A 68,880-nucleotide genomic window follows, 5' to 3' on the forward strand; every position below is an offset into this window, starting at 1 on the left:
GCAAGTACTCCGCTTTCCACTAGAATGTGGTCACCACCCGAACCAGAAAAGATATACCTTAAATAGGCTACTTGAAATATGCTAACTTGATGCGGAAGGCTCCGAACATACAAATAGTCTGTCAAACATTGGTGATAGAAATGACTGAATCTGTAATGCAGGCTTTGCAATTCCTAAGTCATTGGTCACAGGAATGTATGAATCATAGCATGCATTCTCAACTTGAATTGCAGTATTCATTGTGTGCTGCACAACATCAAGCCTTGTTAGTGGCTTTCCAGCTGGCTCCATGAATGTCAGTGTTTGACTTGGCAAGTCATCTTTAGTAGGCTAACCAGAAAATTCCACCCATACCACATTGGATTATTGTCAACAAAGCTACAAGATATCATCTACGCATTGTCTCTTCTTTTAAACTGCTTAAGGCAAGATGGCACCACAGTCTCGTGAATGTGAAACTTCACGAGACTGTGAATTCAGTGAAAATAAAGTCGAGGTTATGTTCGGACCACATGGGCATGAATATTTAATATTCATATCATAAACTTCATACTAAATCTCCAGACAACCGTTTCGATTTTTCAGGTCTCATCAGTGGAGCTGCGCGTAGTCTATCAGGTTGTGGTATATTTTCAATCACATGTGCTCGCAACCATCGACCATGAGCTATGCACTATGTCGAGCGGCAGTGGCCATGTCTCCAGATAGATTAACACAAAAACTAATTCAAGTTAGAATTTAATTTCGAAGATTAGTGAAGTTTCACTGCGTGTTAATCATGTCACAATGAAATAAGCACTTTCTTGCACATAAACACTTTTTTTTCATTTTTTCTTGATAAGAGTAGGCTATAACAACAGGTCTTTACTGAAAAAACGATCAGGCTAGTGCAAGTAATAAGTTTATTTTCAAAATCTACACAAAATTTCAGTTTAGAAACACTTGTCAAACCTTACTGACCCAGACATTCAAATAAATTGACCTGGCTCCTGCTCTATACTTGTTGTTTTCATTTCTGACATTCATTAGGCAAAATAGGCATATTGTTTCACTGTTTTTAACACATAAGACAATTTTTGTTTTATCGACTTTTACGTAATTTGGGGATAGTGAAAATGGGGCACAAAAAGTCCTTGAGTGAACTTTAAAAAGCTCAAATTGTCACCCTACATGGTGAACGATTATCAAAACGGCAGATATTTATCGCAAGGTCAGCAGGACAGCAGGTCATCAGAAAGTTAAAAAATGTCAACTGCACTGCTCATATAACGACATGAAAAAAATGGAAGACCCAAAAAACCACCATCGAGATAACCGCCTAATGAATCCGATAGTCACCAATAAGTTTTATCAAGAAATTTTGAGTTGTGTTGATGCTTATAGGCATATGACTGTTTTAAGGCGACTTTCCAATGAGTTTAGCTTAAGATGCTACTAGCCAAAATATTGACGTAGCTTGGAAGAAAATTTTAGGGGCAAAAGCAACTGTTTGAGATCAAATATTTTAATATTTGAAATAAAGAGTTTGAAAAATATAGCTAGTGAATGCAGCCAAACATTTATGAATCGTCATTCCACATGTAATGCAATGTAGCAGTCGAGGTTCGAAAGGGAAAAATATTTAAGAAGGTTATCTGGGAGACTTGCCCCTCAAAAGTTTTTGACAACTTTTTTTTTAACTGGGTTACTTTTGTGTGTTTTGTAGCCCAATAATGTTTTCTTGTTTAAAATTCACAGTTTATATTTGATCATGAATAGCGAATCGAAACTAGATTTAAGCTGAGCAGAAGATGATAAAAGCCTTGGCCTAACTCTAAAGTCCACTCAGAACTCTAAAAACAAAGTTAAGTTTAAAATTATTTTTATGATAACAACAACAGAAAGTTTGATCATTTGTTGTTGATAATGTTTAGAGAAGCCTTAGTGTCAATAAGAGGAAAATACAGTAGATAAACTACAGTTTGAATAGAGGGAGAATTTACACATACGACATGCCTGCTTATATTTGTACGAGAAATTTATTAAGAAAAGAACAATTATTTCTACCATAATTGAAAAAAATACAATTGTAATTAAAATTGAATGTAATTAAATGCATATTTCCATGTAATTGTAATTTTGTTGTCGTGTAATTATAATTTGAAAAAATTTTGATTCAAATTACAATTACATTTGGAAAGGTGCGTGCATGATATCAGTAGGCTATTTTTGTTGAGCCGGCAGTTGAGGTTCAATAGAGACTTTTACATTACAACATAATCTTTATCAAAAGCAAATCTTCTTGTTTTTGATAAAATCAAACTGTAAAAAAATCATCGGTGAACATAAATATTGAAACATTTAACTTGTGTAATTGAAACGTGGAATTTATTAAATTGGGAAATAATTGTAATTTCAAAACATTAGAACAATGTGATTATAATTGTAATGTAATAAAAAAAAATTGTTGGCGTATTTGTAATATAATTAAACTGAAATTGTGTGAATGATCCAACTTCGATTTTTATTGATCTTTTTCCGAATGGTTTTACAATGCAGTGAGAACAAATTTTAGTTTGTGCTTTTTGTGATTTTTACGTAGCAGTAAAGCGAGGAGAATGTTTTTCATAGTTTGTTACAGTATAATTCGAGAATCCGTCTACTCTGGAAAATTGTACCTATTTTCCTTACAATCTATGCTTCATCTTATAACTTTATAAACATGGAAAAAGTTCATTTAATGTATTTGAGTGAGTAATGTTACAATTTGTTTTAACAGTTTTTCAAGGGTACATGGCCAAATTCTTAGTTTTTAAATCTTCTGCTGATTCAATAAAAGGGTTATTCAATGAGTAAGATAAGTGAGCATAACAATTTTGCAAACGCGAAAAAACGTGCATGTTTTTTGTCTTTTGTAGAAGAGCACTTTTGCCCTCACTTTTATTAGGCTACGTTCCCTCATCCATCCCTTGGACCGCTGCAGTGCACAGATTTTCATTGATGCTTTTATAACCTATTATTCCTTTTTTTCATAACCTTTTGGTACTGCATCTAATTCCTGCTTCGCACTGGGCAATGGAATGGATTCGGGTAATAATGTACTCAGTCGCGCCTCCATACCGCTGCATTGACACAGTCTGCTTTGTAAAGAGCTGAGGAGCAACGCATTCTGCAATGGATGCAGCGCTATATAAAAACAAGCATTGTTGTTGTTATGATTAGTCATCGACGAAATGTAGGCTTCATGATCTATTGTCTTGTACAAATGGGGTAGCGTCAATAGGCTATGTATTGCAAGAACAAAGCTAAAAAGTAACCTATTGTATTTTTGTTATTTGAACAAAGAGTCATGTTTTTCTTGTTTTGTTTAGGTCAGCAAAATAGCCCAAGTTGTGCAAACCATACCTTCAGTGATGAAAGTGGATTCCTGACATCTCCAAATTACCCTGAATCATATCCGAACAATGTCTACTGTGAATGGACCATACACGCAGCCACAACACATGTAAATATGATATTAGCCAACTTAAAATAATGACGATCAAGGAGCCAGGTTTTATATGAAGCTGACAAAAGTTATATCACTATTGTTAGTTTGTCAAAACCCCGATTAGTTAAAATGTATTGTAGATTACTTCCGGTTTCGTAGGAAATATAAAATAATGTATTGCATGTTGATCTATTTTCATTAAATTCTCCGAACAAGAAACAAGTATAAAAAGTAGTTGCTGAGCAGTTTCGACATCATGACTATATTAGGAAGTCTCTCAATCCTACTGATTGGCCACAAGCTTTTGTTAGGAACGAGCTACCAATATATGTTTTTTCTGAAAACGCAGTGCGCTAAATCATTGCACTAGTGAACCCGGAAATACTTCCACCAAAGGTTTGTCAAACTTTTTAGACAAACACGATATGTACAACCTGCTCTTGTTGGGTTTGCACACAAACGCAATTGGAACAGGTTGAACATTTCCTAACAATAATGTGATCCATCACTTTTTTCAGTAGCCTACTGGAAATATTTCTTATTCGGTCAGGTTTTCTAAATTTTGAGGATGGTCAAAAGATTGGCACAATTCTTGTTGAGATCACTGGGAATTGCTTGTAAAAAAAGGGATTTTATTCTCACATTGGTTTTGATTTTACTTGATTATCGTTCTAAAATTTTACAGCCATAACTTTTGTTTTTTAAATCCGGGAAGGAAACGGTTTTTCGATACGGCATTGATCACAAGTTTTTGCAATTCTTTCGATATTTTGGAGCCAAAAACGAATATAAACATTCTTTGTCAAGAAAATATTGTGAAACGTGAGATTAAAAACTCGGTTGAAATACTTCATGTCGAAGCAATTCTTTTTAAAGTCGAACCAAAGTATTGTGAAATATTTTTGCTTAGACCAGTCCTTTGCCGTGTCAAATTGACAGTTATAAGCTTTTCTGTAATTTGTATAAAGTTATACAGAAACTGATGAAAGTGGCAGATATGCAAAAAAATACTTTTTTTTTAATCTTTCACTTTAGCTACGATGAAACATATCGAGTAAACATCTTTTTTCTTTCTGTGTAAGAGGTTACCAGCAATCAAGATCAAAACAAAAGTATATGAATGTTTTCAAAGTTACACGAAAAATATTCTTTGGAAATAACTCATTAAAATCCCTTTTAAAGTTTGTTGTTATGAACATCTGTGCACTATCAGATACAGCAAAACTTCTCTTTAGTTAGTATTTAAAAAATCGAAAATTTCCTTGAAATGTTGGCCCAAATCTAGTGTGTCGGTCAATATTTTAACAAAATAAGTGCTTATATATCAAAAATATTAACAAATTACAATAAAAAAACAACTGCGTAAAAATTGCATCACGGTATGAAATTCTTAATTCCTGAGCCTGTAAACATGTTTTTCCACCAAATTAGAAAAATCAGAAAACAACCTTGCTGTATGTATTAAATAATTTCAAATGAACAAAGACTTCGACACTAACGAGAGAAGGGTGGCCAGTTTCTTTCTTTTGGCCTGTCTCCTCTGAAAGTTATGTCTACTCTAGGCAATTTATTGAACTATTATTTGCAAAGGTAAGCAATGTTATTTTTCACCAACCAGCTTAAGCCGGTTGCCGAACCAAGATTGCATGCCTCCATGTACAATAAAAAATATTGGTATTTCATTCTGTTTTATACCATTTATGCAGGCTTTGAGCATCCAGTTTTGGAACTTTAGCTTAGAAGGGGGGAGCCGGTGCCCATATGATTATCTACAAATATTTGATAACCATAACACGGTAAGAAAAACGATTTATAAATTATACGATTTATTGTGCGAATCAGCATCTCAACTAAAATTTGTAATTTTTAACGTACAGAGAACATATAGTTTTACAAGCTCAATTCTATCTAGACTATTTTTTAAAAATAAACCATATCTTTGGGAAATCTATGAGCTACGTGCATGCAGCAAAGTAGGCCAGGCCTAATCAGTTTTTTGTATTTCTTGAGTGAATAAGTGGTAGATTGTTAGTTTTCAAGTGAGAACCCTGACGATGACAATAAGCCAACATTTCGATGGATTATTTACGCACAAAAGCTAATAGAAAATAATACGGTATGGTATCAATATAGTGATAGCCTAATTTGTTTTGTGATTGTGTTAAATGAAATATTATTATAAAACAGGACCCAACTAAATACTGTGGAACAAATACACCTCCTGAATTCATTTCAAATGGGACAAGAGTGCGAATACTATTTAGGACCGACGGAAGCGCAGTCTCAAATGGATTCAGATTGTCGTATACAAGACAACGTAACGTTTCGCTATTTTGTGTTTAGTTACTGTATTGCAACAAAAGAATAGTTATTATTTTGTAAACGATTTTCTATCAATGAAAATTTTGTGTAGTTTTCTCACACTGATTGTTCATGTAAGCTACTTTACAATATCCACAACTATTGTCATTCATACTCTCAAAATATCTTTATTTAACTTCGATTTGTGTTTATCATCATTGTTCTTTTTGATATTAATAATATTCTTTTATCGCAGTGGTTCTCAACTTTGTTTTAGTCTGGGCGACTTTTAATAAAGTTTTAAACCAGCAGATTTACTTTAGAATAACATTTTGATGGGGGCACCAAATTTTCAACGACGTAAATATTGTTATACAGTGCCTACCATAAGTTTAAGACGACCCATAAAATTAAGGTAGATTTTGCACCATTGAATCATATTGCAGCATTTCTTTGTCCTTACCGTACTATATCATACTAGACCAGGAGCCAGGTCGATTTATTTGACTGTCTGAGTCAGTAAGGTTTGGCAAATGTTTCTATAGACTGAAATTTGACGTAGATTTCAAAATTAAACTTCTTATAGGCTATATCGCAATATCGCTATATTCGTCTGTTATGTGACTGAATGCTTATCAAGATGGTATACATCACAGGAAACAGTAAGAGGCAATAAAAGATGATTTTAATGACAGGTAAATTCTAAATTAAAGATATAAGAACAACATGACTTGATATTATGATCACAATGAACACTTTTTGTTTGATTATACGCAAAACCTGCAAAAAGTTTCAATCCCCAGGCAAAATACTTTGTCATTTTTACATACCGGTAGCCTATCTAGTACATTCAGTAACTACGAAAGGTAAGTAGAAAGTTTAGATTGTATATCTTTGATAGAACCTACTAACATAACATGTTAATGTTAGCAAAGTTCCAAGAGTTGAAGCAATTCTATCACAGACCCTTGTAGGCACCGTAGCCTCTTATACGACAGTTACTTACAAAAGACAGCTTTAAACAAAAACTGATTTAAGTTTACAAGCGATACATTTCAAAAGTTCGAAGGAATAACACAATATTCATACATAAGGTATTTCGTTGGTGCTGTAGGCTACTTAGAACTGCAACTTCTGCCAAAGCTGAACAGAAGTTAAATCAGGGACACATATTTGAATTTGGACCTACATCTCAAATAAACAATTAATCTTCATCTGAGTCTCTAGTTTCCTCTGCTTCTCTTTCACTATAACCTTCTTCATCAGAAACTTCTTCAATTTGATCGCTGAGACAATTAGGAACCATAGAACCTGTGAACCAATTCAGCATGTTCATTCCCTTTTTTCTACTCCATCTGTTACCATGTGGATCAAGCTGATGAATGTCACATTCATCTGCTGACTTCAACATGTTGGCAATGAAGTTTGCACGAAGGAAATGTTACTTGATGGTTGCTTTGCATCGAGGAATCATAGATGGATCCATTCCTTTGATATTTTGCAAAGGAGTGTTAAGGTCTTTGGATTGATACTTCACATTGAAGAGGCTGAAGCGAGCAATGTTAACATATTCTTTAACCTTGTTTTGTCCATACAAAACATACACAAACTCTTCCAGCACAAGGTAGGTGTCTTCAGCCATTGTTGAAGAACCAAGTTCTCCAAACGGTTTTTGAAACCTGGTAATGCTTCACAAAGTTCTTTTCCCAAAGTGTCTGCCAGCAACGTTACGTCAATGTACCTGCGACTGTTGTTGTTTGAATTTCTTACGTCCATTGTATACTGTGAGGGAATTGTTACAACTGGCATGATACAAGAGAGTCACCAGCACATCAGTGTCATTTACTCTTACAGTGATGATGTGGTTGTGGTTGAGGATGTGAATATGCTTCACATGCTGCATCATCCTTGTATCAGCTTCGATGTGGAAACTCACAAGTGGCTTGTACTCTTTCCTTGTCATGTGCCCATCCTCAACAGAATACACGAAGCACTTGTCATCAACAGCATAGAATAGTTTCTTATTGCCCAGCAGCCTACATCACAATACTGATTATCACACCATTGCTGTTGAGCAAGGAAGCGAAGAAGGGATCATAGGCTGAGAGAAAGTTTATGTATTTTTCATGACTCTCAGTTTCGTTCATCAGGCCAGGTGAAGGGTTGTTGAGAAGTAGCTAAAGAAGTGTCATCACAGGAACAATGGATATGTCAGCTTGAGGAGGAAAAAGTTCCAAATGCTTTGTTCTGAAAGCGACTGCAAGGAGGGGATGAAGTCTCTTTGCTCGATTGTAAAATGTTTCTTTCAAAAGACCATTTAGTGAGCTTAATGCAAGTACTCCGCTTTCCACTAGAATGTGGTCACCACCCGAACCAGAAAAGATATATCTTAAATAGGCTACTTGAAATATGCTAACTTGATGCGGAAGGCTCCGAACATACAAATAGTCTGTCAAACATTGGTGATAGAAATGACTGAATCTGTAATGCAGGCTTTGCAATTCCTAAGTCATTGGTCACAGAAATGTATGAATCATAGCATGCATCCTCAACTTGAATTGCAGTATTCACAACATCAAACCTTGTTAGTGGCTTTCCAGCTGGCTCCATGAATGTCAGTGTTTGACTTGGCAAGTCATCTTTAGTAGGCTAACCAGAAAATTCCACCCTTACCACATTGGAGTATTGTCAACAAAGCTACAAGATATCATCTACGCATTGTCTCTTCTTTCAAACTGCTTAAGGCAAGATGGCACCACAGTCTCGTGAAAGTGAAACTTCACGAGACTGTGAATTCAGTGAAAATAAAGTCGAGGTTACGTTCGGACCACATGGGCATGAATATTTAATATTCATATCATAAACTTCATATTAAATCTCCAGACAACCGTTTCGATTTTTCAGGTCTCATCAGTGGAGCTGCGCGTAGTCTATCAGGTTGTGGTATATTTTCAATCACATGTGCTCGCAACCATCGACCATGAGCTATGCACTATGTCGAGCGGCAGTGGCCATGTCTCCAGATAGATTAACACAAAACTAATTCAAGTTAGAATTTAATTTCGAAGATTAGTGAAGTTTCACTGCGTGTTAATCATGTCACAATGAAATAAGCACTTTCTTGCACATAAACACTTTTTTTTCATTTTTTCTTGATAAGAGTAGGCTATAACAACAGGTCTTTACTGAAAAAACGATCAGGCTAGTGCAAGTAATAAGTTTATTTTCAAAATCTACACAAAATTTCAGTTTAGAAACACTTGTCAAACCTTACTGACCCAGACATTCAAATAAATTGACCTGGCTCCTGCTCTATACTTGTTGTTTTCATTTCTGACATTCATTAGGCAAAATAGGCATATTGTTTCACTGTTTTTAACACATAAGACAATTTTTGTTTTATCGACTTTTACGTAATTTGGGGATAGTGAAAATGGGGCACAAAAAGTCCTTGAGTGAACTTTAAAAAGCTCAAATTGTCACCCTACATGGTGAACGATTATCAAAACGGCAGATATTTATCGCAAGGTCAGCAGGACAGCAGGTCATCAGAAAGTTAAAAAATGTCAACTGCACTGCTCGTATAACGACTTGAAAAAAATGGAAGACCCAAAAAACCACCATCGAGATAACCGCCTAATGAATCCGATAGTCACCAATAAGTTATATCAAGAAATTTTGAGTTGTGTTGATGCTTATAGGCATATGACTGTTTTAAGGCGACTTTCCAATGAGTTTAGCTTAAGATGCTACTAGCCAAAATATTGACGTAGCTTGGAAAAAAAAATTTTAGGGACAAAAGCAACTGTTTGAGATCAAATATTTTAATATTTGAAATAAAGAGTTTGAAAAATAGAGCTAGTGAATGCAGCCAAACATTTATGAATCGTCATTCCACATGTAATGCAATGTAGCAGTCGAGGTTCGAAAGGGAAAAATATTTAAGAAGGTTATCTGGGAGACTTGCCCCTCAAAAGTTTTTGACAACTTTTTGTTTTTACTGGGTTACTTTTGTGTGTTTTGTAGCCCAATAATGTTTTCTTGTTTAAAAGTTACAGTTTATATTTGATCATGATTAGCAAATCGAAACTAGATTTAAGCTGAGCAGAAAATGATAAAAGCCTTGGCCTAACTCTAAAGTCCACTCAGAACTCTAAAAACAAAGTTAAGTTTAAAATTATTTTTGTCATAACAACAGAAAGTTTGATCATTTGTTGTTGATAATGTTTAGAGAAGCCTCAGTGTCAATAAGAGGAAAATAGATAAACTACAGTTTGAATAGAGGGAGAATTTACACATACGACATGCCTGTTTATATTTGTACGAGAAATTTATTAAGAAAAGAACAATTATTTCAACCATAATTGAAAAAATTACAATTGTAATTAGAATTGAATGTAATTAAATGCATATTTCCATGTAATTGTAATTTTGTTGTCGTGTAATTATAATTTGAAAAAATTTTGATTCAAATTACAATTACATTTGGAAAGGTGCGTGCATGATATCAGTAGGCTATTTTTGTTGAGCCGGTAGTTGAGGTTCAATAGAGACTTTTACATTACAACATAATATTTATCAAAAGCAAATCTTCTTGTTTTTGATAAAATCAAACTGTAAAAAAATCATCGGTGAACATAAATATTGAAACATTTAACTTGTGTAATTGAAACGTGGAATTTATTAAATTGGGAAATAATTGTAATTTCAAAACGTTAGAAAAATGTGATTATAATTGTAATGTAAAAAAAAAAATTGTTGGTGTACTTGTAATATAATTAAACTGAAATTGTGTGAATGATCCAACTTCGATTTTTATTGATCTTTTTCCGAATGGTTTTACAATGCAGTGAGAACAATTTTAGTTTGTGCTTTTGTGATTTTTACGTAGCAGTAAAGCGAGGAGAATGTTTTTCATAGTTTGTTGCGGTATAATTCGAGAATCCGTCCACCCTGGAAAATTGTACCTATTTTCCTTACAACCTATGCTTCATCTTATAACTTTATAAACATGGAAAAAGTTCATTTAATGTATTTGAGTGAGTTTTGTTACAATTTTTTTTTCAGTTTTTCAAGGGTACATGACCAAATTCTTAGTTTTTAAATCTTCTGCTGATTCAATAAAAGGGTTATTCAATGAGTAAGATAAGTGAGCATAACAATTTTGCAAACGCGAAAAAAAGTGCATGTTTTTTGTCTTTTGTCGAAGGGCATTTTTGCCCTCACTTTTGTCACGTTCCCTCATCCATCCCTTGGACCTCTGCAGTGCACAGATTTTCATTGATGCTTTTATAACCTATTATTCCTTTTTTTTCATAACCTTTTGGTACTGATCTAATTCCTGCTTCGCACTGAGCAATGGAATGGATTCGGGTAATAGTATACTCAAATGCGCCTCCATACCGCTACATTGACACAGTCTGCTTTGTAAAGCGCTGAGGAGCAACGCATTCTGCAATGGATGCAGCGCCATATAAAAGCAAGCATTGTTGTTATGCTTAGTCATCGACGAAATGTAGGCTTAATGATCCGTTGTCTTGTACAAATGGGGTAGCGTCAATAAGCTATAGGGGAAGATGGGGCAGGACGGGACACTTAACTTTAATCGATGTTTTGCAGAATTCCTTTTTATCAATATCGTTAACTTTGGTATCATGTTATTTCTATTGCACACCACTACCAACCAGCAAGATACAAAGACTCAGTTAGTATCGCATGACCTATAATTAACAAAAACAAAAAAAATTAATTTGTCCCATCTTGCCCCACACCTGGGGCAGGACGGGACGCGTATTGTTCATATGAGGAATCACCTGTAAAACCACAAATCTACTGATAATATCTTGTAGTTTCAAAAATGACTTGCATTTACAGCACACGTAATTACATCAGGGCAAAATGACAGACTACTTTTCCCATAAAAATCACATACAACATTGCCACGCCCATTATAAGCAGAACAGATGTCCCATCCTGCCCCAAGCAGCTCTGTCCCGTTTTGCCCCAATGACTGACATTTTGAAATTTTCTGTTTGTTTGTTATATATGCAACTCACTTCTAAAAAGTCAGATGCCCCAAAAAGCACTTTTATTACTGTATCTCCAGACCACGTATCATCTTCCAAATTTTTCTGAAATCATGCTAAAATGTGAAAAGTTTTGATAAGATTTCTTATAGCAACTAGCCTCTAATCAGTTATCTTGTTGCCACGACCACGTTTTTTCTCTGAACATCTTTTTTTTTTACAAGTCATCGAGAATCATGGTGTCCTTTAACATCTAAATGGGTAGAGGACGCTAAAGCTAATACTTTTAAAAATATCCACGGTGTCCCGTCCTGCCCCACGTCCCATCTTGCCCCACTTTCCCCTATGTATTGCAAGAAAAAAGCTAAAAAGTAACCTATTGTATTTTTGTTATTTGAACAAAGAGTCATGTTTTTCTTGTTTTGTTTAGGTCAGCTAAATAGCCCAAGTTGTGCAAACCATACCTTCAATGATGAAAGTGGATTCCTGACATCTCCAAATTACCCTGAATCATATCCGAACAATGTCTACTGTGAATGGACTATACACGCAGCCACAGCACATGTAAATATGATATTAACCGACTTAAAATAATGACGATCAAGGAGCCAGGTTTTATATGAAGCTGACAAAATGTTATATCACTATTGTTAGTTTGTCAAAACCCCGATTAGTTAAAATGTATTGTAGATTACTTCCGGTTTCGTAGGAAATATAAAATAATGTAATGCTGGTTGTTGTATTTTCATTAAATTCTCCGAACAAGAAACAAGTATAAAAAGTAGTTGCTGAGCAGTTTCGACATCATGACTATATTGGGAAGTCTCTTAATCCTACTGATTGGCCACAAGCTTTTGTTAGGAACGAGCTACCAATATATGTTTTTTCTGAAAACGCAGTGCGCTAAATCATTGCACTAGTGAACCCGGAAATACTTCCACCAAAGGTTTGTCAAACTTTTTAGACAAACACGATATGTGCAACCTGCTCTTGTTAGGTTTGCGCACATGCGCAATTGGAACAGGTTGAACATTTCCTAACAATAATGTGATCCATCACTTTTTTCAGTAGCCTACTGGAAATATTTCTTCTTCGGTCAGGTTTTCTAAATTTTGAGGATGGTCAAAAGATTGGCACAATTCTAGTTGAGATCACTAGGAATTGCTTGTAAAAAAAGGGATTTTTATTCTCACATTGGTTTGGATTTTACTTGACTATCGTTTTAAAATTTTACAGCCATAACTTTTGTTTTTTAAATCCGGGAAGGAAACGGTTTTTCGATACGGCATTGATCACAAGTTTTTGCAATTCTTTCGATATTTTGGAGCCAAAAACAAATACAAACATTCTTTGTCAAGAAAATATTGTGAAACGTGAGATTGAAAACTCGGTTGAAATACTTCATGTCGAAGCAATTCTTTTCAAAGTCGAACCAAAGTGTTGTGAAATATTTTTGCTTAGACCAGCCCTTTGCCGTGTCAAATTGACAGTTATAAGCTTTTCTGTAATTTGAATAAAGTTATACAGAAACTGATGAAAGTGGCAGATATGCAAAAAAATACTTTTTTTTTAATCTTTCACTTTAGCTACGATGAAACATATCGAGTAAACACCTTTTTTCTTTCTGTGTAAGAGGTTACCAGCAATCAAGATCAAAACAAAAGTATACGAATGTTTTCAAAGTTACACGAAAAATATTCTTTGGAAATAACTCATTAAAATCCCTTTTAAAGTTTGTTGTTATTTGTTTGTTTGTTTATCTTTATCCTGCATTGCGGGAAAGCGGACTTGAGCGCTATGCATCGGTGTACGCCTTCCGACATACACCTGACCCACGCTGCAGCCGACAGCAATGTCTGTTTCCGGTTGTCTACTTTACGTATGACTTAAATTTGGCACTACCCATTACTCGAAATCGATCACTAGGTAGAGGCAATTATCGTAAAGTTTCTTGCCCAGAGAAACAACAGCAAGTGTGGGTGGCTGGAGTCGAACATGCAGGCTCTCGACTGCGAGCCCAACGCGCTAACCACTCGGCCATGGCTGCCATGGTTATGAACATCTGTGCACTATCAGATACAGCAAAACTTCTCTTTAGTTAGTATTTAAAAAATCGAAAATTTCCTTGAAATGTTGGCCCAAATCTAGTGTGTCGGTCAATATTTTAACAAAATAAGTGCTTTTTTATCAAAAATATTAACAAATTACAATAAAAAAACAACTGCGTAAAAATTGCATCACGGTATGAAATTCTTATTTCCTGAGCCTGTAAACATGTTTTTTCACCAAATTAAAAAAATCAGAAAACAACCATGCTGTATGTATTAAATAATTTCAAATGAACAAAGACTTCGACACTAACGAGAGAAGGGTGGCCGGTTTCTTTCTTTTGGCCTGTCTCCTCTGAAAGTTATGTCTACTCTAGGCAATTTATTGAACTATTATTTGCAAAGGTAAGCAATGTTATTTTTCAACAACCAGCTTAAGCCGGTTGCCGAACCAAGATTGCATGCCTCCATGTACAATAAAAAATATTGGTATCTCATTCTGTTTTATTCCATTTCTGCAGGCTTTGAGCATCCAGTTTTGGAACTTTAGCTTAGAAGGGGGGAGCCGGTGCCCATATGATTATCTACAAATATTTGATAACCATAACACGGTAAGAAAAACGATTTATAAATTATACGATTTATTGTGCGAATCAGCATCTCAACTAAAATTTGTAATTTTTAACGTACAGAGAACATATAGTTTTACAAGCTCAATTCTATCTAGAATATTTTTTAAAAATAAACCATATCTTTGGGAAATCTATGAGCTACGTGCATGCAGCAAAGTAGGCCAGGCCTAATCAGTTTTTTGTATTTCTTGAGTGAATAAGTGGTAGATCGTTACTTTTCAAGTGAGAACCCTGACGATGACAATAAGCCAACATTTCGATGGATTATTTACGCACAAAAGCTAATAGAAAATAATACGGTATGGTATCAATATAGTGATAGCCTAATTTGTTTTGTGATTGTTTTAAATGAAATATTATTATAAAACAGATCCCAACTAAATACTGTGGAACAAATACACCTCCTGAAATCATTTTAAGTACGAAAGGAGTGCGAATAATATTTAGGACCGACGGAAGCGCAGTCTCAAATGGATTCAGATTGTCGTATACAAGACAACGTAATGTTTTGCTATTTTCTGTTTGGTTACAGTATTGCAACAAAAGAATAGTTATTATTTTGTAAACGATTTTTTATCAATGAATATTTTGTGTAGTTTATTCACACTGATTGTGTATGTAAGCTACTTTGCAATACCCACAACTATTGTCATTCATACTCTCAAAATATCTTATTTTAATTTCGATTTGTGTTTATCATTTAACATCGTTTGCCTTAGAAATATACACGATGTTAACTTAACTAACAAAGTCATGATATCAATTTTTACGTTGAACTTTGCTGTCTTCAATGCTACCTGACTTATCTGTTTAGCGCGGCACGACAGTATTTGTGGTTCAAACCGTTATTCGTCTTCGGGATACTTGGCGTCCCCTAACTTTCCTCGAAGCTATCCAAACGATGTTGTCTGTACTTGGATGATTGATGCAACCACAGGAAATGTAAGTGCAGCAGACTGTAAGTTTAACTCCTCCTACCATTGGTTTGCTATTTTTACATAGAATAGTTTACAAAAAATTGTGTTTGCTAATAGCTTTTTTTTTTATTTCCGACTCAATTAAAATTAAATTTCAAACTCAAGTAAGCAAATGTCATGTAGGCTACAAACGTTTTCCCCTTCTGAAAAAACAACGGTTATTAGTTTTACGAAATAACCCCCCTCTTATTGGACCAATAAATATTTCAACAATGGGAAATTTCACTGTCAATCTCGGTAACCGGTCCTGCGTCAAACGCCTTTACAAGTATGTGAAACTACCAGGAATAACCTATCAAGGCTTTGTCAGTCCGAGGATAAAGATTCAAAACCAACCAACCCCTTTAAAAATTCCCGTACGCCATTGCTGCTGTGTCTGTGAATTCCTAAAAAACAAGAAAAAAGTAATCGCAGCTCTATTTTCAAAATCACGGCTTATACTACAAACATCCTTTCGTCTAGAATAGATAGGCTACAACATACAACCTGAAATATTGCATGTTTTGAAATTCTTGAATACTAGTTTACATCTATCTGTCAAAAACAATTTTATAATGCTAAGACATTGCGTCAACATTCGAATAATCTATTTATGAACTGTGCTACTTAAGTGACCCGTGACCGTGATCCCTACCTCTTCCTCCTTGATATTTCATAATTCAGAAAGTTTTCAACCCAAAGTAATAAAACTTTTTTAAATATTAATAAAAAGAATTCCTGCAATTTCAAAATGATTAAGGAGTATTGTGCCCCCTCTTGTCTCCTAAACGTTATTGTCACTAGTGATATCTATTCTAAACAGTTATGAACCTATTTTTTTAAATGTGATAAAACATCTGCTGATTATATTAGTTTTTGATACAGTTGATCACTGCAGGTACTGAACATACAATTTCAAGAGTTTCGACTTCAGGGTCCAAGCTTTGACTGCAACGATTACGTGGAATTGGTAGATGAGGATTCACAGGTAATGTGGGTGGTAAACAGAGATCTTCTGTCGTGTTGTGTTTCTTGTTTTAGTATAGGAGCTTGATGCGGTCCTACTGTCCTCATCTCACAGCCAAACCAAGGAGTAACTACATAAATTGGCATTGTCCGATTCATCATCATGTCATTCATGTGCCGTCTCCGAGCCGAAAGTTGGCTGTTAATTGATTCCACACGTCACGTTTTTCCACTATTCTTTTTGCTTCTCCAATGCTTGACAAGTCAGCCCTCTGTTTTACATCATCCATTCAACAAAATAAGCGCTATAGCTTCTATTTACTGGCTGCTTTGGTGAGAATAGCAGGATCGCATAGACACGCCCTAAATACTTTCCATGCAACCCAAAATGACGTCAATTAGTTTTGCAAGATTTTTTTACCCTTTTGATGATTTGTGTACATAATAAACCTAAAAAGGAATTTAACTAAACTTTTTTTTAAATCGGTAAGTCTCTCCAACGAGATATGTGTTATATCTCGTTGGTCTCTCAACCTATTGTTGTTCAGTGGTAACTTTTTTAAGCTAAATTTGTTTCGCCGCTAAGCTATATCATGGCTAGGCGACAATAATTCCATTTTTTGATGCATTAGGAATTGCAGATACAGTACTTCTGAAGGTTAGACTGTAACAATATTATATCTGCTAGGTTATATTTAAGGGAAGACTTATTGTTATTCCACTCGAGTTTCAGTTTACTTTGTGTTATATGATGTACAGTATTTATAATTTCAGAAAACAAATTTTAACTTTTTTAATTAAAAAAAACAATAAAAAATTGTTTTTACTGTCCACAACAATAAAAATTTAAAAATATTTGAAAGTTTTGAAGTATTTAGTTGTAGCTCAACGTTTTCTGTCTTCCTTTCAAAAACGATTTCTTTTCGTTATGATTTTGACATAGAACCAAGCTAAATATTCAATTTTTATTTTGTAGAATACAGTAGATAGTCAATTTTGTAGGGTAATAGTAATGCAAAGTTGTTTTGAATGTTTTAAAAAACTATTATTGATGCAATCTTTTCTTTATGTTTGGGCATCTGACTTTTTTTGACTAACGTGCTGGTTATTGATTTAGAAACAAATTTGTTGTAAACTTAGTTATAGTTATGGTTCGTCTTGTCATAGCAAAGAGGCAGAAGGATGGAATTCAGCAGATAAATCTCCAATTTTGCAATACTGATTAGTAATTAACATTTGCAAGCAAAATTCCTCCCATTTTCACGTTGCATTTGAGAATGGATTTTTGCTCTATTACCACTCAAATTTTGTTTAGACTGGTTGATATACTGCGTATTAGGCTATCATAGCACAAAACTCTGGGCAGGAGGGAAAGTGTATATGAAAATTTGTTTTGTTTAAGCCAGTAGTTCTCAACCTTTTTTGTCCCAGGCCCATCTTTTGTCTTAAAACAAAATAGGCGTAGCAGAACTCCTACATGTCTTAAAAGCATTTGTTTTCGTTAAATCACTGAAATGCTTAGGCCTACTATGTGATATGCATCATACTGTAAATGCACAAAGTTTGCTTGAAATTTATTGCTGTAAACCTACCCTACTCAATGATATTGTTAATGGGAGCTCTGTGCTTGATGCAGGTTACATATCTGTTTTATTCAAGCTTCCAGTTTAGTCTGTTTCATTCTTAAATCAATACGTTTGGTGATTTTTTTCTTCTTTTTAGCATGCAACAAATCCGCAATAATACTAAACCCACACTCGACTACATAAGATGGCGGAAAACCTATCAGGTTTTGATTTGCCAAAGTACTTGAGTACTTGCGCTAAAGTTTTTTTTTTTTCGCTAAAGTTTCAGAGATTAAGTTAGCACTATAGCAGCCAGAAAAAAGATGCGAAAAAAACTCTGATAAAAAGCGCAGCAGTTTTTTCCTTTCAAGAACGTAGATACAAATGTTCAACATTCACCTACCAACGAATTTGATAGCAAACAAGCACATTAGTATTTTGTATTTCTAGTCAATTTAAAATGATATGTCTTAAACTTCCAGGCCTAAAAAAAAAAATTCTGCCATGCTCTACAGGTTGGGCGCACGCCCCACGTTGAAAGCCACTGATTTAAGCCCTTCCTCATAGCGTTATCTTACACCAAGACAACATTCATTTAACAAAATTTATTATAAAACTGCTATGTTTAAACACACCATTTAATATTTCAGGAAAGATTTAAATACTGTGCCAGCGATACCCCACCACGGTTTGTGTCCAGTGGAAGAAGAGCAAAAATAATTTTTAACTCTGGTGATGCTTTTCGCTTCAAAGGCTTCCGACTTCGATTTACAAGTGAACCTCCAGGTGAAAAATGTTAAAATAAATTTCTTTTCGATATGTGTGGTATAATTTTTAAAGGCTGATGAATTTCAGATTAGGCCTACAACAGTTTGTGATGATTAGTGTTGGAGTTTTGAGCGAGATTTCCAATAGCTTGAGCATGTCAAAAATCCACAAGAGTAAATTTTCGTCCTAGACTTTGCATTCAGTTTGGTCTGCAAAAGCACTATCAATTTAAACTTTAAAGAAACAAATTAGAGTTGTACATTGTGCAAATGATTTAGTTAAAAACCATGCGCTTTTTATTGTTTGTAATGTTTAAAACGTTTAATCACATGGATGCTACGCAGATGTCTTAAATGTAGTATGCTACTATAGTGTTACGAGACCAAATGATGAGTGCTTCTGCTGAGCTGATCAGTTTTTGATTCAGCGCTCAGAACTTAGTTAAAAGCAATTGTTACATCAAAGCAAACGAAAATTGTATTCTCTTGTGATATCAGGCCCGTAGCCAGCCGGGGGCCAGGGGGGCGAAAACAAATTTGCCCTCCCTGGCAAAATCCCAACATTCTCGAGCAGCAGCTACAATTATAATGATTATTATAAATTATAATGATTAGCAGATATTGTTACATTTGGATCTAGCACTGTCGTTTGTGAGTGTGGATTCTCAGTGTTAACAAGGGTTGACGCTCACACTAGACGTCCGGAGCATGTTACAACCAACACAAGCGAACTTGGTGCTTATGGCCTTTGAACATTCTGTATCGAAATCTATCGATTTAGACTTGTTTGTGAGACGGTTTGCATTCAAACATCCGCGACTGCAATTGCAATAGACTAGCTCACGCCGTGGCGTAGCCAAGGGAGGGGGGGAGGTTTGGGGGTTACAACGCCTCCCTTTGGCACGCGTGTGACGTCACGATATTGAAAATGATGCTTTCAGTCTCTATGTCTGTAAAACAAAGTTTGCCTAATTTTAAACAAAACTGCACTAAAAGAGCGAGTTTTGCCAATACCAAATATTCAAATAACTCAGCCAGGAATTATCAACAAGAAAACGCAGAGACTTAGCTTTATTACCGAAAAATGCCCAAGAAAGCATGATCTTATCCTTTTGCTATGCCACCGGACAGCACCATTTTAAAGTAATATTAATACCCAAATTTTTGTTGAAAATGCTCTCAGAATGCACCAAATTCAAAGTAATTTAAAAAAATTTTTTGGGCCCCCCAGACCCCCCGTCGCTGGGTTTCACCTTTGGCGAACACCACGTTGGGCTTCGCCCGCGTGGTGTTCAATCCTCGGCACTAGCTTCTTCGAGCCAGTTAACTTTTTGCTCATAACAAGTACCACTATTTATACAACAAGTCAACAATTGCTGTGTTATGTTAGTCATTGTGATATGGTTGCAGTGATTTAACTAGCAGCTAAAATAAGAGACCAGTGTTGGTCTTAACACTAATCTAATATATTGCAATTTTTGTGGATACTGGAATTTAAGAGGTTAAAATGCCAAAATCATTTAAATTTTTTCGGCCCCCCCCCCCCTAAAAAAAAGTTGGCACCTCCTTGCTCTGCGGTCTGGCTACGGCCCTGTGTGATATTCTTCAGAAACCTGTCCTTCGGCTACTGTGCACGACGGGAGAAGCGTGTGTTCGAATGGACGTAACGTGCACTCCTTGTGCTCCCATAGCTGTTACAATGGTTTTCGAAGGATCGGTTCTAGGTCATCAAGATGTATAGTAGGGAGAACAAAATATCGGAATTTTTGGTCTCCATCTTTACCAAGTTGCACAGGTCAGTGGTAACCGATAAAATGTTTTAAATTGTGGGTCCTGTGCTTTTTTAGCGGTAGGATGGCGCAGCAATTAAGCGCTCGCTTTCCAATCATGCAATCCTGGTTCGACTCTCGGCTTAAACTGGTGTTAAAAACACTGCTCACATTTACCCAGGGTGTAATAAAGTGAGTAGGCGTAGCTTTTGAAGAAAAGGCGGCCGAGAGAAAGAAACTGGCCACCTTACCTTTGTTAGTGCCACAGGTTAGGGGTCGGCAACCTTTTTTTAACAAAAGAGCCAATCTGCTCTATGTGTCATCAGATATGATCAGCAAAGAGCCACAAGACGTAACGTAACCTACGTATTTCGTAATATTTATGTAAATATAGATCAGAGCACAGTTTCTCTGCTACATCAGCATCTGAAGGATGCTTTTATATTCCATAAACTAGTTTGTGACATTGTATTGTAAATATTGTAAGGCTTTCAACAGCAACAATCACAGTTACGTACAAGCACACTTGCAATGTTTATAATGAAATATCACAAACCAATCAATAATAATATTAGAGGAAGAAGAAGAAAATACCAACTTCAAGATAGATTGTAGTATTTCAAGAAAAAATGTACATATATCAAAACGCGCTGTCGTTATTTCTAAGAATAAGTAAACTAAGAAACTCTGATCATCATCTACTATAAATATTTAACTACACTTTTACGTCAAAATTGCGAATTGTTAGTGCTACTCGCAGTATTATACCCAAGATATAATAAGTCAGATAGGTAAAAGTAAAAAAAAAGGTAAAGGTGAGTCCCATACTTTACCCAAGCATCAGGGGATGAGAAGATAAGGTTCTCAATATACTAAGCCATCGGCACTAATGAGAGTAGGGAGGGCTGTTCTTTTTCCTCGGCCACCTTTCTTTCACCAACTATGCCCACCCAATTTATTATACCCTGGGTAGAGGTGAGCGTTTTTTTCAACAACAGGTTGAAGCTGGGAGTCGAACCAAGGTTACATGATTGGTAAGCGAGCGCCTTATCCACGGCGCCACCCTATACCTTAATAATCCACCTATTGCCCGGATAAGTGTGTCAGACAAAACGAAATTTTATGAATTTAAGTATTTGGAGAATGTTATGCAAAGAAGCACATAATATGTTTTGTCATGACAACTTACTTCAAAAAAAAAATAAAAAGAAGGGTTGGCAAAAGTAAAATATAATTCACCAAAACTACAAACTGTTTTATAGCAACTTGTCCAGCCATTTCACTACCAAATGGAAGAAGTTTCTGCACTGACTCAAGAAACGTTGGCTCAACTTGCTCACATCATTGCAATCAAGGATTATTTGAGTTGGTTGGAAGCGCCACAACGAGCTGTTTTCACAGAGGGAGAAGTGGAGCAGTATGGTACTCGTCAATTCCAAAGTGCCAAGGTATAAGTGACTTACCACCATAATATACGTAGCCTACTATAGAAATATAGTTTCAATGAAAGTTAGAGAAAAGTTTTTTAATTACTGAGGTGACTTCACTCTACCTATATCTGCTAAATATGCGGAGAGTTGGTTACAGCATTAAAAATGCAGGATGCTGGCTATAGTAAAGTTACATGAAATTGAACCAGAGAAAATGTGCGTATTCTGTGTCTGTGCATAACTGCATAAACGTACAGAATAGAATGAAGAATTTTCAAGCATGCTCGCACCATCAAACCTTTTTTGCGAATGGAGTGATAGCAGTCACATTATTCCATCCAGTCGATGTAGCCATTGGGCTGCGTTTAATGCCAGATCATCGATGAAGCTGAACAAGCTGAAGGTTTACACCCAGGAAAAAATCGGCTCACCAGAAATAAGAAATTTGCATAGATGGTACTAAAGCTTTGTGAAAACTAACTGCTGGTTCGAATTCACTAAACAGAGATAACTGTCAGTGTCATATACTGTTTGTTCAAGAGAGCATTAGGCTACCTTACCTTGTCTTGCGCAGAAGTTGAACTGAGATTGGAACCAAGAAACGGAATAGAACTTGAACCAATTAGGCCATATCAAATCCTGATCAAACTTGTGGCTATTCACATTATAACGGCCGAATAGTTGGGAGAGGTTGTTGAAATAAATTTAATACCCCCATTGCGAGCCAAAATAGATCTTAGAAGTTTTTACGCTCGTAAATAAGGGCCAACATATTAATTAAACTTTATACATCCAATACCCATAATTCGGCATTGGCTGTGTTGCTATTAAGTGTTGTAACTAAGATTTGCATTTTAATCGAGGTTGGTAGATAGGAAAGTGATGGATGATGAACGGTTTGGGAATATGATCCACATACATAAGATGACAATTTGGCAAGCTCTCATTAAAGCGTGTTGTTTAATAAAACGTTCCACTCCATTACAAAAGTCGTTGAGCTTCACCCAACTTTTCAGGGTAGTTTTGATCTTGATGGAGTAAACATGTTTGGGGGTACTGTCACTTGTTCGCGTCTTGTAGTTTATCTCAACGTGCAATTCAGGCTTTTTGGAAGGTAAAGTTAGAGTCACAAAGGTTTGTAGATGGAGAGAAGTCCGTAGCCAAAATTTGAGGTGTTGTACAGCTGTGTCCTGAAAGCGGTGCCTTGCAAACCAACTCATTTAAGGAATGGCCTTCATCCAGTACAGCTCGCTGCGTTAGCTGGTGTACCATTGTCTCTCTACAAGTTGGCAAATACTCACATTTTTAGATGTTTCGAAAGTAGGGTTAGATTGGTTGTAAGTGCTTTTCCACTCCATACCATCGCTCTTTGGAGTACAGTGGTGCTAAATTCTCAGTATAAGTTTGGCCTAACTTTGTTTGAGGGACGTCGCTCATGTAGGTGTTCAAAAGCATTGGTGAAAAACACTACTTCTGAGGTACTACTTCCCAGACAATGGGGCGACTACATTGTATAATGTACAACAGGCTTGTTTTCGTGACACAACATACCTTATGTTTACCAGGGATTTGTCGTTGAAGCTTAAGCTTTACACGTTTGTGTCACATTGTGTCGCAAGCAGCAATGAGATCAAACAAAACCATTCTTGGCCTGCTGCGCTTCTCAAAGTTGCCCTTGATGTCATTAGTTAGTTGATTAGATAATACTTGGTGAGTCGGAATCCAGCTTGCTCTTCAGACAGCTGGGGACCAACTACAGGGCTGAAGGGCAAAAAGAAACCTCGGAATAGACAAAAGGAAGTCAATCAAAGGACTAAAACTAACTTTACACAATTTGTACTTCTAATAACAAAATATTAAACCAAGTAACCGGTAAAATGAGATTATATTTAAATCCATTATTAAAATGTTGCACATTGTAATAGCCTACTGACTATGCATATCGTATATACTTTTTTTTATAGCCAAATGTGGTCCTATCTCGATATCTTACGGTCGTACCAGTTGTTCTAACGAATCAAGTATTAATTCTACTTGCACATTGTTTTGCAATGATGGGTTTGATTTGGTCGGGAGAAATTTTCGGACTTGCATGGAAAATGGATCTTCATCAGCAATTTGGAGTTCACCAACACCATATTGTGTTCGTAAGTGACCAAGTTTATGATTACCTACTGTCAGTAAGCCCAAAAACTTTAACCCTAGAAGGCCCAAGTGCACCAACTGACGCATTATCTTTCATTCCTAAATGCTTACGATTCGCATTTAGGAAAACTCTACAGCTCCATATTTCCTGAGTTCTATTGTTTTCTCTTTGGCGGCTTGCTTTATTGTTACTGACTTCATGGATCTTGCTTGAAAATGTATCCTGTTACTTTCAGCGTTTTGCTCGCCAATTTCTCTGCTCAACGGGACAATCAACTGCACCAATGGAAGGCGCATTGGATCAACCTGCTCGTTTTCTTGTGATGAGGATTTTCAACTACAAGGGCAACAGTCCTCGACATGTTTGAAAATACTACGAAGACAATCTGCTTGGAATCTACAAATACCGCACTGTGAAGGTGAAAAAAGTTGATTTTATTTTCCTTCTTTGCAGCAATTGCAGTCAATTCAAGTATTTTTTTTGATGTTAGGTAGTTTATGACTGCGGTATGACTTTCAATAACAACAAAATCATCTACGGTGTGACAAACATTAAAATCCCGAGTAATTGAGTAGGAAAGAGAGAAATATAACCCGATGCCGAACGTGGATTGGATAGCCCGATGGAATTAACAACCACCCACTTCTAAATAATCCCTTCAGAGCACAATCGGTTTATTTACCTATGATTACCCTAAGTGTCCATCGCTTTTCTGACAACATACAGTGCAACGCTAAAGAAAGTTGATAGCTTAAATTTTTAGGCAAATTACTGTATATAATTGAGTGATTTTAATTCCTAAAAGAATCTATTTGCAAATGCCTCGCTTCATAGAATTAATGAAACATAACCTACCATTTACCGTAAACTGTGATGCCTAGCTTTAGAAGTAAAATAATCTGATTCAGTTTTACAACTTACCTGAAATATGGTCTACTGAACCCATCGGTTTTCTTGCAAAGTAAAAACAAATTTTAAATTTAGCATTAAGTATTTCAATGCAAACCACATGCCATTGATTTCTTGAACAACTCAACCATTTTTTCAACAGTTATTCGTAGGCTTATGAGCGTGAGCATATTGCATAGTTATACTGTATACTTAAAAACAAGTTCAAAAATCGTTTAAACATTGTTTTTTGTTTACTTCACAATGTAGATATTAACGACTTGTTTTAGTCTGATGCTGCGAGTTCGCTGTGGTAATAACGAAATGCACTAGCTTTTGGAATACAGTTCCCTAGTCATGCGCTATGACGAATGGTGTGGGAGTCAGTGTGTCGTTGTTTTATTGTGAAGCATGCTGAAGCAAGCAACGATCATGCTGCTAAGTAAAAGCGGAACTCAATCTATTGCCTTGTTTTTTGTATTGTTGCTGTGGTAGGCCAAACACGTTTTTCCTAAAGCTTAAAAGCCTATGGTAACATGTACCATGTTTTAACCAATAAATTTATATTTTAACATTTGCCAGCTTGAAAAAGAAACAAAATTTTCTTGAGCTTAAAAATACCGAGTTCATCGGTGACAGGTTAATTCGCAAGCCTATGAAACACTTAAACCTCCCTAATCGGATCCAGAGCAAGATTTCTTGAAACAAAGAAATCTGTCTCTGCAGATGCATGTTGACAGCGGACAAAGGTGATATCAAAAGTCTGTTTATGGTAAATCAGACTGAATAAGCATTGCTCATGTTTAGCTGTGTGCTCACAATTGAACGCCGAAAATGGAAATATAAACTGTACAAACGGAAGAAGACACAACTCGGTGTGTTCCTACCAATGTAATGAAGGATACGAAACAATTGGTAATACCGCAACCAGATGTAACGTGGGTCAAAACGGAATTGGCATTTGGAGACCAAGACCTCAAGTTTGCCGTCGTAAGCAGACTAGTATACACGTATTGTGCCAGTAGCGATAGTAGTTGACACTGAAATCCAAAAGATAATTTTGGACTCAAATCGAGATTATTTTGAAGGGCCAGTGCTGGAAGATAAAACGCCGCATTATTCTTTGTTACAGTGTATTTGTATCAAGTCCATTTTATTTTTAAAACAACATTTTCTTTTTGAGAAAACTAACGTCTTTCCTTGATAATAGTAGGCTTCTAATATATTCCTCCTATGTATTTCTTAAGAACTGTATCAGCAGTGTCTTGTTTTGTGGGAGCACGGAAATTTCATTAGCACCTACAGCATTAGAATTTCAAGAAATTTTCACTTTTCCATGCTGTTGCTGTTGTTTACTTTTCCACCACTCGTTGCTGCGTAATTTTTCAGTGATCATTTGTATAAGCTAGTTAAGCAAGTTTTTCAAATGCTTAGATTTGACCACATTTTGCTGTGATAGTGTATTATTATTTAGTATTTTTTTTTTTAAATATGTTTCTTATATAGATTTGAAAAGGGCAGTAGGCTATGACTAGCCGAAAACGTTAACTTATTGTTTTTTGTTTTTATAATGTTAAATGTAGTGTTGTTGCTGAGTTATGTCTGTTTATGGTTTAAAAAAGTTATCTCTCTAACCAAATTGTACATGTTTAACAGTTTAAAAAATACCAGAATTTTTCATACAAATTAATAGGTTTTACTGTTACTTTCAGCGTTTTGCTCGCCAATCTCTCTGCTTTACGGCAGAATCGACTGCACCAATGGAAGGCACATTGGATCAACCTGCTCGTTTTCTTGTCATGGAAATTTTTATCTACAAGGGCAACAGACCTCGACATGTGTACAAGCTGGACCAAGATATTTTGCTTGGCGATCACGACTACCTCGATGTGAAGGTATCAAAAAGTTTATAGAAAAATTTATTGATCTCAATAAGTGTTAATTTGAGTAGTAGCCTAAATTTTAAACTCTCATGATTTAAAGATTTCATAACATGGTAGAATTTACAAAACATGCATCACAGTTTAGATTTGGATTTCTGTCACATGTTTAATGTTTTTTTAAATGCCTGAAATTTACATGAATAGTGATGCTGTAACTATTACTTTCAGCTCTTTGCCCATCAATATCACTGCTCAACGGCAGAAGCAACTGCACCAATGGAAGGCGCATTGGATCAATCTGCTCTTTTTCTTGTGATAGGGATTTTCAACTACAAGGGCAACAGTCGTCAACATGTTCGCGAATTCGACGAAGACAATCTGCTTGGAGACCACAAATATCTCGATGTGAAGGTATTACGAAGTTTAAAAGAATTTAGTTTTTTTCTGTTTCGGTAAACATTGATTTAAGTTGCAGCCTAGGTGTTAAAATTTTAACTCTCATGATTTCAAGACTTTAAACAGACATGGGCTACTGTAAGAGAGAAGACCGGGTCTTCTATTACGCCTGTTGAACAAACGAAAGTTTGTGAAACAACACTCCATCCATCCACAACACATTGAACTCTGCAATATGTAAATATATTCTAATATACAATACAATTCTTTAAAGTTTTAAAATGCAGTGCAGTCACCACAGTGGAGTGTTTGATGAAACAATGTTCAGTTTGGCTAGTTCTCTGATGGTCGAGCTTAAGAGGGACATGCATTAAAATAAATTTACATTTGTAGATATGTGCTGAGTAGGGAATAATTTCAATTATCAAAATTCTGATGTCTTAAGTCTAACTAAAAGAATATTTTGTGTCTCTATTGTGAAGAAGGGAGCGTTCTTTCTGGCTATCAGCACAAGGCTGAGCACTCACTAATACCCGTGTGGCATGAATTAGTGGTGCGACACTGACGAGCCCAGCCTCATGGGCAAAACACGGTGTCCATGGCTGTCAATTCTTGCAACAATCGGCTGCCGAGAAACATTATTATTGTGCCTCTATTGTTGATGTTTAGCTGTGTGCTCACAATTGAACGTCGAAAATGGAAATATAAACTGTACAAACGGAAGAAGACACAACTCGGTGTGTTCCTACCAATGTAACGAAGGATACGAAACAATTGGTAATACCGCATCCCGATGTGACGTGGGCCAAAACGGAATTGCAATTTGGAGACCAAGACCTCAAGTTTGCCGTCGTAAGCAGACTAGTATACACGTATTGTGCCAGTAGCGATAGTAGTTGACACTGAAATCCAAAAGGTAATTTTGGACTCAAATCGAGATTATTTTTAAAGGCCGACGCTGGAAGATAAAACGCCGCATTATTCTTTGTTACAGTGTATTTGTATCAAGTCCATTTTATTTTTAAAACAACATTTTCTTTTTGGGAAAACTAAAGTCTTTCCTTGATAATAGTAGGCTTCTAATATTTTCCTCCTACGTGTTTCAACTGCATCAGCAGTGTCTTGTTTTGTGGGAGCACGGAATTTCATTAGCACCTAGCATTAGAATTTCAAGAAATTTCACTTGTCTATGCTAAAAATTAAACAAACCACTCTTAAAGTTATATTGAACCTCAATAAATACTTTTTCTTCGCAGTTATATCAGAGTAATTGGTCATTGATAAAACGATTTTTTATAGCTAAATGTCTTCCTCTGTCGATACCCTATGGTCGTGCCAATTGTTCTAACGAAGCAAGTCTTAATTCTAAATGCACAATTATCTGCAATGATGGGTTTGATTTGGTGGGAAACAAATTTCGGATTTGCATATCAAATGGACTTTCAGCTGCAGTCTGGAGTTCTCATGCACAGTATTGTGTTCGTAAGTATCCGAATAGGTCTACATGCTGTAGATTCATCCTTTAAAGTTTGAACGTACATTCACTAAAGCATAAGTGTCGGTGTCACTTTTGCTTCCACTGTAAATATTGTAAATATTATCGATTTTGAACAATAATTTTGAAATCACGATCAATAAATATTTTAAATAAAATTTTTACACTATGTTACAGCATCATTTGACAAAATTTTATTACTGATTTAGGCTGAAAGCACTCCCACAATGCGCAATTTTAAAGTGGGTGCTCCATCTTCAGTGAGTCGTTACCGGGCTCATTCACATGTGCGAATGCTTATTTGCCTCCCCCCAAAATTTGAACTCCCCTGGCTCTAGGTTACAAAACTTTACATGTTCGCAATGCTGAATTTTAAAAAGTATCCTTTTCTTGAGAAAGCTGAAGCCTTCATATCCAGTGATTTGATTTGTGTGTCTTCAATAAGGATATGCTTTTGTTTTTGTGTGAAGACTCTAAAAAAAATAATCTTAATGTAGTATGTTACGTTGGCATCAAAGAGTGAAAAATCACACATGCACATGTAGCCTACTGTTCACTTGCAGCACTGTTTAGATTTAGAGTTCTGTCACACATGTTAAACAGTTTAAAAAGTACCAGAATTTTTCATGAACATTAATACTGTTACTTTCAGCGTTTTGCTCGCCAATTTCTCTGCTTAACGGCAGAATCAACTGCACCAATGGAAGGCGCATTGGATCAACCTGCTCGTTTTCTTGTAATGGGGATTTTCATTTACAAGGGCAACAGATCTCGACATGTGTACAAACTAGACGAGGACAATCTGCTTGGCAATCACGAATACCTCGATGTGAAGGTATTAAAAAGTTTATACAGTAGTAAAATTTGTTCATCTGACTCATCTGATTAAGCTAAGCGCTAATTTGAGTTGTAGCCTAACTTTTCAACTCTCATGATATAAAGATTTCATAACATACGTAGAATTTGCAGAATATGCATCATAGTTTAGATTTGGATTTCTGTCACATGTTTAAAAGTTTTTAAATTGCCTGTAGTTTGCATGAATAGTAGGCTAATGCTGTAACTGTTGCTTTCAGCTCTTTGCCCATCAATATCACTGCTCAACGGGACAAGCAACTGCACCAATGGAAGGCGCATTGGATCAACCTGCTCTTTTTCTTGTGATAGGGATTTTCAACTACAAGGGCAACAGTCGTCAACATGTTTGCGAATTCGACGAAGACAAACTGCTTGGAGACCACAAATATCTCGATGTGAAGGTATTAGGTTAAAGGAATTTAGTTTTTTTCTATCTCAATAAATATTGATTTAGGTTGCAGCCTAGGTGTTGAAATTTTAACTCTCATGCTTTCAAGACTTTAAACAGACATACTGTAAGAAAAGACCGGATCGTCTATAATTCCAGTTAAACAAATAAGAATTTGTGAAACAACATTTCATCCATCGACGATACATTGAATCCTGCAGTATGTGTGATATTATCCTATATATCACTATAGGCTCGACCGCAAAGGCAATCCGACTGTGTTGTCGAATATACAGTAGATAGAAATGAATTGAATTGGAGCGAAATTACAATGATACTTGACGTTTTTGTCAATAGCCTCTCAAACCACAATTCCGAGTGACCAGAACAAGAGTTGTGGCAAGAAAAGCCGTTTTCTGAAATAACATAAAAACACAAATCACGCATTTGCCTAAAACTACAAGGCAATAATGATTAATGTGAGTTTTTACATTGCTACATCCATCGTGAATATGCGTCGATCTTAGCGCTTTACGAAGCAGATAGTGTGAACAACATTAAATCAGCAATAAAATTCACATACTAATTAAAATGTCCATACCAATTTTTGCCAAGTAAGCCTGTGGAATTTCGACAACAGCTACAGTCTGAAATTCTTTACACAGGATTCCAATGCGGTTACAAATCAGCTATAAAAATAAAAATAACGCGTTACGATACGTCGAAAATACGTAGATCATGCGCAATAAAGCTGTATCATTAAGTAAGCCCTTTTTAAGTGAACACAGCGTGTACAAAGTTGATAGTCTAGATATGTCAGACGATTTACACAAAGCAAAGTTAAATTTACAAATTAGCAATCAATTTGTACTCACATGAAGCAATCCCTTTAACGCTGCTTGTCCGAATTCTACAATCTCGTCTTACTAAATAAGTCCGAACTGGTTAACAAAAGCGCTGTCACAAACCAAGTTCACAAATGAACAGAACTCTTGCCCACATTTGGCTTCAAATTTGTCTGATAATATTTCAGGCACAAGTGCGCTTATTTTCAGATAAATTTTTACATGTTTTGAAATTCCCAAGTTACAATAAAAAAGCAACAAATCGAAAACAATATTTTCGATGAAATCATGGAATGTTGTTTCTGTATGCCATAAACTAAATCCCAGAAGGCTATGATTTCAGTAAATTGTTTCGTCACAAAAGCTTGGAACCACCATGTTTTGCAAGGGCGTATGAAATCACCAAAATATTTTCCAAAACAAAGTGGTTTTTCTATATTGTTTTAAACTAAGAAACTTTCCAGTTAATCAATAATTGCAGTTGATGAATCGTCAGGAGAAAGCTGCTATGCAGCCAAAAAGGGTATTTATCAATATATTGCCATTCGTAAACACGTGAACTTCAAGGAACTTAGGCAGTGTAGATAAAATATCTTACAGTAAGTAAATAATTATAGGCTATACTCATACAATTCTTTAACCCTTAGAAGGTTGGGCTCCTGGAGTCTTGCTCAGTTTGGGGGAGGGGGGTTCTGTCGATTTTTCTTATGCTTTAGGAGTGATCTCTGTTTTTTTTTAGGACACGGTTTCAAAATGTGAGATTCACTTTGTAAAATTATTCATGCTGAGCATATCCAACAATTAAAACTATGTGAATTTTAGAACTTCTGATATACGTTGAAATGTTGAGGTGACTTATAACTTTTGGATTATTTTGCGATTGCGTGAGTTTACACATTATTTTTTGGTAGAGTAATGAAGAACATGCATTGCAATGTTGTGATTAATTTTTTTTTACATAATCTCAATTTGAATTTATATTTTTCATGCAAAATAATATAATAATGCAAAATAACATATAACATGGCCACCTGGAGATGCGGCCTGATTTGTCACATTTTGTAGATTTTGATTACAGCTACTGCTAGTGCTTAACTGACATTTTTTGAGATGTTTTTACTTTTTGCGGTTTCCTAATGACAAAAACATTTTTGTTGCCTTGGGGAAGCAGTAACAAATGAGAAAAAGTAAGTTGAAAAACGCAAAATCAGACTGTTATTGAAAATTAACAGTCTGACTAAAATCTACAAAATCAAATTTTCTTTGTTGTTCAGCATGTGAGGATGTTAAAACCTATTGTGTCATCTGGGGAAAAGAATAAAAAGCGTAAAAATCTAATTTTTAGAAAAATTTATTTAAACGTTCGCCCAAAGTTAGAAAAACCTGGAAATTTCTGCAAAATGTGACAAATCAGGCCGTATCTTTAGGTGGCCATGCATATAATAATGCAAAATAACATAAAAATAGAATATGAAATATTTCAGAGGATGTGCTGAGAAATTCCTTATATCTCTCAATTTATGACCTTTATTCGCTCAAAATTTCAGCTCAATAAAGGTGAATAAAAGTTAGGAAAAGTCAAGAAATCTCGTAGTTGCAGCCTCAGTGGTTTTAGAGATACAACTGTTGATACAAAAAGTTGAATTGACAGCCTCCCACCCCAACCTTCAAAGGGTTAAAGCTTTAAAATGCAGTGCAGTCACCACATCGGAGTGCTTTATGAAATAATGTCCAGTTTGGCTAGTTCTCTGATGGTCGAGCTTAAGAGGGACAACGGGACATGCATTAAAATAAATTTACATTTGGAGATAGCTTATGTGCTGGGTAGGGAATAATTTCAATTATCAAAATTCTGTTGTTCTAAGTCTGAGTAAAAGAGTATCTTGTGTCTCTATTGTGAAGAAGGGAGCGTTTTTCTGGCTAATTTATCAGCACAAGGCTGAGCAGTGAGCAATCACTAATACTCTCGTGGCATGAATTAGTGGTGCGATATTGACGAGCCCAACTTCATGGGTGAAACACGGTGTATATGACAGTCAATTCTTGACACAATCGGCTGCCGAGAAACATTATTATTGTGCCTCTATTGTTGATGTTTAGCTGTGTGCTCACAATTGAACGTCGAAAATGGAATTATAACTTGCACAAACGGAAGAAGACACAACTCGGTGTGTTCCTACCAATGTAATGAAGGATACGAAACAATTGGTAATACCGCAACCAGATGTGACGTAGGACAAAACGGAATTGCAATTTGGAGACCAAGACCTCAAGTTTGTTACCGTAAGTGGCCTCACATTTCATATGACTCACTTGTTTCGTTAGCATCACAACCTGCGTCGTTAATTACGGCATAAAAAGGCTAAAGGCTACTATAGTTGTATCTACAATGAATCACATTTTTATCTAATTTTCAACAAAGTAGGCTACATCAATTATATTAGCATTATTAGCCAACTTAAGTTACTTTGGGACACTGCACAACATAGGGCAGTTGGAAAACTTTACAAACTGAGCATCTAATTTATCAAAGGCCGCATCGGCTATGATACTGTAGTAGTAGTTGCATATAGGCTACTTTATATTTCTGATATAAAGTATAGCCTAACTGCTAAATAAAAGCGCTGCATTACTTTGCTTCACCAAAGCTTCAGCACCAATAACACTATCTTTCATGCGAAAAACCAGGTTTGTTTTTTACATATTCTTGTTCTATTGCTTTATTCAAATTTCGTTAAAAAAAGAAACTGCTCTGAGGGAGATTTTTTATTAGGCTAGAAATTCTTAGAATTGGAGGATGACCAACTAGGCTAGGTTATCTGACAAGTGAAGGGTAAAATACTGCCAGATATTTTCTAAATGTTTAGAAAAAAATTTAAAAAATAATTAATCAGAAGTTCAAATTTGCATCAAAGAGTTGCATTTTAAGTTTATTATGTTTGTTTGTCTTTAAAAGTCTTGGCGATGAGTAATATACTTCTTAAACCTGTAAGTTTTATTCAATTCAAGTTTTGTATGTAAATTCCCTTTTTTAATGGAAGGTAACACAACGAAAAATTACTTCATCTCAATTTTGTGCAACTTTAAACTTCAGGTTAGTTTTAAACAGGCAAATTAAACTGCCAGAATTGAGCTCTCAAAGAAGCTTTCACAGTCAGAGGATATAGAGCAAATCAATCAATATAATTGTTAACAAAATATTTATTTAGGCCTACTGCTTTGAACGTGTCAAAAATATCTGGCTGTACTTTACCCTCATAGCCGTACGAGCCAGGGGGGCAGGGGGGGCAGCCGCCCCCCTTGTTGTTTCAAAACGTCGCGAATTCGGGCAAAATCTTGCAATTATTAGGGCAAAAATTGCTATATGAAAAGCTACAAATTGCATGAATTAAGAAAAACTATAAATTAATATCTTTTACCTATCAAACTAAGTACAGCCTCTTATTTGCACAAGAAATGTGCCGCAAAATTTTCATTTGGCACACCCGTATTGATGTATTGCATGGTGATCAAACTGTACCGTAGTACAAAATGCATTTAACCAACTGCATCATGCCAATTTAGGCAGCCACCAAAATATGTCTCTAATACTTTTGTGAAACTGCCCAAATCAAAACGCAAAATTTGCTATATATAGCTAATTTTATTAATTTTCACAAATGCATCGTGTTGATTTGGGCAGCTGAAAACATGAAATAATTTGATGAAACTGATTAGTCTGTTTATGCAACTGCCCAAATTAGCGTGTTACTCCTACCTACCATGCCAAAGTGCAGAAGCATTGAGCAATGCACAAGCAAGGTATCTTCAAAGATGAATTCAGATGTTCTATCTTGATTCCTTTGGTAAGAAATTCTAGCTAGCTGGGGATCAGTGGCGTAGCCAAGGGGGTTGGGTTGGGGGTTGCACCCCCCTCTTTGGCACGTGTGTGACGTCACGATAGTGAGAATGATGCTTTCAGTCTATGCCTCTAAAACAAAGTTTGCCTTATTTTAAATGAAACATGCGAAGAGCGAGTTTTGCCATTTACCAAACATTCAAATATCTCAGCCAGGAATTAGTAACAAGAAAACATAAAGACTTTAGCTTTATTTCCGAAAAAATGCCGAAGAAAACATGATCTTATCCTTTTGCTATGCCACCGGACAGCACCATTTTACAAGAATATTCATACCCACATTTTTGTTGAAAATGCTCTCAGAATGCACCAAATTCAAAGTAATTTTTCAAAATTTTCTGGGGGAGGCCCCCCAGACCCTCCCTCGCCGCTGGGTGTCGCCATAAGCGAAACACGCCGTCAAACCCCCCCCCTTTTAAAATTCCTGGCTACGCCACTGCTGGTGATCTTGTTATGTTAGTTTTTCACTGTTATCATTCACCGCATACATTATAGCCTATTTGGGTAATTTCTATAAAAGCGTGCACATTTGGGCAAATTTACGTTCTGCCCCCCCAAAAGGGTTTGGTCTCGTACGGCTATGTTTACCCTCCACTTGTCACATAACGTAGCCTAGTAGGTCATCCCATAATTCTATGAATCCCTGCATTGGCGACTGTTTTAACAAAAAACATTCAATATTAAAAATAATTGCATTAGTCTAAGCTTATGTTTCTATGAAAATAACAAAGCGTTTACTTTTGCAACCGAATAAAATCGCGCTGATGGGTCTCTTTTGCTTACAGAAAGCGCGCTGCTGATAGAACAACATTTGTACAAATATGAAAAACTTAGCTAGTAGAGGATTTACAAGTTTTACTTTTTACTGTAAACACGGGAATTGTTATAGAATGAAGGGTTACAACTAAACATTTACCAACGTCGTTTTTACATTGGTGAACTTCAAACAGTACCGATTACGACAAAAGTAATTCTGCACATTTAAAAAATAAATGCCAAGTTCCCCTATCGCATTACTTATAAAGACAAATACTGAGTACCAGTAACCTACCGAATTACTTTTAAAGTACCGATGGCTGTTAGGCCTACATAAAATTATACATCAAGTCTGTTCTTTATGACCAGCTCTTTGCCCTGTGATCATGATACTCAACGGTTCAAGCACATGCTCAAATGGAAATCATATCAACTCGCAATGTAATTTTCGCTGTGACAACGGAACGCACTTACTTGGATCGGTTTCATCAAGATGTACTTTGGGAGTTAAAAGATCTATTCGCTGGTTTCCTGATTTGCCATTCTGTATAGGTAAACAACATAAGTTTTTTCACGAGTATAGGCTACTTGATTTTAGTAGTGATTGAAGAGTTTGAACACCATTATGAGTAGTTTAATCAATGCTGAGATGTCGAATTTGATGCTTATCACAACATCAAAGAATATTCTGGTTCCATTCGAAGAACATCACGTTAATATGAAACCTGTATTTCGAAGTGGTCACAAAATAAAGCAGTTCGGATCACATTTTGGAAGTAAACAAATTTGGAAAATAGTTTTTATCTTATGCAGGAAAATCAAGAGCTGGAAATAATACCATTTACACCAATCCTCCAAAAGACAACAAAGTGACGTTTTTATGTGAATTTGAAGGATTTCCTTTGCCAACAATTCAATGGAAATTTTATAATGGAACTAACCTTCCACTAACAAGCCAATATGAAGTAATTTATTAACTGAATACAAGTTAAAACTAATGTATAGTTTTAACAGCTTTCTTTTCAATGTTCAACCCGTTCATGTGACGAATTCGGCAGTTTTTGATTTTCCACGCCTCAAAATTGTCATAAACTCGATCCGGGTACAAATGAACCGCATTTAGGTCGACCACCGTTTCCTTTAATTGGTTCCTTGGCGTTTATTTTCATAACCATGATACTTTTGACTCAACAGCATCATCACAGTAAATGTAGGCTACGTTTTAGCAGTAGTAGATAGGCCTCAGTCTACTACAATGTATAGAAAGTTTGCCAACGCGTAGAAACCAAGCCACACAATTATTTGAAGCAAAACAAGAGTATCCGGTGTAATTTAACGAAGCTTACCCCTTAAAAGATTGCAGATGGTGATATTCTGACGTCATACCAAGCTTCAAAGACACTGACAGTTTATGGGGTGGACTGCTTGGACACTGCATTAGCAGAATATGGTTGTTTTGCTACCAATCGTCATTCAACCGATCCAGTGAGAAGCGGACCATTTGTTGCAGACATAAGTAAGCGACATTGTAATTGGTTACATCAATGTAAAAAAAAGTATTGGACAGATTAAGTAGAAATGGGCATATAGGCTATATCAGAAATTTTCATTTTGAAAAATGATAAAAAAAATCAACACATACAGTATAAAAAGGAATTTAAATTTGAATCATAAGCATATAGCCAATGGCAGGCAACGATTTTTATGTACGTTCATAAGTTGAAGTTATTTCTATGTGTAAATCTAAGGCCATCGACAGCATTTATTTATATATATGTACGTTGTAATTGTCTTATCATGATTTCATGTCAAATAAAAATGTTTTACTTGTTGAACTTAAAACGAAAAGAAAACATATGTTGGTGTATATATATACGTGTTTAATGGTTCATATTTGTTTCTAACTACAGTAGCCGACCAATCCATGCTCTCATCAGTTGGTAACAGTCCAAAGTCTTCAGTTTCTGTCCAAGTGGATGAATGCAATGGAAACGTTTTGACAGTAACTTGGACCAACCTCCCAGGAGCTGAATCGCTCCCACACCGTATTGATGCGTCTACTCTTGAAAGGTAGGCTACTTGCGTTATCTTTTATAGCCTCTTTAGCTCATTGGTTACGCGCCTGGCTAAAGATCACGCGGCGCAAATTCCACGCTCGAAGTGTGCGCTTGAGCAACGCATGTTCAGGAATGCTCTCCATTCAGCGGCACCTAGTGAATGGAATAATTCCAGGCAACAACACTTCAAGAATCGGAAAACTTCACTCTGCCAATCTCGGTAACCGGCCCTGTGTCAAGAGCCTCTACAAGTATGCGAAACTACCAGGTATAACCTATCAAGGCTTTGTCAGCCCGAGGATAAAGATTTAAAACCAAACCAACCATAGAGTTGGATACCAAGGGTGTTATTTTGCAACTATATTAACATTTTGCTACATTTAATCGAAATCTTATGTTAGTCAAAAAGGTAGACAATATCTCAAACTTATTTTCTGTAGCTATAACTTAATAGAAACTACAGGCATGACAGTCATGTTCAAGCAACTTAAATTTTACGTTGCAGTTTTAATAAAAAAACGTCATAACGTATTGCCAACACGGTGTAGGCCTACACTAAAATTTGAAACTATACTGCATTTAATCAGTCATAACTGAACGACAACAGTTGGTTTGAAAATGTCTGCAATAAATTGATTGGCATACAATAGCATAATGTCATATAGGTTATTTAATTTTTGTTTTGATTTTAGCGTTGAAGTTGAACCAGGAAAACGGTCGTTTACTTTTCAAAATTTACTTCCAAAAACGGAATACGGAATTCAGGTGAAATGTGTAAAACATTCAAAAATTTAAATAGTCCATTTTCCAGATAAACTGCATGGCATGCTCACTTTTCTTTTATTGCTAATTGGAAACTTTGTAATACTACTTTAAACTTATCATCCGATATATGAGATTTTATTTGAATAAGCTGGAGATGCTATAGCGAAATCTATTCTTAATAAATTACACTAAAAGGTTAGATTGTTGTGCATATGCCAGCATTTGATGAATGCAAAATAGCAGTATTATCCGATATAGTTAGTAATATACTTCCTTGCATAAAAACTTTCGATTAAGTCGCGAGAATTAATTTAATTGTTTCAACTTTAAGTAAGCTACTGTAAATTACAGGTTGTTCCCCTTTTTTATGGTTGTAATGATGTTGCACCAGTATACACAAGAAACGCTACCACCGGTAGAGGTAACCTTACAAGTGTGAAGGAAATTGTAATGCAGTACATGCCGAGTGAAAATGAATGTATTGTAAGTTGGCCGAATTTCCAGTCAACGAGTACTTCTCAAGACGCTGGACAGTTTTTGGTAAATACTATGCTAATAACTGTTTGATTTGACTAAAAATCGACCAAATTGAGCGATAGCGTTACAAGTCTGAAAGTTCAAGATTGGTTTTGTCCTACCCCAAACCTTTTGGAAAGAATTCGAAAATTTCCGAATGACTTCGGAAGGATGAAAAAGTTTAGATTTCTCGAAACTTCTAGAAATTACTCCAAAACATTCCCAGTAGGCTATTTTTTTCAAATAATCGAGTATACAACTAGAGATAGTAGACTACAGTGCAGTGGTGACATATGCTCGAGATCAAGCACGATAGAGGAACATTTCCTCATGTTTCATATTTATCATTTTTCAAGTGGCGAAGTTTCCATTCTACAGTCTCAAGTTTTCAAACCACATCAGTTATTATCAAGCTTCTATGAAAACACAGCGTAGACCTATGTCTAAAGCGATTAGAAAAACTTAATTTTTTTAATATTACAGTAGGGTAGGCCTACTAGTTAACAATGCCCGAGTTTCGTTATTGACTAATTATACAATAGACCAGGGGTGGGCAAAGTTGTTCAAAGAAAGAGCCGTTCGCGGATAAACCATAAACACCAGCGAGCCACAAAATCAGTTGACACAACATAACAGCAATAAAAACATAATGATTGTTTATCCATATGAGTTTTGTAGGTACTTGACTCACTAATCTCTGAAAATTTGGACGATAAGTTGTTAATGCTGTGCGAATTAATTCTTCCAAGTGATCATTTGTCAAGGTTGCACGATGTTTTGATTTTACAAAGTTATAAATTCTTGTAAAAATGAACAAGTAGGCTAAGTTCTGGCACTACTTCTAAGCTTCAACTAATCGCTGCTTATAGCGACTTTACTAAACTTCCAATTGTTGCTGAGTGCACTCAAAATGAGCCAGGAGAAGCACAATGTTGCTTTTGCAAAGTCACAATTCCATTGTTTAACAATGGCTACAGTAAAAGAGAGACTATTTTTTGATCTTTGTGTTGTATTGGGCGCAAATTAGATTTTGAAGACAGTGTAGGCTAAGTCACAAATTTTAGTTTATACCAATTTTGCGCCCCTATCAATGTGGCACCCATGGCTCGAGCCATACCTTCTATACCCTAGGTACGCCACTGCTTGGTTGACAGTCCGAGATAATATATTTATAAATTATAATCTTAATTTTTTGTAATATTACGATTCAATACAAAAGCCACAAAATTTATGTTGAAGAGCCGCATGTGGCTCGCGAGCCGCAGTTTGCCCACCGTTGCAATAGACTGACTTTCGCTTTTAACAGCATGATCGATGCTTACTTCACAATGTAGGACTTGAAAAAAATCTTTAAAGCTACAAAATTTTTCAAAAGCTTTCAATCTGTTACACTTTATTCTCAGAAAATATACTTTTCTGTTTAGGTGAAAGTCACTGAAGTTATAAGGAACCACAGACTTAACTCTACCGCTATGGAAAATTATTCCACGAGCAATGTCACCAACGTGGACAAAAATGCAACCAGCTTTTTAATGCAAACTTTGATTCCAAACACGGACTATCAAGTGGAACTGGGTGTTGCACCCTCTGCTCCATGCCAAGACATAATACCTGTAGCATGGTCACCAGCGATTGGAGGAATTTGTCAAACAAATCCTACAGGTAACGTAAACATTCATCCAGTCAATACATGTAAGAGCAGCTTCACAGCAGACTACATTTGCACATGCCATTGCTTACAAGGAAAGATAGGATCTAAGGTAGTATTTTGGTCGTGTCCACCAACGATTGAAAACAGCAGTATAACTTTTTTAGGATAGCAGTTTCTTCCCAAGATAGATTTAAACTTGCACAGGTTTCATGTATTTTTTTTTGTTTTTGTTACAATAAGCTACTTAGGAGAATTATCGGAAATCAAGCCATTGCAGGGTAACATCAGTTTTTAATATAAACTACATTGGCCTCTCATCTGTGCGACAAGTGCGTCTTGTAACTGAAAGATGTTGCCCGTTAGCCTATGTAGCCTACTCTATTATGTGGGGCGTGGGCCAGTCAAAAATATTGTCAAATGTTTATTTCACCAATTTCTTTTTTCATTTTACTGACAACGATTAAAAGGAAAAGCGACTGGGCTATTATCTTTTTGTTGCTATCAAATTTTTACTGCAATTTAATGTAATTGCTCGGGGGAGCTGCTTTTCAACACAAACTCAACAATAAAAAGCCTTTTTAACTTCTTGTTCAATTTAGTTCCAGACGTCATCGAATTATCAAAAAATTCTCCCCGGATTGTCGAAGGTAATCTTACTCTAACCTTGAATCCAAGCAGTGAACGAAATGGACCAATCAGGTAGGTAGCGTACCATGTTTGATGATAATTTCGATAAATTTGTAACTTTTCACTTAGGCCTACTTACATTTGCAAAAAAAAATGCAACCTAAATGTTGCAGCCATTCTGTTAGCAAGGAAAGCAATGAAAAAGAAAGGTAGTGTTCATAGGCGTAGCCAGGGGGGGGCGAAAGGGGCCATGCCCCCCCCCCCCCAATTTTTAAATTTTGGATTCCGAAGTTGAGCCCTTTGTTGAAAATATAATAAAATTTGTAGAAATTTATAACGTTTTCCAAGACATCTGGCTATTAACACCCCCAAGGATTTGTTTTAGACACACAGAAAGACACCAATAAAGTTTGCAAATCATAAATCGCGCAAAATTTACGAGATTTACGTTTATTTTAACTAATTTGTGGACCAATTTCAGAATGGCTTACTCTGTTGGGTTTTTGTGTAGTTATTGAGTTTTTGTGTAGCTGTTTTTGGTGTTCTCTAATTTTAGACGCAGTTTTTGCCCGTTTGTGTGTAAGAGCTACTTTTAATAAGTTAATAGCTGTTTATTTGCTAATAAATGTCATACAAATATTACCCTGAAAGTATTTCCAGAAAGCGCTATAATCCATTATTTGAGTGTAAATTCGCAAAAATTTTCCGGGGGGACATGCCCTCGGACCCCTTCATCAAATATTTGGCCCCCCCAAAAAAAATTTCTGGCTACGCCACTGGTAGTGTTGTAGGATATGCCACCGAAGGTATACTTTCTTTTTGCGATATCATGTGAAGAGCAACAAATGAAAAGCATTGGGTGTCATTGCGACTAGTCTACGACGTTCAGAAACTGCTCAAACCGATTTACAACCATACAGATATGATTCAACCTCAGCAATTCAATTTACTCCAAAACCAATCTTTTTGTTCGTGCGCCAGAAAGTTTATTTCAAATTGTTGACCAGTGTAATGTACTGGCTTATTTTAAATCAGTAACATATGTTTTTCAGTTGCTATTTTGTGGTAGTGCAAAAGTTAACTGATCAAGTAGAACCAGCCACCACCACGGATCTCGCAAACTTGAAACAGGCAGGAGATGATTTGATTGAAAACGATGCTTTCATAGCACTTGCCATACCAAGGTATTTTTCTTACAGCAATGAACACTGCTTAATGTGGTTTAAAAATGACTGCTGAAGACCTGCATTGCATATAAAAATAAATAAACCACAAAAAAGGATGAACAAATTTTAACACGCTTGGATGTCTCAAAAGTATAGGTTGGTTGGTTTGTTTTGAATCTTTATCCTCGGGCTGACAAAGCCTTAATTGGGTATTCCAGGTAGTTTCGCATACTTGTAGAGGCTCTTGACGCAGGGCCGGTTACCGAGATTGACAGAGTGAAGTTTTCTGATTGTTGAAGTGTTGTTGCCGGGGAATTATTCCATTCACTAGGTGCCGCTGAATGGAGAGCAGTCCTGAAATGCGTTGCTCAAGCACGTGCCCCGAGAGTTGAACTTGCCAGGCGCGTAACCACTGAGCTAACGGGGCGGACGAACTATACTCACTATATAGACTACTCACAAGCAGACTGCTGAGTTTTAAAGACACAGTTAGCCTACTTCTGTTTGCATTCCTAAGCGATCTGTTGCTTTTATTTTTGAACAGGATAGATAAGAATACTGATGCTATTTTGGGCGATGGAAGTGAGTCGTGCTGCAACGTTGAAAAGTTAAATTCCGAAAGTGATTGCTCTGATACACCAGCAACTCGCAAGCGTCGAGCAGCGTCTGCACCAATTGTTCGCGCTCAAAACCGACAACTTTCGACTGGATCAAAGTATTCTTACTACATCATTGCTTCGGTACCTCTAGGAAACACAACTGCATATGCCGCAAGTAGTCAATCGCCCCCATTTGAAACAACCGGTTCAGTTACAGGTGAGCCAGCAATATCTTCCTTTCAACTGAATATAATTCTTGTAAAAAAAAGTTAGCCTTAAAAAAAGTTAGAAAATGTATGATTATGTAGGTCTATATCGAAATGGACAGAGAAATACTTAGACTAAGCATGGTCAATTATGACAACTTGTTATTGACAAGTGAATGTAGCTTAGCCGTTAGAGTTGTCCCATATCCAGCCTACTGTATTGTAGACTGTAGGTGATGAATGATGGGCTTTAAATACCTGAACGACAACCAGACTTTTAGCCTACAGTAGGCCTATAATTACATTAATGCGACAACAACGTTTAAATTGGTGCAGTTTTGCTTTTACGCATTTAGCTTCATGCAAGATTTTTTTGTTATAAAAGCTAGTTGAAGATTTTACGATTGATCATCAATTTGTACTCTTTGTAATACTCTATTGTGAATATTTAGAAGCGCGTGTGGACGATAATGATGGCAGCCCTCCGTTTTTCATCTACATTATATGCGTCCTTGTTTTGGTATTGCTTATTGCAATTTTTGTACTACGTTACAAAAGGTAAGTCGTTTTCAAGCTGGCAAGAGCTGTTCTTTTTACATTATTTCAGCATCGTAAGATGTTGAAAAAATTTAAAATGGTAACGTTTGTTACAACTGAGGTTATGAGTACGAAGAGTATCTGGTAAAGCATCGCCCAGCGGTGATGGATAGCAGTGAGTTGACTTGAAAAAAGTTGATTTAAAAGCTACGCTCTAATATTTCTTGATTACGTCAATATATCCTCTATCTTTCCAGGGATGTGCACCAATAGGTGGGCATTGGGTAGGAACTCTCAGCAGAACGGTTCAAAGAGTCTAATTGTCCCATATTTCAGATTCTTATCAAATCTGCATTTCAGAATTAGTGACGCAAAAAATAGTCCTTGTAAACACGCAAAAAATTAGCTTAATTGCTAAATTCGTTTTAGTTTCTCACTGTTCCTTTCAGAAGTTTTAAACGGTGATAGCTTATTGACTTTTCTAGGCTCTTTCCACTGTCCACCCGCAGTCTACATTGAAACCTTTGCTTTGCGTAATTCATAGTCCCAATAATATCTTCCTTATGATGAATAGTAATTATGATGAATAGTAACAATACTGCCTCACTCAGTCATGGAACTAAATGTGTTGTAATGTATAGAAAAGCTTGCTTTGCCAAGAAAGGTGAATTTGAACCAATGACGCCGTCATCAGATAACATTCACATGGAGGAACGCCAAACCACTGTGTCCAACCACGAAGGTTAGGTTAAACATTGACATATTTTGAATTTGTATGCTATAATCTATTTTAACTTTTTTTTTTAAAGGAGCTTTTAAGGGTTTACACTTTACAGTAAAGTACGTTCAAGAGTTTGGTACTCCTTTTTCTGCAAAGTTATCCACTTATCCTTTTATTGTTTACCATTGAAAAGTTTGATTTCCAGCTCCTTTGGTAATTGCTGAAGGAAAGCGGCCGAGAGAAAGGAACTGGCCACCTCACTCTCATTAGTGCCGAAAGCTTAGTGTGATGAGAAGCTTATCGTCTCTTTCCCCGAAGCTCAGTAACTGATCACCAACTTTACCTTTAATATACAGTAGCCTACAAGTAAAATGGGACCAGCCATGACTATGTGTTTAGAAAATAATGAAGTTACAGGTTATGATAGTTGAAATTAATGCTTCGACTACCACATGCATAAAATAGCTTTCTATTACAATCACAGATGGAGAACAAGAGCCTTTATACAGCATACCTATTTCTTCTATCGGAACAAAACCACAGTTTCAGGAGTTTACGATATTGGAATCTGACTTGATATCTGCCTACTGCTCAAAAAGAAAAAACCATAACCACATATTCAAGAAAGAACACAATGTAAATATTTTGATGAATCTTTTAGCATCAAGTAGGTTGTTGTAGCTGAAGCGCCACAGCTTGTTTCGTTTATTCTTGCAAGATTCGGAACAATGAAAAAGTAACTTTTACTTGCTGGGCTAGATAAGGCGCTATGGATAAGGTGTTGGCTTTCCAATTATGCAAACCTGGTTCGACTCCCGGCTTCAGCTGGTTGTTGAAAAACACCTCTCACCTCTACCCAGGGTGTAAATTGGGTGGGCGTATTTGCTGCAGGAAAGGCGGCTGAGATAAAGGAACTGGGCACCTTAATCTCCTTAGTGCCGAAGGCTTAGTATTATGAGAACCTTATCTTCACATTCCCCAAAGCTCAGTATCTGAATATGGGACCTTTACCTTACTTGCTGGGCTATGGTGTGCAAAGTGCATTGCTGCCAAGAATCACAGATCTAGTAGAATCTCATCACAAAAATTTTTTCTTTGTTCATTTTTTTAAGGTACGGTAGTATTTTAGACTAGTGTAGGCTCCCATACAGCCACTTTATTTGGCCCAGATCTGGGAAGGATCTGGTCAGATCCGTACTCGATCTGGTAACGATCTGGACCAGATAAAGTGGCTGTCAAGGCTACTATTGAAATCCATAAAGTTGTTGCAATTTTCGTTCGTAAATGGTTTAGTGATGTGTGGTAGGTGATGGCAAGACGTAAAAGTTTTGTTTATTTTCCAGAAAATATTACCAAGTTTACTGAGCGGTGAAACCATTTCGACAAAATTTGCAAAGCTTCCAGAAAACAAAAGAAAAAATCGCAGTGACAAAGTTTTTCCAAGTGAGTAACGCCAACAACTGAGAACTAAATAAGAACATGGAACAACCTAAGCAATGATCAACTATTTGTGAAAATTACCGATTAGTCTGCAGATTTGCAATTTGATTTTACAAAACTTTGTAATAAAGATCAATTTTAATATGTAGACCAATGCCATATCGTTGAGTAAGTTAGATCGCTACGCTTGGAAGAGTATTTTCAAAATTAAAACAGAAGGTAGTGGGCTGTAATCAACTCAGACAGATTTATAGATAACATCGAATATGGTTGAAGGATTTTGCTTTTCTGCTTGGAATATTTGTAACATACATCAATGTCCATTTTTGTATCAGGTGACCAAAACCGCGTGGTTCTCAATATAACAGCACCAGATCGTTTCACTGATTATATCAACGCATCTACGATTAATGTAAGTTGTTAAGGCTACATTATTGAGTGAAACTGCTGAAGTGGTGACCGAATAAGTTCACGCTACACTATTATTTGTTGTTTTGCTAATATTGTTGTATTGTAGCCTACCAATGAAATGTGGACGATACGTCACGCTTTTGAGCAAGGTTTAATTTCTGAGTGTAACCAATAACTTTTAAACTGCTAGTTTATTTATAAGATACAATTTTTTTCGAGTCAAAAGTAGGCCTACAAATTGTGGTAATTAAATATCTGCTATTTGATTAAACCTCGGTCAGGGATTCATGAATCCCTGACCTCGGTTCCCACAACCATTGCTATGACCTACTTGAAATAGTTTCTGGCCATAATGAGAAAGTTTAGTAGCCTACCTGTAATTAAAGAAGTACCGACTGCAAAGAAACTTTAACTAGGGTAGCCTACTAGTGAAAGTGTTAGGATAGGATACTACACACGTACACAGTACACAAGCTAACAATGGCCTACGCGCTCATAAGCTGTCTATTCTATTATAATCTATAGTTTATGTTGAGTCAGTTGCAATATATTGCCAACTACGATTTAACTACTTATAATAATGATATGACTTTGGTATATTTATTGCTGCACCACAACGGCTGAGCATTTGTAGCGTCGGTGAGTCTTTTTCATCGATATCCTATACCTAGGCTATACTTACAATGTAGCTACAGTATCCTCGCTTTATCTTCTCGACTTAACCACGAAAAATACAAAATCAATACTGTGTTTAAATTCTGTGGCATAACCTGACCGGGGATCGAACCACGGCTTATCAACTTCAGAGGTGAAGAAGTTATTCTCTCCTCAACTGAGTTTGTATTTTAGTATTAATACGTAAGCCTACAGTTACAGTACGAGTATAAATTTGTAATATGAACATATTTGTGTATGTTGGTGTTTGTATTTTTGTGTAAATAATATAATTTTATTTAAAGGGATTTTTATGGCCATCAACCCTCATTGCTGCCCAGGGCCCAACCTCCAGCACGCTCGCTGATTTTTGGAGGATGGTTGTTGAAAAGCGCTGCGAGACTATTGTAATGGTCACAAACTTGTTTGAAGATTCTTTGGTTAGTAAAGTTTTTATGCGCTACTTAAAGCGTAGATGATTAGGCACACTAAACTAAATTAATGAAAGACCGACCAATTAAGATCCACAAATAAAGTTTTTATGTGCAAGTTAAGGCGTAGGTGATTTGGCCTACTAAACTAAATTAATTTAAGACCGACCAATTAAGATCTATAGAGAAAAGTACAAAAGTCCTCAGCACCAGTCACATGGTCTCGGTCAATTATAGCCTATTGAACGCCCGAAAACAAAAGCAAGAAAACAAAAGCATAAATTAGGAGGTGAAGATAAGTCAATAAATTATTAACTTTTGACTTGTTTACGTAAACTTTTTTGTGTTAACCCAGTTTGATCTTAACATTGATAAAATGTATGAATTATGAAGGTTTTACGAAAAAGAACTGTTTATTTAGATAAACGTATAAGTATATAAAACTAAACCCATAATCAGCAGCCGCAGTTCCAGTTTTTACAGAATATCTTAAACAAAACTGTAACATATTTGATATTTCAATGGCTTACGCAAAGGAATAGAAAATATTAATAAGTTGTAGTCTATACTGTAGATCAGTGTGGAATGAATGCACTTCTTGGACACTTCAGAAAAAAGTGTGAAATATAGGTGAGACAATGATGGCCTTAGCTTTCAGCAAGACCAAAATAGGCCAGATAAATTAAAATGATCAAATGCCACAAAATAAGATCTTGAACTCTCACATAGACATTTTCTGCTTGCGTTTCTGGATGTTCATTGTTCATATTAGCTTCCTCCTATTAAAACTCACTGCTGCGAGGATTTTTTTTTTAATATATCGACTAAGTCACAGTCTTATTAGGCTATTGAACCTAATACAGCTGAAGTGCGAGCAATACTGGCCAGAAGTCGGAGAAGAAGAAGTGTTTGGAAACATCACAGTTACAACCCTGACAATTGTGACAACGGGTCATTGCAAGCGACGAAAGTTGTTTGTCAACATTCCCAACGAAGTAAGAATTCTTCTGTTGAACGTAAGCTAGATAGGCTAATGTTGCTAATAGAAAGATGTTCGTTTTGATGAAGATGGTGATCAATAAATCGTAGGCTAACAATAATAAAAATGCAATACAGCAATGAAATACTTGTATGTACACCAGCTATCGCTTTGTAGCCTACATGTAGCAGCCTAACTACAGTATAAACAGTGGCCACCATAGGCGTAGCCAGGGGGGGGGCGAACGGGGCCACGGCCCCCCCCAAATTTTCAAAGTTTGGATTCCGAAGTTGAACCCTTTGTTGAAAATATAATATAATTTGTATAAATTTATATTGTTTTCCAAGATATCTGGCTATTAACACCCCCCAGGACTTGTTTTAGACACACAAAAAGACACCAATAAATTTTGCAAATCGTAAATCGCGCAAAGTTTACGCGATTTACGCTTCTTTTAACTAATCTGTGGAAGCAATTTCAGAATCGCTTACTCTGTAGGGTTTTTGTGTAGCTGAGTTTTTTGTGTTCTCTAATTTTAGCCGCAGTTTTTGCCCGTTTGTGTGTAGATAACAGCTACCTTTAATAAGTTAATAGCTGTTTATCTGCTAATAAGTTTCATACAAATATTACCCTGAAAGTGTTTCCAGAAAGCGTTATAATCCATTATTTAAGTGTAATTTTGCAAAAATTTTCCGGGGGAGCATGCCCCCGGACCCCCCTAGAATACGCGTGCCTTCGGCACGCTCTAACCCCCACCAGCTTTATTGCTTCCCTTGATTAACCCACCAGGATGCGCCACTGCACATCAGGTGGTGATGTCTTAAATCAAACATTTTGTCGTTCTCTTCAATTCATCAAATATTTGGCCCCCCCCAAAATTTTTTTCTGGCTACGCCACTGGTGGCCACCTCAATTTACATGGGGATGGACGACAAATGGCTCCTCGTGTCCCATCCTGTGAGTACCATCTGCTTTCAACCAGATGAGAAACGAAATTTGTCAACAAAGAGCCTCCACCCGGACATTCTGAATGGAGGTCAAGCACCACCAAACTCCATTCATTCATCCCCGACGCCGACACACGCCCCATCGGCCTGACACTACAGAGACAGGCATGGGTGCGCCTCAACCGTCTCCGTACGGGCGTCGGGCTTTTCCGCTCAACCATGCACCAATGGGGAATGGCTTCTTCCTCCTCCTGTGAATGTGGTGCCGAGGAACAGACCGCAGACCACATCATCAATGACTGTACCATCTTCAAGCCACCTAACGGAGTGGAAGGTCTGCGCGTCATGGATGATGAAACTAAAGACTGGCTGCTCTCTGGCAGCCTTCCAGTGTAGTCCGGGAACATCGTGAATCTGGGGTAGTAAAAGGATAGACCCTCGGCCCCAGAAGCTCAGACGACGACGACGACGACCTCAATTTACACATCAAACACTCAATGTGCTGGTGCGACAATATATAGCAGAATAGATTACTATATTATAATGTTTTAAGAGGATAAATCATTGTGTAAATGCCTTACCTCCTAATACAATGATGAACTCAATAACTGATGAAATGTGTGGAGACGCTCAGTTTAACAGAAGAGCTTGCTTTTTCATCATTTACAACGTGACTAAATGTAAATAGTAAAAATTTGTCTTGCTGTTACATTCCAGAAACCGTTAGAAACTACTCAGTTTCAATTCCTCTCCTGGAATGAGCAATCACCTTTAGTGACAACATCTTCCTTCCTTCGCTTCAAAGATGATGTGTTGGATCACTATGCAGAAGCGTCAGGCCCGGTATTGGTACATGGAAGGTAAGAACTTGAGAATAAAGAATAGCCAAAGAAATAATAATAAGAAAGAAAAAATATAGTTGGTTAAACCTATCCATGAAGCTTCTTTAAAATCTTTATATGTGTACCGACTGTACCGTAGGCTACATGGAGGATTAGAGGTGGTACAATAAACTACAACAAATTAAGCATAGACCTACACATTGAATTAACTAATATATACAGTATACATCACTCAAAAGTTGGTTGGTTTTAAATCTTTATCCTCGGACTGACAAAGTCTTGATGGTTTCCTGGTAGTTTCGATTACTTGTAGAGGCTCTTAACGCAGGGTCGGTTACCGAGATTGGCAGAGTGAAGTTTTCCGATAGTTGAAGTGTTGCTGCCGGGGAATTACTCCATTCACTAGGTGCCGCTGAATAGAGAGCTGTCCTAAGAATGCGTTGCTCAAGCGCATGCCCTGAGAGTCTAACTTGCGCCGCGTGATCTTGACTTGAGCCGGGCGCGTAACCACTGAGCTAACTGGGTTAAAGTTTGGTTTAACATACCACATTAATCATTTGCATCTTTTAAATTTAATTGTAAATTTGTGGTGGTAACATATTTACAGTGATGGAAATGAAAGAACTTCTTGTTTCATTGCATTGGTGATATTAACCCAACAGCTGAGGCATTGCCAGAAAGTTAATGTGATGGAAGTGGTACATCAACTTCGCGTGGGAAGGACAGGAATATTTACAAAACTGGTAATGCATTGCCGTTAAAATTAGTTGCACTTTTCATCATCCCAATTCAGACCAGTAAGACATAATTGGAAAGCAAAAGCTTGAAATTTTATTTTTTATAATTGTTCCCGACAATTTTCACCAAATCAAACGTCATATAAAAACCGTTCAAGTCTACTGAATATTACGTCATGGAAATTCCTAAAGCATGTGCCAAAATTGCACCAGCGTTCATAAGAATTGTGTCAAACCTGTTTGGGCCTGTTTGGGCCTGTTTAAACAGGAAATATTACATCAGCTTTAAACACCTGTTGGAATGACTTCATAATTGTCTTTCATTATTGCGTCACAGTACTGCATACGTGAATTTGAGATAGGCTATTGCTATCTATTCTGGTCATTCGTAAAATGATTGTTTGAAAGTTGGCCGCACATTTAACTGTTGGCTTAGTGCTTGCTAGCTGGACAAAGGTTCCGTCTTTTATCCAAGTAATCTGTTCTGTAGTGACAGTTTTTCAGTGGTGTAAGGCGTTGCACCCCCTCGTTTTCGGTAGCCGTGGGCTAATTTTACAGAAATACACTGTTTGAAAAGAAGTTCAAGTGTGTGTTTCTTCGGTCATTATATACAGACGAACGGATTCGGGAACTTTATGTTAAAATTTTCCCAAGAAGAGATTATGGTTTACCGCTGTGACCAATAATGAAGAATTGTGTAAACTATCTTGAATAGTTATCCACTGAATAGAAAAAAAAAGTTTGGCAGCACTTTTTTCAGCTGAAATTTGTAAATTTTGAGTTTTGTTTTAATATCGGGTAAAATGTGAATCGGTGCCATGAGAATGCAAACGTTATAGTTGGCTTTTTGCTTTTATGTTTTAGAATGAATATATTCTTCTTCACAAGTTATTGGCAGACATGGTCCAAAGCAGGAGCACAGATGTCGAGGTTACCCAATTTATTCCTTATTTTAAGAGCTTGAAAGAGTAAGTAAATTCTTATTGACTATTATCTTTTGTAGCAAAATTTTGCATCATTAAAGTCGAGAGAAAAATGTAGGCTCTTAGCAGCTCTTAGTTTAGGTTACTAACCAGGTATTTATCTAAGTAAAAACTGCTAAGTTTTTAGTGTAAGTTATTTAATGTTTCCATCATTGATCCGAATGTTTAATGAAATAAGAAAGTACTCAGCTCAATAACCTTTGCAATGAACAGACAAAATACGAGTTTGTTATTTTGATGCTTCTACTGTAACGCGATAAAATTTTTGGCACTTGCTCTTATAACACAGTTAGTTAAGCATTAAGCACCCTATTAACTCATAAATCCAACACTTCCCACAATGCAGAAACTTCACTTTGATAAATAGTGTCAATCTCGGTGACTGGCCTTGTGTCAGTGGTTCAAGATTTTTTCAAGAAAGCTAAACAGCCAGAATGAAACTTTCAAAGAAGCTCTCAGTCCAAGGACAAAGATTCTCATGATCAATCACTTTGTTAACAACTCCCCAGACAGCAAAATCCGTTAAATGACGAATTTTGCTGTCTGGGTCAGTGTTATTTCTATTATCTTGTAGAATCAACGACTCCCACGTGACACGAATGAAAGAACAATACAGTTTATTGGAAATTATTGCTCCAGTGCACGACTACACGGCTGGTTCAAATATCGACAGAGAGAGTCGCAAAGGACACGAAACGGATAGGATTCAACCATGCAAGTGTTTATTTGTACACCGCTTTTACCTTCATGGGCTAGTTTGTTAAAACATACTAAAGCCTACATGAGAAACTCTTCGATTAATCTTTGGAAGACAAGTAGGCTAATTTAATGTTTGACATCTGAGTAGCCTAACTGCATAAAATAACATCGATTAATCGAACTAATGTAGGTTATAACGAAACTAAAAAACACATAATTGAAACGTTTTCGATATTTGGTGTTGTGACAGTAGGGCCTAGGCTACCTGGCCTAGGACACTCATTTGTAAAATCAGTTCTGGTTTGCCATGCACGTTTTTCTATACTCCCTAATTAGACCTACGCTAAAACCAGCTGTGTTTAGATGGCCTATGGTCTACTGACTACTTTGTATGTCTACAGAAGAATTACAGGGACTATAGCTTGCTGCTTTAAAATTAACTCACATAAACTCTGAAATCATGTGTTTAATTTGTTTATTGCAGACGACTGTACATTGGTAAAAGGTATTTCGTTGCATAAGGAGAAAAAAGAAAACGCTGCATTTCAAGCTTCAGAAATTGAGGTAAAAAAGAATTAAAAACAACGTAAATTATCGTCAACCTAACGAAAAAAAAAATTGACTGAATAAGAGGGTTCTTGCTTAGAAAAAGTGCTCGCACCACTAAGGGCCAAAGGGTGCTTGACTTGTTTCTACGTGATGGTGGGTGTAAAACCAGAGTGAGTTTTGCAATAGGCCATCTTTATATTCACACACCATCCTAAAAATCGTGTGTGTAGCCTATGCCCGATCACCGGTTGTGTGACCTTCTGGCTGGTGTTTTCCTCTTTGTTGCTGAAGGCAAAGATGTGATATTCTGGGTTGTAGAATAGCCTACGAAAAACGTTGTTTGCTATTGCGTACAACAGTGAAAAAATAAATCAGGAAAGCCTACACAGGAATATGGAAACACCGTAAATACAACTACAAACATTGTTATAAACTTGAAAATATAACTTACACCAAGACTGCGGAATCGAATCATAAATAGGCTGCATAATTTTATAACCCAATGATTTTATAATTACATAATTTTCCATTTGTGGTACGCAAGGAACCACATTTGGATACTTTCCAAAATTAATTCCAATTTCAGGCGGGAAAAAACTTTGACAGCAGGAAAGCCGAAAGTGGTTATAAACAAGCCATAACATTTTGTTATTTTATGTGTATTTTAAGACGTGCAGCGCTGGGTGTTATTTTCTGACAGCGGAGGATCCAACACGTGCAAACACTGCCATGTTTTGGAGATGCATTCTTGAAAGCAACATCAAATGTATTGTGATGTTAACAGAGGTATGTATGACATTTATGTTAACAATCATTTTATTTTAGGACCATTATAAAAATATACAGCGCGATGTAAGTCTTGATGTAACACAACAACCAGCTGGAAGCAGCGGTTTACGCGCCATTACGTGTTTTGCCATAACCAGCCAGACAAACAATGCCTCCAGCTGCTAGCAGGAATAACATTTAAATTGCTCCCCTTTCTTTCAGCCAATATTTTGTAGTAAAAATATACATTTTGCTGGCATTTGGCCACTGGATCTGCTTATTTTTTTGGTTTTATAAACTTTACGACAAGTAATAAATCGAAAGCTTTGTACAACAGAATGAAGGCACTCCTATATACTTGGCCCAAGATGAACACGAATACAAGCTTGACGACATGAAGGTGTGCACAAAAACCTGTGAAGAGCATTTTGGTTACTTAGAAAGGACGCTGGAAATTTTCAAGGGTGATAATCCAGTGAGTTATTAAAGTATTCATATATATTTGTGGACCATATCTACTATAGGTAGGCTAGCATTATTGTACCAATCATGTTTAAAAAATAATCTGCCTGGATCTATTACGAAGTGGAAACTGCTCGGAATTAATGTTTAGCTTACACGTGGAGGATTTTTAAGTAGCTTAATCTCTTTGGATTAATTTTCGATAATTCTAAAGGTATTGCCGCCTTGTCGAACTATTTGACAGGTTAACCTGTAAGCCTATCTGTCTCAATCGTTTTTTGTCTCAAAAGTTCGCGTTCCGTTTCCTAAATAAATCGGAGATAAAAAATTTGTTTTGATGTATTTTTTTTTCTGTGATTGTTAAAAATAAAAATAAATATGTTAAATTTGATTGCCTTATTCGGCTTCGTTTACTACTGCTTATGGTACAATATGAAAAGACTTGAACACTTTAAATCCACTGCTGGGAACAATGTCGTCGGTTAGAGATAAAAAAGGATTGAGCGAGCAAAACCAGCATGAAAATTTTGATAAAAAGAAACAAGAAAAAACACTTGGTTGCTCGATTTTGATAGGAGCACTTGGCTAAGTGCCCACCTGGATCCGCCACTGTACCCAAAGTAGGCTATATCTTCTCAATGGCTCTGCAGACTAGTGTAATCAAATTTAAACTTTTGATCAGGAACCTCATCGAATTCAACATATTTCATTGAATGGGTGGCCAGAGCACGGTATTCCGTCTGTTCAATCGACTGTGTTGAACGTGGTCAACCGAGTGAAAAACTATCAAATTGCCGACACAACCTTGGCCATGAAAAGATACATTGCCATGATCCACTGCAGGTAAACCACGTATCTTATTGTGATAGTTGCCCGATTTTGAAGGTTTTTTAATTTAACTTGCATCATACGAAAAAACTCACATTGCTATTTAGCACATCCATGTCTATGAGTTTTTTTGCTGAAATGAAACCGATGATTATGCTTTCAGCTTACAAAGTAGCTCGTAAATATGCACATTTGACAAAAAAATAGGCTATGTGGTATAGTCTGTAAGCAGGCCTACACAAAACTAAGAAAAGGTAACTTATGTAAGTTGCAACAAGCAAGAAAGAAATAGTTTACTAGTGGCAACGTGTAGCCTAGTCTAAACCTTAACCAAGTTCTGCTTGTCAATTTAGTTGGTATGAAAGTTAAATCAGTGTTTAAATCTTATATCTGATGCAATATTACATACAAATTCAGCAATGGATCAAGCCGTTCTGGGACTTTCATCGCCATTTTTAACCTTTTGAGAAGGATCGACAATGAAAACAAAATCGATGTTTTCAGCACAGTCAGGGACTTGCGAGCTTGCAGACCTAAGATGGTGGGAACCATAAAGCAGTACGAGTTTTGTTATCAAACAATTGCTGACTTCGTGGAAGAATTCAACTTGTATCAAACATTATAATAGGCCCCATGTTTGCAGCAAAGTATTGTAAGTACAGTCCTGAAAGTTTGGGGTTGGGAAAACATTAATCCCTGAACTGCAGCCATAGCTTGACAAGCTGACATGTCTGAAACCAATTTTGTCTAAAGTAGGCTAGCAGTTTTTTAAGATTTCCTACATGAAGATCTTTTCTTGTGGAATAGCCTTGTGGAACAACCCCCAAACTTCCAAGAGTGATCTGAAAATCTCTCTAATGTTCTGAAACCCAAAGTAAAATCGTTAAAAAATTATAGAAAAAGCAGAAAGTGGAAAATTATAAATGAAGAATTTGAACTTGAACTCAAACTATATCGTGAGTTCGTGATGACTCAGACATCCGAATAGTTTATAGCCTACAATGTAGGTTTAACTCGAACTAAATGTCGCATGGAAATTTGTTCGAGTTTGCAGTCCTACTAGCCTACTTTTGAAATGAAGATTTTTGATCAATCTCAGTGGGTTGGTGTACAAATGTAAAAAAAAAAACAAAAAAAAAATTGTACGCTGCTTGAAGGGAAGCATACGCTGTGAGAAAAAAAGAGTGTGGTTTTTATTCTTTCTAAAGTGTAAGTCTTTCAATTGATTTTCTCGTTTTCATGAACCACACTCTTTTTTCCTTTCAGCTTATGCTTCTTTTCATTTATTGTTACTTTTATTATATGGTCATGTCCTAAACTTTGCGATGGCTCAATAGGCACAGCCGGCACATATGCTTATTGCGTTTTGGCCTGTAGGCAACAAATTGCGCATTTATTGCAAATAAATGTAATGCAAATGCTGAAAACTATTTTGTGAACTCAAATCAACTTGAACAAGGATTGGATTAAGAAGGACCGAACCTATCGGATGGTAGCTAGGCTACCTTGTGAGGACAGGGCGAAAAACCAACTCGAAGATATGTGGGGGAAAGCCGTGTGTTATGAACCCCCCAATAATAAACGTTCCTAATTTCACAACTTCAATGAAAATATGGACAATAGTTACAGAACAGCAAGCTAACATGCATACCTATACCCCATTAATACATTAGTATGTGATATTTTGCAATAAAAAAGTTATTTCAATTTTATTAATTTACCAAAAGAGTTCATATTACACAACCCTCTGTGTAATCTATGAACCCCTGTGATGTGTAATATGAACCGCTTTGAATCGTTGTTTGAATCATTGCTGAATAGAGGTGGATTGACTACACAAAAACTGCACTAAAGCAAGCCACATTACATGTGCACTGTGCAGCATAACAAAATTTATTACCATAAGGTTTTCAAATAATTTACACCAATTTTAGTAAACATGCACTACTTTTTAAATGTAAGCATTAAATTCACAAAAAGATAAGCAACATTAATCGAATGACGTGCACAGCATTGAGAATGCTGGTAAAATTGAAGTCTGAACCCCAGTTTACAGAACCCAGAACCACCCCAGATTACACAACCCCAGTTTACAAAAATTCATTACACCATCATAAAGCACTTGGTAATATGAACTTGGGTTCATATTACACATTCAGTTAGGATTTATGTTACACACTTGTGGTGATTCCAGTTAAAATACTGATAATCAACTAAATAATGCATTTTTTAAACAAAACTTGTTGTGATTTCCATCATCAAGTTTATTTGAGGGTATATTAATCAAAAAATTACAAGTCCGTTGATACACTGATAAAAAAAACAACAATTTCTCCATCTGCAAAATAATATCACACAAGCTTTAAACCTTCATACCCCCAAAACTTCAGCAACACGTCAACTTTCAACAAGAACATTTCCAGTCGAATGACCAGCAAACTTACTTAATTCAAGCTGTTAAAAGTCAAACATTTTTATTGCCACGTTTTTTGAAAACAACAGGGGGTTCATAATACACAGCAGTTCATATTACACGGCTTTCCCCTGGATGTAAAAAATGGGCTTTACATTGTTTACATTGTGGGTCACTCTTAGTCCCCTAACAGTCTAGCTAACCCCTTAGACAGAAAATAAGTTATTGACTAAGGTTTAGCTATGTAGCTTCAGGCAGCAGAGGGAATCAAAGTTGCGACAGGTCATAGGCTATCCGACAGTCATCGAGTCTGTTACTTTCAGGGGCGCCGGAAGCGGGGGGCAGGGGGGGCGAATGCCCCCCTACCCTCAATTTTTCTGCAGGTGGAGAGGCAGGGGGGTAATGGTGCCCTTTTAAAGTCATGTAAGCTACTGCACATTTTGCAATATAACAATTTCTGCTATTCGCTTTTAGCCTAATTATAATCTTTCATTTTTGCCTCATAATAATATTTACGGCACAAAATTTTGCCACACAGTACAGACCTTAAAACTTGTTTTTTTTTCGGCAGCCATCGTGGCCTATCGGGAGCTCCAACAAACAAGACTTACAGCGCTGGCGATCGCAGATGGATATATTCCATCAATAACAAATATTCCCGCACAATGCAACAGTGGCGATTAGGCTATGACGCGCTGACCTAATTTTGCGTCACTCTTTGATACCACATGTTTTCGACAGTTAATCCACGATCATTCTATTGCGAAACTAAATAATTGGCTAGAAGAGACCGGCGGCCAAACTTGGCCGATTGAGGAGGTAGCACCGGCGGTCATTCAAGCACTACATAGCGGCCATGGCCGCAGGCTGTTTTAAGGCTTGACAGTAGGTTACATCATTATAAAATAGCATGGTGCCTTTCTTTGTATACCGGATTATCATTATCGCTATATTTTATCTTAAAACTTGAAAAAAAATTGGCCCTTTAGTAAACAAAAGTGCCCTTTTTTCGTAATCTTGCCCCCCGAATCACAAATCGTTCCGGCGCCCCTGGTTACTTCCCCATTTAGGCTTAGACTACCAGCAAAGTAGTTTTGCAGACCTACATAAAGTGTTTTACTAAGACACAATGACGTGTTCCGAGGGTTGTCCTACCGTTATCCATTCGAACGTCCTACTGGGGCTCTTTACCACTCTGCCATGCAGCCGAAACGTGGATGAAGCCAATAACTGCTCAGGTTAGACTACTGAAGTGTAAGCCATGGGGAACAAAGCTTCAAATCAAACTTGGTACTGTCAGTTTTAGACTTTCGATAACCCTAGCTTGCACAGGCGGGTTTAGGCTTGAAACCTCGACACAATATATGATGCATATTTGAGACTTTTAATCCGAAGCTTTCACAACCGCAAGCTAAGGGTTTAAGGCTATCAAATTTCAAGCATGCTACCTAATCAGGCTTAGCCTATTTCGCTATTGTGACTGACAATAGCATTAGGTTATGGTGTAAGAAACCTTCAGAAACATATATTTATTTAATTTAGAAAAATGTGTTTATTTGTTTGCCACGTTGACTAAGTTGTTAAACGTCTACAGACGTTGAATCAACGTAAAAATAACTGATTTGCTGCCTGAATGATGGATTACAATCTTGATCAAAGAAAATAAATGAGAGAAATAAAACCAACCTTTTTCGATGTAAGATGAGTCCTGACCCGTTGTGAAATGGTGGCTGAGACAATCTGACGATGAAGCACGTCCTCACCAACTACCTCTTTCGTCCTTCCGGTGACGACAATGATATAAAAACATTAGGCTACAGACAATGCTCTTATCTGGCTTCGACACTGGCGTGACAAGCTATGAATGAATCTGGATGATGGATTACAGTAGCTACAATAAGGGCCGCTGAGAAAACAGGCCGGGTCCGGTTGGCTACCGAGCGTAATTCTGGGCCTTCTCTGAAAAATATAAGGCATCTCTAATAAGTTTTTTTCCGAGGAAAAGTTAGGTGTTTATTTATTTTATATGGAAGAACATCTCAACTATAAAAGTGCAAAAATGAGGAAATTTATCTCGAAACAATATCTCGGACGTTTCAATAAGTTTCTGCGTACCGGTACCTCAAATGATCCTTAGTCCAAAACTACGCTTTGGTCCACCTACCTTCAGTAGGCTATGTCAACGTTAGTGGCTACGATATACAACGAGTCTGGCTATAGGCTATACTTTCGCTCACCACATGACGGAATTTGTGATGAAACTTGTAAATAAAAACGTAAGCATGAGCGGTGAGATTTTGACGTAAGCTGTGTTGGTCTAAATTTGCGCAATGCTGATACAATAATATTTAATTTTGAACTGCTACTTAGTAGGCCTACTGTGAAGTAATTTAAATTAACCAACCATAATTTGAGTTACAAAAATCGGAAAAATTTCATGAAATGAAAAGCATAGGGCGGTCAATAGAGAGCAAAAATTGAACCTTGCCTAGGGTGCAAAATTGCTTTGCGCCGGCCCTGCTGCATTGGTAAACTTTAAGAAACGTAAAATAAACTATTTTGCCGACTTTAAAAAGGCTTTGTGGTTAACAGCTTTCCGAAAAACATACAGAAAAAGATAAGTCAAACTTTTTATTTTAAAAAAATATCAAGAACCCACTGATTTCGTACCGTATTTTTGTTGTGGTTTGCTATAGGCTTACTGTTTAGCTTTTTCTAACGATCGAGTGAAACTTTTCTGGTCCTGAGAACGCAACCTGGACAAATGTGTGCTGAAAGCAGTTGTAGCTGGTTCATGGCCTACCCTATCTGCATAGGCTAGGCTATACCTTGCTTATCCTCAGTAACTTTGTAGACAAGAAGAAATCTTCAAGATCGAGCTGTGATGGTTCGGCTGTTAGATGTGCGCCTGGGCAACGCATTTCAGGAATGCTCTTCATTCAGCCGCACCTAGTAGATAAAATAATTCACAAACATCTAGCCTACACTTCAACAACAAAAGGAAGCTTCACTGCCAATTTCAGTAACTCGCCCTTCGTCAGTGGTTCAAAACATTTACACAGGTAAGCGAAACTGCCAGAAATAACCTATCAGAGTATTTGTCAGTCCCAGGAAAAAGACTCAAACTAACCAACCAAGTCAGTTGTGTTATAATGGTTAAGCGTGACTCAAGATCAAGCTGTGCTGGTTCGGCTCTCGGGGTGTGCGCTTGGGCAAGGCATTTCAGGGATGCTTTCCATTCAACGATACCTAGTGGATGGAATAATTTCCCGGCAACTACATTTCAACAACTATCGGAAATTTACTCTGTCCATCTCGGTAACCGACCCTGCGTCAATAATTCAAAGCTTCTACAAGTAGCCTATGCAAAACCACTAGGAGTAACCTATCAGTGGCTTTGTCAGTCCGAGAAAAACGCTTCAAAAACCAAAACGTTTCTCATTCACCATCAAAGCAACGTTTTTTTGTGCAAATACGTAAAAAAACAATTTATTTTTAATAGAAGTAGCAGTTGAAGATTGCATTTATACACGAGCAATCGAGCATGTCAAGCAGCAGTATTTTAGTGATGCGATGTTTCTCAGCATTTGTCTGAAATGAAGATTGTGATAATCGTTTTCAGAGCAATTTAGTTTCCACAGGCCTTAAGCTTAGGCTACCCGGAAAAAAGTGACATTTGCCTATGAGTTGCAAAAAGCTCCAATATATAACCTTCCAGCTAACTTCTGGAAACACCTGAAAGTAGGCCTATAGTCTACAGCTAGACCTAGCTTTGGTTTAAACAGTTTTTTTAATAAGACCCAACTTATGATAGACAGTGATGGGCATTATCGGCGATAATTTACCGGCGATAATTATCGGCGATAAATTTTTATCGCTTATCGTAATCGCTCAATTATTTTTTCAGATCGTTTATCGTTATCGCCAAAGGCAATATTTGATTATCGCCGATAAATTTTATTTCGGATCACCACACAAGTGGAAAGACCATGAAAAGTAATATTTTTACCAGCCACCCAGTTAATGAAACTAAAATTGAAACCAGTTCTTCTTCAGTGCCTGAAGTGTGTGTGCACAGGTCGTTGTGAGGGGAGGGGGGCCTGACAACACAATAATTTTTAGAGTTGCAAATTGCAATGCAATGAAATGCATGCAACAATTCTCTTGTTGTTTTGCTGCAATCGGCAATCGCAAGTGAATTTTAACAATTAAAATGTAAGCGCACAGGCGCCACAGCCAGGGTTGCCAGATGGCCTTTTTTTAGGCCAAATTCTAGAAAACTGGCCTTTTTAAATTGCAGTTGGCCTAAAAAAATTGATGCAAATAAGGCCAGACAATCTGGCCTTATTTGGCCCTTTTTATGGCTGCAAGTTTTGACCGGTTTAGAAAGTATTATTTTAAGGAAATTCAATTTCAATTGTAATATAAAAGTATCACTTATCATCACTTAGAGGCTGACCTATATTCGTTTTAATTTTAATCAGTGAGTGGAGACATAGGTAGATAGTAGATAATGTGTTAGCGGTGGACAGGGCGGTTGTATTAAGTTGCACCTGCCGTAAACCGTAAAGTATACACTTGCCTTGTTTGTTAATGTGATGTGTTTGCATTCCATTTGCGCAACCTTGTTGTATTTTGTTTGCTGCTAAATAATTTCAAAACCGAGTATTAGTTTTAGTTTTTATGACATCTTAAACGTATTGATTTCGTACTGGGTTGGTCTGTGAATAAGTTTATTATAAAAACCTACGACAACACCTTTCACTGATTGTTGAACACTCCACGCTTACTTCTGATCCGGTTTGCAATTTACGCAAAATGCTACAGAACGACAGGGAATCTTTGCATTCGATTATTTTTGATTTTTTAGATTCGTGGTTTTAAACTTCCATACATCAAATAAGTTTTGATGTGAGTGAAGGCTATATTGTTATTGCAAAATTGAATTTTATACATTCTTTAGTTGATACAAACAGTGTTTTATTTTAATAATTCTTCTGTAGTCATGTATACAAGGGCGCGGGAAGTAGGGGTGCTCAAGGGGCTGCAGCCCCCCCTAGAGCTATTTCAGCCCCCTCTGGAAATTTCGATAATTGCTTCAGCCCCCACTAGAAAATTCTGACAATTTCAGGTACATAAGGTATTTTCAGTAATCGTGTTGCAAAACGTTTTTTTGGGTTTTATAATGCTCCCGATTCGAAATCGGAAACGTTGTTTTCGTGTATTACCGATTTGTTTTCCCAGCTGAATTTGCCGATTGAACGCCTTCAAGGCTACTGTCTTGACGGTGCAGCAAATACAGTATGTCTGGTTGCTAGAAGTGAGAGCGGGCCAAACTTAAAGCATTATGCCCTGGATCGGTATACATTCACTGCAGTAATCATGCTCTCGATTTGATTTTGCAAGACTTTGTAAAGGAAGCGAGGCTTATTGCCGATGCCTTAAACCTTAAACTTCGTTCAAAGTGTTGCAGTTGTAATTCGTGAATCGTCTATGCGTAAATCTTTATTCATGTCGCTTTTTGGTTCCGATAAAGTTGCCTGCAATTTGCTGGGTTTGCGTCCTACTCGTTGGTGCTTTCGTGCTTTTGCCTCGCTCGTGTTGTTAAGTGCTACCCTACCCTGTCGCAATGACTGACCGACATGACAAAAGATAGTGCAATGCGAGGAGACGCACGTGCAAAAATATTCGGCTTTGTAAAACAAGTACGCACGATGCGGCTTTATATTGCGATTACCTGCAGTGGTGAAGTTTATCAGCCTGCGGAAGCCGTCGCAAGACAGCTCCAAAACAAGAAGATTTCTGCTTCTTCAGTTTTGGAATCCATCACCATTCTCCGCAAACGGATCAAAAATCTCAGAAAAGATGAATCCATTTCCAAGCTTATGGATGCAGCAAACGTCTTTACGTTTGCCGATAACCTAAAAACGCCAAAGGATCCCCGAGTGGGCAAAACTCCAGCAAGGTTTCGAAACACAGAAGAATCCGATGGTTTGTCGTCTGCGGGAGAAAGAGCGTGGAAACGGTAATAGGCTACATCGAAGCCCTTGAGTTGGTTCAAGCTGAGCTTGATCGAAGATTCGACCAGGCGGATCTGCTTACAGCAGCCAACAGATAGAAGGCCCTTCTGAGCTGTGCAAATGGTGAGGAAAGGTCTGATAGGCTACTGAGAACAGCTTATCCGATGCCATCAGAAAAGATCGCCTAAAAACGGAACTTTCCTTGTTCAGCGAAGTTGTAAGTGGAAAAACCGCAAACTCCGTTCAAAAGGTTGCTGAGATACTATCACAACTAAATCCAGGACCGGATTTAGATGATGGGGGGCCCGGAGCACTTTTACATCGGGGGGCCCCCGGCGAAAAACTACTACCTCTACAGTAGCATTAATCCTGCACTGCACAGAATTCTGTAGAAACATCAAAGGCTAAAAGAAAAAAATAACACAAAATCACATTTTTTCCACGTCGGGGGGCCCCCTTCAAAAGGGGGGCCTGGGGCACCTGCATCCTCTGCCCCCCCCAAATCCGGGCCTGACTAAATCCTCAAACACTAGATCTTTTCAAAGAATTGCGAAAATTCGTGGAGCTCTGCCTTTGCCTCCCTGCTTCAGCTGCATCATCAGAAAGTTCTTTTTCTGCTCTAAGACGCTTGAAAACGTGGTTGAAAAGCTCGATCACAGAAAAAAGACTTAGGCTACTCATCTTGCGTTGATGCATGTCCACCAAAACATTTTGGACACTGTCGATGTCAAAGAACTCATGACACAGTTCATAGAGAAAACACCTGAGCGAAAAGCAATCTTCGGAAGCGTGTGAGAACTCACTTCCACAAACTATCGTTTTCAAATCACTTTCTAATTTGTACGTTTTCATTTGAATTTTCTAAACAGTTGCTCTGTTGTTGCAGTTTTTCATTTGTCATAATTTACAGGTTAGCGCGTTGGGCTCGCAGTCGAGAGCCTGCATGTTCGACTCCAGCCACCCGCACTTGCTGTTGTTTCTCTGGGCAAGAAACTTTACGATAATTGCCTCTACCCAGTGATCGATTTCGAGTAATGGGTAGTACCAAATTTAAGTCATAAGTAGAGTAGACAACCGGAAACAGTCATTGCCGTCAGCTGCAGCGTGGGTCAGGTGTACGTCGGAAGGCGTACACCGATGCATAGCGCTCAAGTCCGCTTTCCCGCAATGCAGGATAAAGATAAACAAACAAACAAACAAAATGTATGTGTTTTGGCGTCGTCTCTTACACCGGAGGGGACCGAATGCTTATAGGCTACTACCACTTTTAAATGCTGACCCATATAAGGGGGGTCTGGGGGGCGAAGCCCCCCAGAAGCTGACAACACTACGGCATCTTCAGCCCCCCCTAGAGAAAAATAGTTCCCGCGCCACTGCATGTATATATAGCAATAGCACTGAAATTAGTTTCCAATCCTGTAGTTGTAGACATCCCTGGTACATATACTCAATAAGACAAATTCATGCTTATTGCTTAGCTAGATGTTCCGAATAGCATTGTTCATGAATTGAAGTAACAATGGTTTCTAGTTTATCTGCTACTACAGTAATTTTTCATTAATCAAATTATGCAAACGAACCGGTCATTATGCTCTGACAGTGCTAAATTATTATCTGTCATATTTGATCGTAAAATGGCATTTTCAAAAAATTATTTCAATTAAGTTGTTAGCGTTTATTTAGCCTTAGAAGTAAATAATAAATTTGGCCTTTTTTTGGCCTTATTTTATAATGGATTTGGCCTTACTATAGCTTGAGTATCTGGCAACCCTGGCCACAGCTTCCTTTGAAGCGAAGCGAAAGAAATTAGCAAGTGGTTTGTGAAAGTGTCGCAATACGAGCCCGCTTTTAAGTAAGCATTGCAGCAGAAAGAGAACTCTGATTGCAGCATCGTGCATTTTACCGCACTTTTCAAGATCAAGACTCTGGAGAGAGACCGACATCACATTTTTTGCATCTTGTAGCCTACTTGTAGTAATTTTTGCATGACAATAGGCGTATCGAGTTGCGCGGTAAAATTATGCTAAATACAATATAACCTTTCTCATTTACCTATGCGACATAGCCTATCTGAAATTATCAGTAAATCACAATAATTATTTTATTGTTCTAAAACAAACATGACTAATTTGACAAGCTTGATGGATTTCACAGTGTGCACATTTTTACTACCAATAACGCTTAAGATTACTGATAAATTTCAAGCATTTTGTGTTTTTTTGAATTTTTTCAATTATTGCTGACTTTGCCTACTGCACGTAAGCGGCAGAGTAACTCAATTGATAAAAGCATCCAACTGGTATCTGAAGGTATAATTATAAGCACGGCGGTTACTTCAGTGGTTTGATTCTGGATCAAGAGGTTGAAGATTCGATACCCACTGCCGCTGTTGCGATTCTATTCATGCATAACTTACAAAAAGTTTTGTCCCTTTACAGTATATTATGTTCGATTTTTCGTCATGTTGATGTAAACAGTTCGTGCTGCATGGGATGGGGCAGCGCTAATCAAGAAAAACATTATCGGCGATAATTTTATCGTTTATCGTTATCGCTTAACTTTTTTTGATTTATCGTTATCGCTTTAGGCATTTTTCGTTTATCGATTATCGTTATCGCTTAACTGAAAAATGAGTTATCGCGCCCAACACTGATGATAGACCAACCCAGGGCCGGATTTAGCCGATGGGGGGCCCGGGGCACTTTTAGATCGGGGGGCCCCCGTGCAAAAAATTTTTTCGCCTACGGCGCGAAAAACCGTCTCTACGTTTACAGTAGCATCAGTCCAGTACTGCACAGCATTTTGCAGAAACTTTAAAGGCCAAAAGGAAAAAAATAACACAAAATCACATTTTTTCCACATAGGGGGCCCTTCAAAACTCGGGGGGCTCGGGGCAACTGCTCCCTCTGCCCCCCCTAAATCCGGGCCTGGACCAACCCACGACTCACAAAAAGCGCTAGTTTTACACTAGGCTGCTTATCAGGGCATGCGGCTGAGTATTTGGCAAGAGGCTGGTGTTGCGAGTTGCAACCATGCCGTATTTTAAATTGATTATCCGGTTTTGGTAATTTGAACTGACCACAACAAGCCCAAGAGAAACATACATTAAATTAAGCTTTAATAAACTTAGGATTGACACATCCTTAACAAAGTTCTGAAAAAAAGAAAAAGATAATCATACAAAACTAAATAACTTACAAAATTAATCTAACAACCACTCAAGAATTAAGTTAAGCCAGCTAACATTAGCAGCTACAAGGACCGGCAAATAATAATAATGTTATGGTTTTATTTATTGTCGCTCTACAACAGCTAAGGTCTTTTAGCGACAAGGCTCATGTTTTATTTTTTATATCAGGTTTACGATGTTATCACATTGTTACCCGATTTATTCTCACTGTGTTATACAAGAAAGAACACAATCGGTACCGTTTTTAAAGTCTTCGGTTTGACCCGATCTCAGATCTCCACCAGAACCAATAAAGGCGAAACCACGCGGCCACTGAGCTGGTCGGGACCGGCAAATAGATAGAACGCTGGCGTTGTGGAACTGAGAAAGGAAGGGAATGAGTTGAAGGCACAAACGCGGAGCACTGATTGTGTGTAAACCTACAAGCAGTGTGGTGCTTCACAGCACGTGAGTTAATTAGGAGTTACAAATTTACCCAGGGCCTGATCAAGGCTCACGGGGGCCCGAGGCGCATGCTAAGTTTAGGGGCCCCTATATTGGCAATTGCTTTTGATGCAGAGCAGCAGTGCTCAACTATTGCCTAGCATAGCCAGTAACTTCGCCAAAGCACGACGATTCGGAATCGTTATTCTGCTTAGCAATTGTTACACAATTTGGAATCGTTTCTCAAAAATAACAACTGTGCACACACTGGCACAATAACATCTTCTACCTACGCCTACGGTACAAATGTAAAAAAATGGGGGCCCCCAAAGCCAGGGGGCTTGAGGCCTGTGCCTCATGGTTAATCGGGCCCTGAATTTACCACAGTAGCGTATTATGCAATGCATGACACAACGTCCGCGTTTCATCGCTTCTACCTTTTTTCTAGACCTCTGCTATGTTTCGCATATAGGCCTAGGCTGCTGTTTTTTGTTGTTGTGATGGTCAGAAATAAAAACAAACTGAACTGAACCAAAATAGGTTATTAGGCTAAATGGCATGCCCGAAAGTTTAATTTCAATTCAATGCAATTTATTTTTCTTTGTCAGAATGCAAAAGAAATGATATTGTGAAAAAGAAATAGGCCATGGCCACCTGGAGCTGCGGCCTGATTTGTCACATTTTGCAGGATTTGATTACAGCTACTGCTAGTGCTTGACTGACATATTTTGAGATATTTTTACTTTTTGCGGTTTCCTAATGACAAAAAAACTTTTTGTTGCCTTGGGGAAACAGTAGCAAATGAGAAAAAGTAAGTTGAAAAACGCAAAATCAGACTGTTATTGAAAATTAACAGTCTGACTAAAATCTTCGAAATCAAATTTTCTTTGTTTTTCAACATGTGAGGATGTTAAAACCTATTGTGTCATCTGGGAAAAAGAGTGAAGAAAGCTTAAAAATCTAATAGTACACTAGTCTTTATCCTAAATCTTAATCTTTATCCTGCATTGCGGGAAAGCGGACTTGAGCGCTATGCATCGGTGTACGCCTTCCGACATACACCTGACCCACGCTGCAGCCGACGGCAACGTCTGTTTCCGGTTGTCTACTCTACTTATGACTTAAATTTGGTACTACCCATTACTCGAAATCGATCACTGGGTAGAGGCAATTATCGTAAAGTTTCTTGCCCAGAAAAACAACAGCAAGTGCGGGTGGCTGGAGTCGAACATGCAGGCTCTCGACTGCGAGCCCAACGCGCTAACCACTCGGCCACGGCTGTAAAAGTAAACTCGAAAATTTGGCTTCCCTATACCTTGGAGCCAACTTAATCTGAATCTAAGCCATCTGCGTATTCTAGCGTTACCGCAGATCATATCCATGCACCCGCAACAGCTGGTAGGTCTGAGATCGATTCCAGGACGGCTTAAAGACTTTAACTATAGGCCAAGGCTAGTAAAGTCAATTTATTTTGTTTCAACAATCAGCCACCAGTAGGCTACCGATTGTATTTTTTTGCATAACGCAGTGAGGATAAGTCGAATAATGATGTTGTGACACCGTAAATCTCACACAAAACTAAACATGAGCTCTGTCACTAAAATATCTCAACAGTTGTGGAGGGACAATTATAAAACAATGTGCTGCTGATCACCAAGCTCTTTGAGTGCCAATAAAAAACATGCAAATTTCACTTTGTCATTTTGGTTAAAGAACCTGTTTTGGTGGTTCAAAATCTCTAAAAGAATACAAAACTGTCAAGACTGAAGCTCCAAAA

At 37.1% G+C, this 68,880-nt stretch overlaps 2 protein-coding genes and 1 long non-coding RNA gene across 3 annotated transcripts; all 3 read left to right on the plus strand.

The window, feature by feature from the left end:
* Positions 1–3,415: 3,415 nt before the first annotated feature.
* Positions 3,416–12,255, plus strand: LOC145769621 (uncharacterized). Its single transcript, XR_014289026.1, has 4 exons — positions 3,416–3,484; positions 5,176–5,265; positions 5,657–5,786; positions 12,227–12,255. It is a non-coding gene; the product is annotated as an uncharacterized LOC145769621 (long non-coding RNA).
* Positions 12,256–25,806: 13,551 nt separating this feature from the next.
* On the plus strand, positions 25,807–30,008 carry LOC145767063 (uncharacterized). Its single transcript, XM_082578810.1, has 6 exons — positions 25,807–25,953; positions 26,676–26,858; positions 27,075–27,257; positions 28,947–28,997; positions 29,390–29,572; positions 29,814–30,008. The coding sequence occupies exons 1-6, from the start codon at positions 25,858–25,860 to the stop codon at positions 30,006–30,008; spliced, it is 891 nt and encodes a 296-aa protein (XP_082434936.1). The 5' UTR covers positions 25,807–25,857.
* A 2,960-nt stretch (positions 30,009–32,968) lies between these two features.
* On the plus strand, positions 32,969–56,475 carry LOC145774875 (receptor-type tyrosine-protein phosphatase S-like). Its single transcript, XM_082586208.1, has 27 exons — positions 32,969–33,111; positions 35,852–36,034; positions 36,296–36,447; positions 36,839–36,998; positions 37,393–37,552; positions 38,232–38,304; positions 38,656–38,844; positions 40,245–40,482; positions 41,071–41,170; positions 42,151–42,282; positions 42,809–43,080; positions 43,522–43,627; positions 44,248–44,348; positions 44,812–44,963; positions 45,671–45,770; positions 46,103–46,179; positions 47,138–47,272; positions 48,127–48,258; positions 49,907–50,049; positions 50,639–50,774; positions 51,633–51,736; positions 52,326–52,465; positions 52,935–53,014; positions 53,669–53,785; positions 54,105–54,242; positions 54,912–55,072; positions 55,475–56,475. The coding sequence occupies exons 2-27, from the start codon at positions 35,869–35,871 to the stop codon at positions 55,680–55,682; spliced, it is 3,672 nt and encodes a 1,223-aa protein (XP_082442334.1). The 5' UTR covers positions 32,969–33,111; positions 35,852–35,868; the 3' UTR covers positions 55,683–56,475.
* Positions 56,476–68,880: the final 12,405 nt, after the last annotated feature.

This window comes from Aplidium turbinatum, chromosome 1 (assembly GCF_918807975.1).
Source record: "Aplidium turbinatum chromosome 1, kaAplTurb1.1, whole genome shotgun sequence".
NCBI classification, from domain to species: domain Eukaryota; kingdom Metazoa; phylum Chordata; class Ascidiacea; order Aplousobranchia; family Polyclinidae; genus Aplidium; species Aplidium turbinatum.

Excerpts from the sequence above, each read along its gene's own strand:
- LOC145767063 (XM_082578810.1), top strand. The coding sequence starts at position 25,858 with ATGAAGGATACGAAACAATTGGTAATACCGCAACCAGATGTAACGTGG. Across the intron at positions 25,954-26,675 it reads AAGACCTCAAGTTTGCCGTC|CGTTTTGCTCGCCAATCTCT; the intron begins GTAAGCAGACTA and ends TGTTACTTTCAG. Across the intron at positions 27,258-28,946 it reads ACAAATATCTCGATGTGAAG|GCTGAAAGCACTCCCACAAT; the intron begins GTATTACGAAGT and ends TTACTGATTTAG.
- LOC145774875 (XM_082586208.1), top strand. The coding sequence starts at position 35,869 with ATGATACTCAACGGTTCAAGCACATGCTCAAATGGAAATCATATCAAC. Across the intron at positions 38,845-40,244 it reads AAGACGCTGGACAGTTTTTG|GTGAAAGTCACTGAAGTTAT; the intron begins GTAAATACTATG and ends TTTTCTGTTTAG. Across the intron at positions 44,349-44,811 it reads CACTGTGTCCAACCACGAAG|ATGGAGAACAAGAGCCTTTA; the intron begins GTTAGGTTAAAC and ends TTACAATCACAG.